At 44.7% G+C, this 72,089-nt stretch overlaps 1 protein-coding gene across 1 annotated transcript in view; it reads right to left on the bottom strand.

Moving 5' to 3' along the window:
- The window catches only part of CD83 (CD83 molecule), a 15,236-nt gene extending 14,304 nt beyond the window's left edge, over positions 1-932 (bottom strand). Inside the window, exons 1-2 of the mRNA XM_058667874.1 lie at positions 782-932; positions 568-683 (exon numbers count right to left, since the gene is read on the bottom strand). Coding sequence (XP_058523857.1) covers positions 568-683; positions 782-818 — 153 coding nt within the window. The 5' untranslated portion in view covers positions 819-932. The remainder of the gene's footprint in view (positions 1-567; positions 684-781) is intronic.
- Between the last annotated feature and the right edge of the window lie 71,157 nt (positions 933-72,089).

Genomic DNA, 72,089 nt, shown 5'->3' on the forward strand with positions numbered 1-72,089 from the left:
GGTCTCCAGCTCATGAACCTTCACCGACGCCCTGGTCACAGGGCCTCTCTCTCAACTGCCACAGGAAGTCGAAGCAGGGACTGGGGAGGCGGGCAGGTCTGGCAGAAGGGGGATGACCACTGATAGCTGCCACCTGCCCAGCAGCCTAAATACCTCTAGCTTTCAATCTTCGATTGCCCAGTTCCCTCCTATGCTTCATGCACATCACTGTCACCCCAAAAGGCTGAGGACATGTTTCCCTGCCAAGGCTCCATCTAATGGGGGCAATGGCTGCTCTTCTTTGTGCTCTCCACAGTTTATCCAGAACATCTTACCAGAATGGAATCATTTACCTAGAGCTACCTCGAGAGGTCTTCCGCTAATGAAATCTGATTTGGCCTCCTACCCCGGTGCCGACAGGTTCAGAACAGCCCTGCGGGGAGGCTCTGGGTACCCGGGGGTTAGCGGCAGAAGACCTCACCACTCCGGCCTCCCAGCCCAAAGGGTCGCGATCCTGAAGGAGCTGATCCCCGCTGGATGCCAAGGAGCCCAACCAGACCCCAGTCGGGGGGACGTAGCTGCGCTTACCTTGGCCCAGGAGGCTGTGTAGGGGACGTGAGCGTCCCATGGGGCGGTGCAGGGCAACTCCACATCCTCCCCGCAAGCTGCTGCCACCTCCCGCGTGGCGAGCGCCAGACTGCAGGCTGCAAGACAGGGAGAGAGAGAAGAGAGAGCGCTCCGTGAGCCCGCGCCAGGAGCAGCCGTGGCAGGCGGGGGGCGACGGGCGTTCGCGGGGCCCTACCGCAGCTCAGGAGCAGGAGCTGGAGGCCGCGCGACATGGCCGGGACGCTGCGCCTCCGCCGCCGGGGCTGCCGGACTGGGGCGCGCCCGCGCAGCCCGCGCTCTTGTACCCGGCGCCACGGGGACTTCCCCGCGCGCAGTCTTGGGGAACCCCCGGCGGGCGGCGGAAGCGGGAGACCGCGGGGCGCCCCGCGCCCGCCCCCAGCGCCGCCCCCGCTCCCCGGCGCGTCCCCGAGACACCCCCTCCTCCCCCGGCGCGCCCCGACTTCGCGTCGCTGCTGCGGCGGGACCGCGGCCGCAGCCAGCCCTGCGGAACGCCCCGCGCTTGGGGCTTTGCAAACCGCGTTCGCACGCGTGACACCGGCCTGGTGACCTTTCGAAGCAACACCGGCCACTAAGCCAGGGAGCTTTTTACGCTCAGAGAAGGTGGGCAGCTGCTGCAAAGAAGCCCAGGCTGAGCGTGGTGATGCCACTGGTGAACCCAAGTCTCCCCTTCCCTGGCCCCCCGGGTTCTGTAGTGATCAGAGACTGTTTTAAAAAGAGACATACTTGAATTCCACAGGATGGGGGTAAGGCTATACAGGACTAGGGTCCCTGCCTTCCGCCAAGGGGCTGTCAGTACTTCCCTGTGTAAATTTTGTCAGCAAAGGAAACCTCCCCTAGTTACAGTAATTATACACCCAGTCACCAAAAATCTTTGACCAAGTTGGAATTCTAAAAGACAGCGGAATGACAACCAGGGTTAACGTCTTGGCATACTTCCATCAGTGCACAGATAGGGATGTTCAACGCTGTACCCTTCACCTGGCATTGTACTGACTTTGATTTAGCTTCATATTTTGCAAGCAGTGGCACAGTATCACCAAGTCTGGACATCATTTCAGGGGCCTTGCAAGTTTCCAGTGTGGTTGCACCGTAAAGCAGAACATGAAGTGTTAGACATGCAAGGTTTTTTTCCCCTCATATTAAGAATATTACCATGTTGTGATTGCTATGATGAGCTCGGGTAGAGATAAGCTTTAGTTCTGATATTGTTTTTTTCTCTTAAAATGAATATTTAGAGGAAACTGGGTTAAGTCAAGGGAGGGGGATTTCCCATGTTGTTAAACATTGCCAGAATGCCCTTCCAGGAGGGCAACACAATAGTCCCGCTGGCAGAGTCGGAGGGCACCTGGCGTGGCCAACACAGACTTCTATCCAGCCAGGAACAGCATTACAGGAGAGACTTAAATTGCCGCTGCCTCAATCAGCTGATGGTCACACCGGTTACACATGAGCGCCTTCTCCCGCAACCCTCATTTAACTAAAAATTTAATTGGGAAATTTTTAGTCAGACAAAAAGAGGTACAGGAAATGATAGAATTGAACACATCGCTATACGGATTTGGTGTAAAGATCAAAGCATTTCTGGGGCTGGCATTGTGAGGCAAAGGATTACGCTGCCAACCCTGATGCCTGCATCCCGTATCAGAGCCCTTGTTTGAGTCCCAGCTGCTCCATTTCTGATACAGCCCCCTACTAACACACCTGGGAAAGCAGCAGAAGACGGCCGAGGGCTCATGCTCCCACCATCCATGTGGAACCAGAATGGAGTACCTAGTTCCCAGCTTTGCCCTGGCCGCGCCCCAACCCCAGCCATGGCGGCCATATCCTTTCCCTCTCTTCCTCTCTATCCGCTCTGGCTTTGCCTTTCTTTTTTTTTTTTTTTTTTTTCTTCAGTTCCCAGTCAAGTTTATTAACAAGCCATAGTTCCCCTTGTGATGAATCATCTATTTCAGTACAAAAGGAAAACAATATAGTTTGGTACGGTGTCTGTGAGCTATTAATGAATCAGTAATAACCATCAACCCCATTGTGCCCAATCTCTATGTGATCTTAAGAGAAAGTTGCTTTCAATCTTAGATCTTAGGTGATTGCTTTTTCTTTTTTTTTTTCTTTTTTAATTATTTATTATTTTTACTTCATTAATTACATTGTATTATGTGACACAGTTACATAGGTACTTGGGTTCTCCTCACCCCTCCCCAAACCCTCCCTCCATGGTGGATTCCTCCACCTTGTTGCATAACCACAGCTCGAGTTCAGTTGAGATTCCCCCATTGCAAGCGTATACCAAACATAGAGTCCAGCATCTTATTGTCCAGTCAAGTTCAACGGCTTCTTAGGTATACCCTCTCTGGTCTGAAGACAGAGCCAGCAGAGTATCATCCCAGTCAATTGAAAGCTCCAACATACCATCAGCAAAAATTTACATCATTATGGAATTAATTGACATAGTAATGAGTAACCAATATGTTAAAAGTAAATGCAAGTTCCCAGCCACCTTCTGTGACCACCTCACCTACACTTCAATTTAGTTTATACACAACATATAACATTCATAACATAACATGTTATACATAACATCATATCATCTTAAATTAAGGCAAACATGTGGTATTTAACCTTTTGTGATTGGCTCATTTCCCTTAGCATTATGGTTTCCAGTTTGGCCCATTTGGCCACAAAGAACTGCATTTTGTTTTTTTTAATAGCTGAGTAGTATTCCATGGAGTAGATGAACCACAGCTTTCTTATCCAATCCTCTGTTGATGGGCATTTTGGTTGCTTCCATGTTTTTGCAATTACTGATTGTGCTGCTATGAGCATAGGAGTGCATGTTGGTTTCTCATAAAACAATTGTTCTGGATATATTCCTAGGAGTGCTATTGCTGGATCAACAAATATAAAAGAAGTTCTTAAAAACGAAAAGAAACGGGCCCGGCGGCGTGGCCTAGCGGCTAAAGTCCTCGCCTTGAAAGCCCCGGGATCCCATATGGGCGGCGGTTCTAATCCCGGCAGCTCCACTTCCCATCCAGCTCCCTGCTTGTGGCCTGGGAAAGCAGTCCAGGACGGCCCAATGCATTGGGACCCTGCACCCACGTGGGAGACCTGGAGGAGGTTCCTGGTTCCTGGCTTCGGATCGGCTCGGATCGGCGCGCATCGGCCCGTTGCGGCTCACTTAGGGAGTAAATCATCGGACAGAAGATCTTCCTCTCTGTCTCTCCTCCTCTCCGTATATCTGGCTGTAATAAAATGAATAAATCTTTTAAAAAAAAAAACGAAAAGAAATAAAGTATAACTGAGATCTATGAGCCCGCCTCTGAGCCTTCTGCTAGATCCCTACCTGGGAATAAATATCTTGAGTATGAACAGGGCATTAAAATCAGGGAAGACAAGGTGCCCAAACTGGGTCAGCAGTCCCTACCTTGTTAGATCTTGCATCTGGCCTGGCCAAGCGCTTACCCCATTGACAGCCCCTTTGGTAGAGCTTAGCACGGTCAGATATTTTGTTTCTTTTCCTGTTTTGCCTGTCTCCTGGTATTTGTTGACCCTCTGTGGTGCTGAGTGCAGATGGTTTTGAGCCCTTCAGGTGCCCTTTATTGAGGTGTGCCCATTCATATCCTTCAGCCATTTCCATTAGCACCGTTTACAAACTGCGCCAGCTCCTTTCTTACTGGGATGCCCGCCAAATACCTCCTCCAAGTTGACGACTTGTGTTCTCCACTTTGCTTATGATTTCTTTAATGTACAAAAGAAGGGATTTTATTTGTTTTTTTAAATGTATTTATTTTCATTGGAAAGGCAGATATAAAGATCTTCCATCTGTTGATTCACTTCCCAAGCAGCAGCAATGGCTAGAGCTGAGCCAATCTGAAACCAGGAGCCAGCAGCCTCTTACAGGTCTCCCACACAGGTGCAGGGTCCAAATGCTTTGGGCCGTCCTCAACTGTTTTCCCAGGCCACAAGCAGGGAGCTGGATGGGAAGCAGGGCGGGGTCAGGGACCTGCAGGACACCCCTGTACCCATTGTTGCTGCACAAACGCCACAGAGCCTGACAGGGCAGCTCAGGTGTGGATGTATAAATTACAATTTTGTTTCAAATTTCCCCCTTGGGTTTTTTCTTTTGGGTTGCTTCTTAGTCACCCCGTACTTTCCAGCCATGGTCTGATTTTGTTCACTTAATGAAACAAATGAATAGAAATCAATCTTAGTTGCTGGACTTTTTCCTGTTTTTCCTTCCCCTTTCTTTAGTCTTGAAACTAGGACTTTAGAGGCACTGCTCACCCCTGAGAAGCAGAGCCACAAGGAGGAAACCACACAGACCCCGGGGCACAAGCCATGGAACCAAACCTAGGGAAATCACTGTCAGGCTCCATGCAGGCACAGGGAGGAAAAGCTTCCCTCTGAGAGATACAACACGGGTCTGTAGGGACCATTCAAAGAGAATCTTCCAGAGCCGGAACTGCAGATTGAGCCCCATGACTCCAGTGTAGGACACAGGCATCTCAGCAGTTTGCCGAATGCCAACCCTAGTGATTGTGGTTTTTGTGTTTTTTTTTTTTTTTTTTTGAGATTTATTTATTTATTTCTTACCAAAAAGACAGAGACAAGAGAGAGAGACTCTTCCATCCACTGGTTTATTCCCCCAAATGTCCACAACAGTCAAAGCCTAGCAGATCTGAAACTGGTAGCCAGGAGACTCTTCTGGTTCTCCCGTGTTGGTGCAGGGCCCCCAGGATCGGGACCATCCTCTGTGCTTTCCCAAGCCATAAGCAGGGAACTAGATTGGAAGGGGAGTAGCTGGGGCTCAGGCCAGTGCCTATATGGAATGTTAGCTCACTACAGCAGCACTCCAACCACCGTGATTACTTTTTAGGCTGCATATCTAACTGTGGGCCCAGTTACCTGATAAAGACATCCTCAAACCCTCAAGGGCTATTTTTGTTCCTCTGTGAGTTTGCTGATCAAATAGGAGCTCTCTTGACTGGCATTACAAAAGGACAGCTTGAAAAAAAATGAACACAAGTTGAAAGAGTTTAGATGGGAGTAGGTGAGGAGGAGCCAAGCTTGTAAAAGCTCCAGGGGAGACTACAAACACAGGTGCTTAGAGGGCCAGGAAGGTGATTTGAGTGAATTAAGAGCCAATTTCCTGACAACACATAGGACCTGTGTGAGAAGGGAGGCAACAGTGAGTAGTGGAGACTGTGGTAAATTGAGCAACAATCACCCATCTCTAAGGAGCTGCCAATTACGTAGCTTCAGCCAATTGCTGCTCATATGACACTACAGACCTTGTGTTGCCAAATCTTTCAGGTTTTCTTGAGCAGAATTGGAAAGATTTCTGTGAAATCTCCAGCGGGCCACAAATGATTGAAAACACTGCGGGACAACTTTAACTGCCGGTGTCCAAATTCTCACTGATGGCATGATGTACAACACCTGGGGACAACAAGCTTCTCTGAGGCTCCCCAAGGTTTTGGTCAGTAGGAGGTGGCTCCTTACTTCCAGTGGAGTGGGGAGATACTTTGACTGAGACAGTGAGAGGAAAAAAATCATGCTGTGGGCCAGTATCATAATGTGGGTTAAGCCAATGTCTGTGACTCCACTTCCGACTTTCCCTACTGGAGCTGCAGGCTCGAGTCCTGCTCTCTCTGCTCCTGATCCAGCTCCCTGCCAACACACTTGAGAAAGCAGCAGATGGCAGCCCAAGTGCCTGAGCCTCTGCCACATGGACATGGCAGGCCTAGATGGAGTTCTAGCTCTTGGATTTGGCCTACCACAGGCTTGGCTGTTATGGTCATTTGTGAGGAGAATGAGTTGATGGAAGATCTCTCTCTCTCTCTCTTTCTCCCTCTACCTCTCAATCACTCTAAAAAAAAAAAACTTTCAAAAGGAGAGAGGAAAGAATAAGAGGATGTTAAAGACGAACGTCTCCATCATCAATTGGTCCATAGTCATTCCCTTAACAGCTTATTAGAGCTTCTTAAGGGTTATAAGATGATTCATTCACAGGTTTATTCTTTGGGGGATTAAAGACAAACATCTCCATCATCATTTGGTCCATAGTCATTCCCTTAACAGCTTACTTAGAGCTTCTTAAGGGTTATAAGATGATTCATTCACAGGTTTATTCGTTGGGGGATTACACCAATAATAATCAGTTAAGGCAAAAAGTGTCTGTCTTACTCATTGACATGCATGACTCACTATAGGAATGCTGGAGAACATTCCAGAAATTCTAGCCGACACCAGCCAGGCAACAGGCATACTCTGCTTGGGGGCTAAGGACAAGAGGGAAGATACCACAAATCCAGGTCCTGCATCAATTTCCCCACCAAGCAGGCCCTGACCCCCATACCAGCTCTGTGTGTTCACAGGATTTTGATCCTCCAAGTGCAGAATACAGAAGTTGACCCTTTGCCTGTGTGCCAAAAGCTGTGGGCATCAGCATCGACTCCCTTTTCCCCAGTGGGCTCCACAGCAGCCATGAGACAGCTGCCAGCGGGGCCCATGCCTGCCTTTCAGGAGTTTCTTCTCTGGTGTGTGAGCTTCTGGAGTTGACACCTTCTGCCCCACCAGTATCCTGGAGCTGAGTTGATTGTGAGAGGATGCTATTCACTCAGTACCAAGTGGCATTTGTGCACCTTCGTTTCTCTGCTGTGGGAAGCCCTGAGATGCTTCATGTGAGAATGTCGCAGAGTGGGCAGGTGAGGCCTCCCTTACCCACACAGACCTGGGAGGGAACACCAGCAGGAGAAACCAAGTGGACAGAGCATTCATCTCTAGTTGCTGCATTGGTGAGGCCTGTCATGCACAAAGGCCCTAAAATTGCCGAAGTGTTTGACCTTCAAGAAAGTGGTTGAATGTCAACAGTGCCATGGGAGGCACGTGTGATGCACAGGGAAAGGAATGTACATTTTCTGCCTGACACCCATCAAACACATCACACCAATTAAATCCATAAAATAACTTCGAGGTGATATTGAAATGTCTCTCTTTTCTTTTAAAATTTACTTATTTGAAAGAGTTATAGAAAGACAGAGACCAAGAGAAAGAAAGAGAAAGCGAGCAATCGACCATCCACTGATTCATTCCCAAATGGTTTGCAACAGCCTGGACTGGGCCAGGCCAAAGCCAGGAGCCCAGAGCTTCTGCTGGGTCTCGCATGTGGGTGCAGAAACCCAAGCACCGAAGCCATCCTCTGCCACTCTCCCAGATGCATTAGCAAGGAGCTGGGTCAGAAGTGAGGCAGCCAGGACTAGAAGCAGCAACCATTTTAGATGCTTGCATTGCAGGCGGTGGCTCAAGTGACTATACATCAACCCTGAAATGTTCTCTTTTACCCATGAGGAAACTGATGCTCAGATATACTGGCCCAATACCACTATTAGATATGATAATTGAGCATTTGAGGTTTCTGGACTGTGACTATTCTACAGCCAGTTTCTTCCCTGGTGGGACTTCTCCTTTCCAATGGCCAGTGAGGAACCTCTGTCCCTAGATGTCTTCATACACTACAGAATTTCTGCAAACTGTTCTGTAAGAAACACCTCCATGTGACATAAATGAACGTCAGGCCAATGAAGACACAGAATCCAACTTTGAAGCCTTTTATGTAGTAGAGAGGCAAATGAAGCTTCCTCGAGCACAGACATGGATGTGTCCAAAGGCTCCTGAAAAATGAAATCAAAAGGGACGTTTACTCTGGTGTAAAAAAATGTTATTGAAATCCATGCATTTGAGGGTATCTTCAAAATGTTCCTGGAAAACATATATTCTGAAGAAACTACCTATAAACTTCCAGAATTTTTTGCAGCAAAATGAATGTATCTGATTCCCTGTCCATGAATTTTTAAGTAAACTCATATCCAGTAACTATGTGACAGTGAAATACTCAGATGTCATTAAGCTGAAAGCTGCCTGCCATTTGGTCTCCTGGTCAGGTGACTGGATCTTTACTGTGGATGGTACAATCAATGGACTGCCTTCCCAAGGGCAGGCATGTGGGAGTCTCAGTCCAGCAAGTAGGTAGGTCTGTATGGGAGCTCAGGCAGCCGGCAGGACCAGGCGAGCTATCTGGGAGCAAATGCCCTGGCTTCTGGGTGTCACCAACTGGTCCCAGCTTGAATGGACAGCTGGTGAGTTTCTGAGGAGGAGCTGAGAAGGCCTAGAAGTTCAGCGTTGGGAGATGTGACTGTTTGTGCCAAAGTCAAACACTAACCCTGAGTCAGCCAGGACCAACACTTCCCTGACAAAGTCAGAGCACCTTTCATGGAGACCCTCGGGCCAGACATGGCCTCTGAGCCAGGTGGACTGATGCTGAAAGCCTCCGCACTGGTCTGCATTTGAAAAAAAAAAAAAAAAAGACCTAGCACCATAGCGTAGTGGCTAAAGTACTCAACATGCACACGCCAGGATCCCATATGGGTGCCAGTTCATATCCCAGTGGCCCCACTTCCCATTCCAGCTCCCTGCCTGTGGCCTGGGAAAGCAGTCAAAGACAACCCAAAGCCTTGTGACGCTGCACCCATGTGGGAGACCTGGAAGAGGCTCCTGGCTCCTGGCTTTAGACTGGCTCAGCTTTAGACATTACTGCAGCTTGGGAATTGAACCAGCAGATGGATTATCTTCCTTTCTGTCTCTCCTCCTCCTCTCTGTGTATCTGACTTTACAATAAAAATAAATACATCTTTTTAAAAAATCGGTTTTTTTGGTTTGTTTGTTTTTAAGATTTATTTTTATTACAGTCAGAATACAGAGAGGAGGAGAGACAGAGAGGAAGATCTTCCGTCCAATGTTTCATTCCCCAAATGAGCCGCAACGGGCCGGTGCTATGCCGATCCGAAGCCAGGAACCAGGAACCTCTTCCGGGTCTCCCTCTTCCGGCGCCCATATGGGATCCCGGGGCGCTCAAGGCGAGGACTTTAGCCACTAGGCCACACCGCCGGGCCGTAAAAAATCTTTAATATTCAGGTTCAAAACATGTTTTCTCTGGGACAAGTTTCCTTTTTCTTTTTGTTGTTTTCTTTTTTTTTTTTTTAAGCAGGGTAAGGGAGAGTTTTTATTTTTTTTTAAAGATTTATTCATTTTTATTACAGCCAGATATACACAGAGGAGGAGAGACAGAGAGGAAGATCTTTCGTCTGATGATTCACTCCCTAGGTGAGCCGCAATGGGCCGATGCGCGCCAATCCGATGCCGGGAACCAGGAACCTCTTCCGGGTCTCCCAGGTGGGTGCAAGGTCCCAATGCATTGGGCCGTCCTCAACTGCTTTCCCAGGCCACAAGCAGGGAGCTGGATAGGAAGTGGAGCTGCCGGGATTAGAACCGGCGCCCATATGGGATCCCGGGGCGTTCAAGGTGAGGACTTAAGCCGCTAGGCCACGCCGCCAGGCCCTAAAAAATCTTTAATATTCAGTTTCAAAACATGCTTTCTCTGGGACAAGTTTCCTTTTTGTCACCTGGGCTCTCAAGTAAGACAATGACCTTGACCTACATGCGCACCCTGCCCATAGTCCATTCATCAGTCCTGTTTGCTGAAAGGTTCATTTCCCTGCCATCTATTGTCTCTCTCTCAGGAAGATCTTAGTCCCTCCAAGCCTTTATCGCAAGGGGAAATCTGTCATGGCTGCCAGAGAAACCCTACTGGAGACACTAGTTCAGAAAGGTTTACCTTACTAAAGGTGGTCCAGGCCTTCCAGTGTCTGTTTAGGAATTCTCAGAAAGTTTGGAGGCAAAAGGATGCTCCAAGTGGGAGACTGGCTTTCAGGGCTGAAGAGCTCATGGGCAGAGATCAAAGGCTCTGACTGTGGGGCCAGGGCAGGTGGCACAATGACCACAATGTCAGCCCATTCTACATCCTTCAGTTTTACACTTCCTTGAGTTATTAGTCTTCTTTTCTGTTTATAAGGCTTATTTATTCATTTAAAGGCAGAGTTGAAGAGACAGATAGAGTTTTTGCATCTGCTGGTTCATGCCCTAACTGGCCACAGTGGCCATGGCTGGGCCAGACCGAATCCAGGAGCCTGGAACCTCACCTGGGTTTGTCACAAGAGTAACAGGGGCCCAAGGATTCAAACCATCTTATGTTGCTTTTCCCAGAAGTATAATCAGGGAGTTGGATAGCAAGTGAGGCACCTGAGACTTGAGCTGGTACCCATACGGGATGATAGGTCAAGCAAGACTGAACCCACCGCACTGATACCACACATCTTTACTTTGCCTCCAAGATCAGAGCCTAGGTCAGCGGGTCTTGCCAACATCAGGGGCAGAGCCTCCCATTGCACAGACTACTTAAGCATCTCTTCATCCATTATTGCTAGCACCGCTTGCACAGCTATCACACCTGGATCCACAGTCCACCATTCTGCTCACTGGCATCCTTGTCCCTTCAGCACACAGCTCCCTCTCTGTCACATTGTTTTAGGTTCTCTCTGAACTCAACTCTGGCTCCAACCTCATCCCAACTCCCCATCCAAGCCATTGTGTGGAGCACTAGAAAACACACAACTCTACAGCCTTGACCTTGTTTACCACCGTAGACCTCAAACAGGCCCCCAGGCAATGCCTGGGTCATTCCCTAGTCAGTTCTCTGTTTTATGCTTACCTCGAAGAGGCCCCGGCAATGCCCGGGTAATTCCCTGGTCAGTTCTCTGTAATCCCCGTTTCTTTTCCTCTCCCACTCTCAAGTGATGACCTTGGTTCTGATTTTACTAGAAAACACACTCAGGGGAGAATTCTCCCCAGCACGTAGACCAACTTCCTGAATCTGTTTTCTCTGGCTCTTTTCTAGAACTTCTTTGTGTGTGGTTGATTATTCAAGGATGCCCCCTCTCTCCTCTACCCCTACCCTCTACTCTCTCGTTCTTATCAGCTTACAAATACTATCCAATAAATCCTAAGTTTTTTTTTTAAAAAAAAACTTGTTAAGAGTGACCCAATAAGATATTAATACAGACTATGAGTTCCTGCTATCAACAATGTGGTACTAAGACAGATAGATCAGTGGAATAAAATAGAAAGTCAAGAAATAAACCCATGTGCTTGCTTCGGCAGCATGTAGCTAATGTTGGAAAGAAATAAACTAAAATGCTAACAGAAATTTAGGACATGTAAAAGTGGGTGCATTCAAACCAAGGAACTAGCCAGTCTTCTTAATACAGGATATTAGAACAACTAGATAGTGCTTTGAAAAAGTAAAATAAAACAATTTATTTATATATTGTAAGTTAGATTATTACATATAGTAGAAATAGATCATAAATTACATCCTATATAATATCTGTTATAAATCATGTCATACGTATTAATTTTATATCATGCATTATAATTGCATTTGTTGCACTATATTCTTCATAGTTGTCAGATAAACAGAACTCTAGAAACCGCACAAGTATCAGAATAAAACACAGGTAAGCTTCTACATACAATGAAGAGCACACACGTTTTTAATATGACTAAACATCCAAATCAAATCTCTCCTTTGTCAAAGGAAAGACTGGAAAGTGTGACAATAAAAAAGTGTGAGGAGGGAACAATACTGTAGCTAAAATGTAAGTGGAAACAGACAGAGACAAGACCACTTTTTTTTTTTGTAACTACAGATTACAAAAGATCAATATTTAACATTAGAAAGTCTAAACGTTTAGACAAATATTGAAAAACACACAGAGAACAGAAGACATGAGCAGATAATTTATTAAAAGAGATACAAAATTGGCCTTTAAACATATGAAAATATGACCAGTCTCACTCCTAATAGAAGACAAATTAAATTCACAATAGACCACATTTTTACTCAATAGACTAACAAAAAGAAAACTTAACAATACACACCATTGGTGAAATTCAAGAAGCAGGCACCCTGATGCATTTCTGGTGAGAATACAACATGGTTCAACTTCTACATACAGGGGAAGTTGGTGACATCTAACAAATCACGCCTACATGTACCCTTCTACCCAGCAAGTCTCCTTCTATGAATATACCCAGAATATGTGCCTTCCACAATAAAATGCAGGTTCCCAAGGTTATGCATTGCAGCATGATCCATTGATCAAGTGGCCAAGCCTGGGGGATTGGTGGATTGCTTGAATAAAACAAGACATGTACACACAGTGACATACCAAAGAGATGTGAAAAGGATGAGGAAGACCTCTGGATTGACACTGATAATATCCATGGAGCCACATCCACTGCATGCCCACACAGAAGGGTTTCCTTCCCTCCCTCCCTCCTGCCTCCCCTCTTTCCTTCCTTCCTTCCTTCCTTCCTTCCTTCCTTCCTTCCTTCCTTCCTTCCTTCTTCTTTTCCTTTTCTCTCTTTTTCTTAAGAAAGAAAATAAGCAAAACTGTAAAAAAAAAAAAAAGACACAGGAAAAACAAATTTAAAAATCACTGTTAGTGAAGAACAATGAATGTCCTTCGGGACCAGGGAGGAGAGCTTTCTCTGGTCTGAGAGCCTGGCTCCACCTCTGGACCCCCGCCCTCCCTCGCAGTGACCATCGGGATCGCTTTGAAAACCCCTCACAGCAAACAAACAATCATACAAACTAAAAAAAAAAAACCTAAAATAAATAGACAAACAACAGAAAGTAGAGCTTGAAATCTGACAGGAAAGAGCTGGCGTGGATTGACTCATGCCTCGCTGGGTGGGACACAAAGATTAGTCACTCCTTACCATGGTGTTGAGGATTTTCCTGCACACCCCGCCTCCCCCCCAAAAAAATTTTCTGCACCTTAAATGTCGACAAATATCTTGTTAGAGTTACAAGCCAGTCTAGATTATCCCAAAATCTGCCAAGATCAACAAAATTATACTTCAACACAACAAATGGCTAAATACTAAAATGAAATAGACACGAGACAGCTGAATGGTACCCTATAGCCTTTTCAAGGTATATAGCAGCCGGTCCAGTCCTGTATATAAACTAAAATTGAGATGTCAATGAGCTAATCATAGGTTGTGGTTAGGACTTGTTTTTTTTGTTTGCTTTTTTTTTTTAACATACTGGTTACTCAAAACCATGTCAATTCCATAATATTGCAAATTGCTGTTGATGTTATATTGGGATTCTTAATTGACTGTGATGATATTATACCAGCTCTGACTTCGGACCAAAAATGGTCTCCCCAAGAAACTGTTCAACCCATCTGGACAATAAGTAGCTGGACTCCATGCTTAGTATATGTTTGCAAGGAAAGAATCTTGATTGAATTTGAACTGTAATACTGCATCAAGGTGGAGGAATCCACCAGGGGGAGGGGAGGGGGAGGGGTGGGGGGATACCCAGAGCCTATGAAACTGTCATATAATGCAAAATATTAATAAAAATATAAAAAAAAATCACTGTTAGTTATCCCTAAGGAATGAGGGCAACTAGAATGAATAAGACATGGGATGCAATGGTAGTTCTCTGAACACACCCTTCTGTAGAGGGATGATTTTCAATAGCACCTAGCAAAAAATATTAATAAAATTAAATCAATAATGAAGTTTAAGGTCCAGCATCCATGTGTTCTCTTTTTGGATAACTACATCTTAATTTCCTCAAGGAGGTACATTTTCCAATACTCCATTCATGTGTGATTCGCGGGCTACCACCATACGCGGGGTAGCTATGTGACAGTCCCAAGGCTGGCACAGCTGAGTCACTGAGATGTCACCACAATTTGGCTGCTGTTGTCCTCAAGTAAGCCTTGTTCCTCTGTATCTTTTGGGTGAGAAGGAGTGAGGCAATAAACCAGAAGTTCCTCTTGGTCTTTTGGTGCAGCCTTGGAATTAAAGGCAAAATAAAAGCGAGAGAGAACAGGTGAGAAGTTAGTAAACGGGTCCCTGAAAATGTTGTTTATAGACCTAAATCATGTCTCTGCTCTTTCTGTTTAAGGACATTAACCAACCATTCCAAGTCCTTCCTTTGTCTGCTTGAGTTTGGTTTTCCATCATGTGCACTCAGAATCTCAAGTGTCACACTCATTTGAACTTCTGATTCTATGGATGTGGAAACAGAGGCTCTGTGGGGTGAAGAGACAGATCTACGAGCATGCTGGAAGACAACCACAGAGGTTTCACTGAGACTCAGACCATCTGGGTCCAAGCTCAGAGGACACAGTCAACATGCAGATTGTCTACACACAGACTCACCTGAGGAAGAGCTCAGGGAATGGGGTTATATCCTGGGTGGAACGGAGAGAGAAAGCAAGCTGTGTGCTGTGGTTTGAGTTACTGTGTCTCCCAAATGCATGCTGAACTTGTCCTCAACAGGGTGGTGCTGGGAGGTATACAGTAACAGGAGGTGTTTGAGTCACAGAGGCTCTACCTCATGAAATGGATTTAGGCTGCCATTTCAAGAATGGATCCCTGATAAAAAGCATGAGTTCCCCCATCCCTTCCCCGTTCACTCTTCTGCTCTCTTGCTCTTTTGTCTTCTACCAGGAGATGATTCAACTGTGAACACTGGTGTCCAGCTCCTGGATGTCTCAGCTGCCGGAACTATGAACCGAATAAATCTCCACTTAGCATAAATCACCCGACTGTAGCAACATAAAATGCACAAGAACAGCATAGCAGGCTTCTGTCCCCCTGTCCTCGTGTGTCCCATACCTTCTTTAAGCAGCGCAGAGCAATCTGCCCCTGACCATTTAGAGGTAGCAGCCTAGGAGATGTTCGAGAGCCATCATGTGTGGCCCCCATGGTGACATGGACTTGACTGGAGAGCTGTATGACCTCTCAGGGTTGAAAGACATTTTCAAGGTTTGTGAAGGTCTAGTGAAGTGCCTGGCATTGTGCAAGTATGGTGGCATATGCCTAGAGAAAACTCAGCAGCCGGGAATCACTCAGGTGCACTCGGGGTTGGAAGATGTGGGTCTGGACCCCCAACCTTCCTCTCACTGGTGGGGATGGGGGCCTTGTTCATGTCGAGGAAGGATAATGGCAATGCTCCCCAGAGCCTAAGAACCAACACTTAAGAGAAGCTTCTGTAAGTGAAAGTCCTGCACCCAGTAATCCACAGGCCTAAAAGTAGGACTACATACTATTTATATTTAAGTTATACCCATTTAGTTGAAAGGCAGAAACATTCCCAAAATGACCACAACAGATAGGGGTTCAGGTCAAAGTCAGGAGCTGGGACTTCCATCCTGGATGGCAGGGATCCAAGTACTTGGCCTGTTTCCACTGCTCTCCTAGGTGCATCAGCAAGAAGCTAGGTCAGAAAAAGAGCCAAGATTCAAATTGGCACTTTGAAAATGGATACAGGCATTCCAAGGAGTGTTTTAATCCACCGTGCCACAACTTCTGCTCTTCCATAGGCTATTTTATTCCCCTACCAGAGGGTTTTTAAAACTAGGCCAGCTAATGTTTCAAAATTGTGATATTTCACATAAAATCCAGAAGGCAGACATCTCTCAAAAGCAAAGAAACTTTGAAGACAATTGGCAGTAACTGTGACAGATGCACCCCTTTGTCCAGGCGTGAGAGGTTTCTTTACCGTCCCTGTACAGATGAAAGGGCCAGCCATGGGTTCTGGTGGACATTGGCGATGTCGTCCCATCACAGGTCTCTTAGTAGGGAACTGTGGCTCTACGCTGGTGTGTCGTCCAAAGCAAGAAGCATGGGACCACTGAAGAAGCCAGAGTTATTCCTGCCCCCACCTTCCTCTCCACTCCCAGCTTCACAGCAGATGGTCCTACACAGGCACAGCTCAAATTTCTACTGCAAGTTCACACAACAAAGGAAAAGTGAGAATGGGGACTCCAGTTCTGCTGGCTGAGATAGAAAACCTAGGATATCTACCCAAAGGAAGCTGATTGGCAGGTAAAGTAACAAGCTTTGGAGATCAAACAGAGAAGGAAAAATTTTCAAGTCGAAAGTTCCAGCCCCTGGACATCTGACAGGGAAATTACTGTCAATGATGATGATGTGAGTCCAGGTCAGGGAGTCGAGGCCAAGGCTGAGCATCTTGATAGAGTGAACAGATGCAGTTGCCCAAGTTGACCACTGAGGGATAGGAAACTACGTAGACTTCTGCAAAGGCTGGAAGACAAGGGCTGGTTTCATGATGTAACGGGTAAAGCTACCAACTACCACACCAGCATTCCATGTTAGTTCCCAGGAATGTTCTTGGGAAGTCTGGATGAAATTCCTGACTCCTGTCTTCAGCCTAGCCCAGACCTGGCTGTTAACAGCCATTTGGAGAGTGAACCAGAAGATGAAAGTCTCTCTCTCTCTCTCTCTCCCTCCCACTCACTTGTTCTCTGTTTCTTCCTATTTCTCACTTTACCTCTCATATATATTATTTTAAAAGTGGGTGACATTCAGCTAGGTTCTCATGTGGAACCCACAAGAGGCCAGGGTTAGTCTTAAAACACTAATGGGGAAGTTCCCCCTGAGTCTACTTTTATGCTATGATAAAGGAAATACGAGTTCTCAGTAAATGTGGTTGAACAGCTATCAGAATTTAGTTAAATTTTAGTCCTATTCCCACCCCCCGCACACATATACACCACTGGACTATCCATTGTTCATTACATAGCTCATAACTCATTCCAAAGTTCTCCATCTCAAACTCAGCTAACATGTACGACTTAGAAAATGGAATTCCTCTTACGCCATAAGGCGTGATAAGATACCATATGCTAATTGTTAGCTCATGTTCTGAAAATCAGTGAAGTGCCTAAGTGGGTGTGGATGGTGGAAGCACACCAAGGATAGGTTAATGTGAGATTTGTTCATTTTTATTTATTCCACAAATGTTTATTTACTGAATATATGGTGATTGCCACCCATTATGCCAGAAGCAGGGAACTGGTCTGCTGCCAAGAGTTATTTGGTTATTTATAACATCATTCAGGGACCACGCAAAATTATCAACTTCAAAATCTGCTGACTATAGATCGAATTCCGAATCTTGCCCGAGTGGCTGTGTCAGGGCCAGATGCGGTGATTTCCCGGGACTTTGTGGCCCCTGAGCTGCCATTTGTCACCCTTGGATTATGCTCAACACTGTAGAGTCCCCAGTGATGGAAAAAAATGTTGCCTTCTCAACCAGGAGCCAGTTTCAGGCCAGATGGGGCCCATGTGGGTCGGGGGCGGGGGGTGGGGTGGGCCGGCAGGTCATGGAGTGGGGGGCAGGGATGAGTTGTCAAATTACCTACATCTACAGAGGTGCCCAAACCAGGTGACGGTGGCTGGTGGCACACGGGGTCTGATGAGGATTTTTTCTGATCAGAACCTCGTTGGTAGGAGCATCTGAGAACTCCTGTTTGTCAGGGCCTTAACCTGGTCTTGTCAGCACAGCCTGAGGCTTCCAAATGATAGGATGCTTATGGCTTCATGTTGAAACATAAAAAAAGCAACTCTTTGTTAAACACACATGTGCTGAGGCGTGTGCCAGTACTTTTCTCATCAAATCCACACAAGAACCTTGCAGGGGGCTGGGGTCATCCCCCTGCCCACCGAAGACCCCAAGGCTTGCTGGGGTTCCACAGTGCTGTAGTTTCCCCCTCAGGTGACTTGGAGAGTCCTATGATCTGTCAGGGTGCTCTGAGAGCGGAAGCTGCCTTCATTTGGGGTCCAGTGCACACAAGTCAGGTGTCTGCGGCTCCTTTCACCCCCAACTCACACGCAATGCAACACTCTCAGGGACACGACCCCAGGAGGGTGGGGAGCAGACAACCAGACTTCCGGAGGACATCTGCGTCTTCAGCAGACACCCAGGGACCAGGAGCCAAGCGCAGACCCCAGCCGTTTTCTCCACCCCCATCCACCCCCGCTAGAGAAACCAAAAGCAGAACTTGCTGAGGCCGTCACGGGTCCTGGCACTTGCGGCACGCTGACGCCAGGCCGCAGCTGGGGCTCTGGTAGGGGGAAGTGACACTGACATCATAGAAACAGAACTGAAAAAGACCTGAAACATTACCTTGTGCAGGCATCAGGAGCAAGACAGCCCTCTCTCACTGCAACTCTCTCTTTCGGAAGACCCAGAATTGGATCCCCCATCTTCTTTGCATTTCATCTCCCAGACAGAGTGAATTTTCTTTTGACTCAAGTCCTCCTTCAATTTCAGTCTATTCCTCGTGTTTTGCACAGGGAGGTCAACTAGCCAGTGTGGATCCACTTACAACTTCCAAATGTCTTCAAGCTGGCGTTAGAAGTGACCTTCAGGCCCACTACACACAATTATTCAGCCCAACATTCATCACTGAGTTCCTGTATTACAAAGGATTTCAGCCCATAGTGTTTGCAATGTTTCCATTATTTTCTCAAGTATGGGGCTGTGGTCTGCTGAACTACTATTTTCCACCGTTCAGTCTCTGTGTGGCACACACAGACACATCCACGACCTTTGTCGGTCACATGGTTGTGCGGTAGCTCTCATTAGAATCAGTGTGTGTTTCTCCTCCCCTGTTGATGTGTGGCTTGGCCATGTGGCTTGCTCTGAGAGACAGATTAGTGAAAGCTGTGAACGCCTCTGTAGGCTTTCAATATGCTTGCACAATTTGCCTCTCGTGTTTATGATCTCACCATGATAAGATCATGTCCTGGGTAGGGCCAGTCCCATGATGAAATTTCTGAAATGGACCCAAAGTAGACTTGCAGCTGAGCCCAGCTCAGCCTACAGCCAGCCTACAGACCTAGGAGTAAGAAAAATTAATGTTTGTGAATCAAGACACTGAGGTGTGAGGGGTGACTTTGTTTGGTGATGTTCCGGCAGTCACAGAAAACTAAGAAAAGCATCAACACAAGGTCTAACTCCGACAACAGCCAGATGAAGGCGGGATCCTTGCATGCATTATCCTCAAAACTACTTCTTCCTTGGAAATTTTCCTGGTTATCCCTGTACTTCTCTAACGTAACCATCTTGTGCCTGTTTTCTGTCCCGTATTTTGGCACTTGATCATATTCAATACAATCATCTCCAAAATAGGTTACTTATTATTTGCATGTTTGGATCCTTATCAACAAGACTGTAACATTATTGAGAAAAGAAATTGTAGGAGTTCAAGATGGGCATTAAAAAGCCTAATTACAAATTCTCTGCTTTTGTTATCTCCCATCTTTGTCAGAATGAGACTCTCAATTTCTTGTTGGAAGCATACTGTCCTTGTGTTCCCAAAGCTAGCATAGATCTATGTACACACTAGACAAAAGGCATTCATATGGAATGTCCATCGGAAAGGCAAATGTCATGGAGAATTTGCCAGTCAATATCATATGCTTTAATTTCTTTTGATAAAGATAATTGCCAATTATCAATTTCATGAGATATTTAGTATACCATGTGTTTTTTTCACCCAGGACACATTAACAGAAGTAACTGCAGGGCTGGCATTGTGGCTTAATGAGTTAAGCCACCCCTTGTGATGCTGGCATCCCATACTGAAGTGCCTGTTGGCATCCTGGCTGCTCTGCTTTTGATCCATCTTCCTGTTGGTGCACCTGGAAAAGCATCAGGTGATGGCTCAAGCAATTGGAGCCCTGCCAGTCATGTGAGAGACCAAGATGGAGTTTCTGGCACCTGGCTTTGGTCTTGCCAGCCTTGGCTGTTGTAGTGATTCGGTGAATGGATTAGTGGATGGAAGATATCTCCCTCATTCTTGCTACCTCTCACTCCTTCACTCTTTCTGTCACTCTGCATTTCAAATAAATAAATCTGTTTTTCAAAAGAGAAATAAGGCTGAGATGAAGAAGTCACCTAATTTAAAGTACCATGAAGTAAAACCTTACGTGAGTGTCCCCACAACCCAGTTTGACAGTTCTATATGTTTCATTTGTATTCATAAAATATACCTTTGCAGGACAGTGACTCTCCTATGATTTTCATATTCTATATTTGAGACCTGAGAAAATTCTTCAGAATCACTTTATTTTTTTCCATGGTTTAGTTTCAAACTCAGTGTAGTTCCTCTTTTTATTTATGTAGGCAAGAAGATTTGTTGTAATATTAAAGCATTCAATGAACTAAGTTTTTTTTTTAAGATACACATTTCCTTTTCATATACGGGAATGTTCCAGGTTACCGGTCACACTAATACACCCACAAGGTACGTCGGCCTGGAGTTTGAAAAAAGAACAAAGTAAGCCAGACTTTCCCCTCATGTGTTGACATATAATCAAAACACCACGCACGCCGTTACGATGTGCCAGGAATTACACATCACAGTGAGCTGTGTTCTTTCACGCCAGTCACTTTGGCCATCTATTCCAAGGAATTACCAAAATTCAGAAATGTGCTGGGAATCCTGCTTGATCCCACCTCCCCCTGATACACATACACATATATAAACCTGTATATAAAGATTTATTTTCTTTTTACTTAAAAGAATTGCAGAGAGAGAAGGAGACACAGAAGAGAGAGAGAGAGAGAGAGAGAGAGAGAGAGAGAGAGAGACCTTCCATCTGCTGCTTCACTCCGCAAACGACCGCAATGAACAAAGCTGAGCTGGTCCAAAGCTGGAAGCCAGGAGCTTTTTCGGGATCTCCCACACGGGTGCAGGGGTTCAAGGCCTTGGGTCATCCTCCGCTCTTCTCCCAGGCACATTAGCAGGGATCTGGATCAGAAGTGGAGGAGCCAGGACTTGAACCAGAGTTCATATGGATTGCTGTCATCCAGACAGGGGATTATGCTAAGCCACTGCGCCAGCCCCCTGCGATACATTATGAAACAAAATTAGTGTAGGCAACAATCTTTGTCCTTAGAGTATGAATGTCATTTTTTGGAACAAAAAAAAAGGAAAACATTTGAAATTTAATAAAAAGGAGGAGCGATCAAGATGGGCAACTACAAAGAAGAAATTAAGTGCCAGGAATTGCCTATAATGTCACAACGCAGAGGCAACCAACAACAACCACCAACTTCTTCTGCCAAGTTTCCTGTATAGGCATTTTATCACAAATGGGATTATGCCACATATGCACTTCTGTATCATCCCTTGTAATCCCAATAAATATCCTCCTTTTTCTTACTGTAAGAATGAAGAGAACAGAAAATATAGCGAAGCTGACAGGCAAACAGTCACACCTCAGGAAATGTCTTCATCTCCAACTTCTCTCAGAAGATGTGGAGGTTGCAAAAAAAAAAATAGAGTTAGTAGTTACACCAGAAGACTTTTGTTTTCTGATTCCTTAATCCAGGTGCTAATACCTTGGCAGGAACACCACATTTGGCCATGCCACCACAATGAGAGAGAAACTGAATGAGAGACAAGATGATGTGGTTCTCAAGACAATAAAGAAGGCTTATCCAGGCTTATCCAAGTCAATCACTTATGTAAACAATCACTGTGTGTGTGTGTGTGTGTGTGTGTGTGTGTGTGTGAGAGAGAGAGAGAGAGAGAGAGAGAGAGAGCTCCCTAACATCTAGCAATAGAGTAAAATCTCTAGACAAGAAAGAAGCATCAGTAAAGGCAAAACCATGGAGAACAGAATGTCCCTGTCCATGTTTTATTAGTCTTTTCCAAAGACCAGAAGGATGACTCTGTGTTTAAGCTTGCTCTCGGCCCACACAGACTACAGGCCATCCCCCAGGATGCAAACTGGAGGCTCCAGGAGCTCAGTGTGGCCCCATTGCTATCTTGGATCATTGGGGATGCAGTGCCTGCGGGAAGGGAGTTGTCTTGGGCTCTCTCCATCTGAACTGTATTCTGCAGACTCAGCAAGAGCTGGAGACGCTCTGTCTCCACTTCACTCCAGCAACACAGGCCTCCTGCATGGCACCTGACAGCAGAGTCTGAGATAGACGCTCTGTTGGATATGGTCCCAGAGCAACTAGTGCAGTCTTTATACTGGAGTAGAGAGGCAGAAGGCCCGATGATGCGCTGACGACAAGTTGAGCATACATTGCTATACCCTAGGAGGTAGGTTTTGGGGGAAGCAAGGTCATACACATGGAATCCCTAAGAGTGGTACTATACCCTTGTGAAAAGGGAGCTCACCAGAGAGCCTTCTTGCTGCTTCCACCATCCAAATGCACAGAAGACAGACTTTCCCCAGCTACTGGATCTGCTGACTCTCAGACCTTAGATTTCCCAGCTTCTGGAACAATAAGTGTTGTTTTAGGAGCCACCCACTCTAGTGAATTTCCACTAGTCCAAACAGACCAAGACAGTCCCCGCTTTGCTTTAACAGCAAGTTATTTTTCTGTGGAACTAGTTGAGTCCAGCAGAGGGACTGTCAGTGTTTAAATGGAACCAATCATTCTTTCCTCACTACTTCCCTAAATATGCTTTCATCTGATTTTATCTGCCTCAAAACGAATATCTCCATCTGTGCAAAGGCGAAGAGTCAGGACATAAAACGATTGCTCTTCACAGTATGTTCAGGGAGATCTCAGGAGGCCAAGCCGCTCCAACTGAGCCTACACAAATTTCCTGAGGCTGAAAGAAAGACTGGTAAACATCAAGAAAGGTAATCATTGAAATGTATTTTCTGAAAAATTGTGGTTCTGCTGTTTTGGTTTTAGGCCAAACCCGGGGAGTGAAGATGACTGATGGAAACCCAAAGACCATGTGTGTTACCATCCAAGTCCCTAGGATCTCAAAGTCCTATGAGCCCAGCATGGCAGGGAGCATCCAAGACAAATGGCTGGGTGGTAGTTCATGTCAGCAGAGTGGTACCAACTCAGCGGGGTATCTCAGAGGCTCCTGCTAAAGGCAAAGGAGTGGGTGAGGGGAGTCAGTCCCAAAGGATCTCATCAGGATGACATGGGGCAGTGAGAGTCACACATTAGTGATCTGAAACAAGGCTACACAAAAGCATGCCAGCATGTGCCAGTTCTAATCCTGGCAGCTCCACTTCCCATCCAGCTCCCTGCTTATGGCCTGGGAAAAGCACTCGAGGACAGCCCAATGCATTGGGACCCTGCACCCGTGTGGGAGACCCGGAAGAGGTTCCTGGTTCCTGGCATCAGATCGGCGTGCGTTGGCCCGTTGCGGCTCACTTGGGCAGTGAATCATCAGACGGAAGATCTTCCTCTCTGTCTCTCCTCCTCTCTCTGAATATCTGACTTTGTAAAATTAAAAATAAATAAATAAATAAATAAAAAGCATGCCAGCATGGATGGTGACAATCCCCACCACCCCCATCCTTGCAGAGGCAAAAATTAGATTTCTGCCAAGCTTTGGAATGGGAGCAAATGCTGAAACAAAGTAAGCACACTAAACACATATTGAAATCGGATTTAATAATCATTTTAAAAGGTACTCTTTTTTGAGTCCTCAGTGTATGTGTGAATGCATAACACGACAACTCCTAATATTCTCATGATGTCTATTGAGTAGTTATATTTCTATCTGTCTTCTTTTTCTGGAGAAGTTGAAGCATTGGCCTTGATAGTCAGGGCAATGCATCTCTAGAACGGCACAAGTTGGAGAACTACTGTTTTAATGAAAACAATGGAGAGATCCCTGTCCAGCACCTCTTCCCATCTACAGTAGATTATATTCCTCTTTTTTTAAAAAAAGCATTCATTTTTATATGAAAGTCAGAGAGACAAAGAAACAGAGGAAGAGCTTCTGTCTGCTAATTCACTCCCCAAGTGGCCGAGACTGCCAGAGCTGAGCCACTCTGAATCCAGGAGCCAGGAGCCAGGAGCCAGGAGCTTCCTCCAGGTTTCCCATGCAGGTGCAGGGTCCCAAGGCTTTGGGCCGTCCTTAACTGCTCCCCAGGTCACAAGCAGGGAGCTGGATGGGAAGCGGGGCTACCAGGACACGAACCAGCACCCACATGGGATTCCAGCACTTTCTAGCAACATTCTTGCTTCTGGTAGACACCCAAAGGTGGAGTAAATGAGGGTACTGTAAAAAGTTCATGAAAAAAAAAATGAGAATTGACTTTTATTCTGGTGTAAAAAACTTTCTTGAGGGAGAATCAAGATGGCGGAATAGGGTAAGGACACGTTTATACAGACGGAAAAACATTTAACCAGGATGAAGCAGAGAGGACATATTTCAGGAAATAGGAAAGGACAGAACAACAGCAGAGGGGTACCTGGAGATTTACAGACACAGGAAAGCAGCAGACACAACGGTGTGGTGTTGCAGAGACTGATATTCCAGCACGGCAATCTGAACACCAGCAGCAGCCAGAACTCCACCAGCAACCAGGTGGGAAGGGACTTTCACTGGGAGCTCGGGTGGTGAACCCAGACAAAGAACTGTCTGTCCTGCTGGTCCATTTGATTTGACCAGGAGCAGAGACAGAGCAGCAGATCTCAGACGGGCAGTGCGAGAACAGAGTGGATTTCAAAGTCCAGTCAGCCCCCTAGAGCTAAATTGGGCGCCATTTTGCGTAAGGAGGAAAGGGCGAGGGAGGAACTGAGCATGCGCTGAGCTGGGAGTGAACGCATTTCTGACTCAGTGAACTGCAACGGCGTGGCATTCTACGGGTTCCACTGAGGGCAGGTCTGGGATAGCCCTCGGATCTGACAGCCAGCAAATCAAGAACCTTAGTAGTTGTATGGCAGGCACAATTTTGGGCAATGCGGCAATAGCTTTAGGACTGCAGGGGACAGCAGTGAACTGCGCATGTGCTGATCTCTGTGCTGAGGTCTGAGATTGCACTGGTCCCACAGGAAAATAATACTGACTGTGTCATCGTACGGGTCAAAATAGGTCCGTGTGGCACCCAGATCTAACCTCCAACAGGTTCTGGCAAGATCAGCGCCACCAACAACCTAATTATATAAGACACCTGGTGTCTCTCTAATCCTGCGACCTGCTCCAACCAGAAGTGGGAGAAAGGTTACAGAGACAACGGTGAAGCCTCAGCATGGTATCACAGGAGATGGTGAGTGGTGAACCAAGAGCTGGGGCTATGGAGACCACAGTGGAAATCTGACATAAGAACCCAGACCTGGAACTTGCTGGAGGTTGTGGCACAAGTGGCTGTAAGAAAAGTTGTGTACCAACCGCAATAAGTAAAATTGCATTGTAGCCCTGTCGGTGACACAGCTTAGAAACCTACCCCAAGGAGAAGACTCTGCTAACCAGAAATACAATGATCAAGAGCAAAAGAAGAGATAAAGGCACAATGAATATTGCCGAAAACTCTCCTGCAAGGGAGCAAAACCCTATGCCAATCTCAGAGTTAACTGAGGAAGACATCGAGAAAATGGGGCACACAGAATCCATAAGACTCACTTTAAAGCTTCTGATTAACAATGAGAAGCTCATGCAAGAGTTCAAAGAATTTAATGAAGCAATAAAGCAAATCAAGGCTGGTATATCAGAAATTAAGAACACAGTAGAGCAAATTAAGAGTACAGCGGAGAGTCTCCAAAATAGAATGAAGCAAGCAGAAGAAAGAATCTCAGAATTGGAAGGTATTTCCTGTCACCAGGGGGAAGCAAACAAAAAGCTGGAAGCAGAGCTGGATCGGGCCAAAAAAAGTATTCAAGAATTGAGAAACACTATTAAGAGGCCAAATCTAAGAGTTATGGGAGTTCCAGAAGGTGCAGAAAGAGAAGCTGAGTTTGCAAATGTATTTAATGAAATAATAAAGGAAAATTTCCCTAATCTAGAGGAAGAATTGGGAAACAAGTTCCAGGAGGGGCACAGAACTCCCGACAGGCTTGACCAAAAGTGATCTTCACCAAGACACATGATCATCAAGCTCTCTTCAATTGAACATAAGGAAAAGATCCTTAGATGTGCATGTGAAAAAGATCAATTGACATATAAAGGAATGCCAATTAAGCTCACAGCAGATCTCTCACAGGAAACTCTACAGGCAAGAAGAGAATGGAGTGACATATTCCAGATTCTAAAAGAAAAAAATTGTCAGCCTAGGATAACATATCCAGCAAAGCTTTCTTTTGTCTTTGAAAATGAAATTAAATTCTTCCACAGTCAAGAAAAGTTAAAAGAATTTGACTCTTCCAAACCTGCCCTACAAATGATACTTCAAGATGTTCTCTTGGCAGAGAAGAGGAATAGCACCTACCAAAACCAAAGGCAAAGGTGAAGAACATCCCAGTAAAATGACAACAGAAGACTAAACCAATGAACAACCCATTGCTAAAATGACAGGACCAACGTAACACCCATGTATATTAAACTCTGAATGTAAATGACTTAAGCTCAATCAAATATCATAGAGTAGTACACTTGATTAAAAAACAAAACCCATCTGCTTATTGTCTGGAGGAGACACACTTCAACAAAGATTAGCGGAAACTATATCAGATGGGTTTTGTCATTCTCTGTTAGTTTCATCTCTTCAAAACACTTCCTTCTGATTAAATCATTCAATGACTCGTATATCATATGGTAGCATCATTTTCTTCAAGAAGGTTCTTGATTTTCATTTCTTCAGCTACACATTAGTCATTTAATAGCATGTTATTTAACTTCTTGGTGTTGTTAATTTCTCTTTTTTTCCTGTTGTTGATTTTGTTTTGTGGCTCTTCATTTAAGGGGATGTATAGTAGCTATGTAATGGAGACTGTCATATCTAGTAACATGTCATTTAACTTCAGGCATTGTAAACTTCTATTTGTTGATTTTGTATCATGACTTTTCATTTAAGGGGATGTATAGTAGCTGTGTAATGGAGACTGTCATATCTAGTAACATGTCATTTAACTTCATGGCATTGTAAATTTCCTCTTTTCTTTCTATTGTTGATTTTGAAACATGATTTTTCATTTAAGCAGATGTACAGTAGCTGTGAAATGGAGACTAACATCTAGATGTGAGGAGGTAGTGCGCTATGCATTTCTGCTTCCAGACAAAGATGGACTTATAATGAAACTGTTTACTATATCTTGACAATAGGATTCTGGACTCTCTGCCACTGTCCAGGCCCACAATGATGGACATATGACTGAGTATGAAGAACTATATGTTAGTAATGATATAGAGGAACTCGGGGGGGAGGGAACTGGGGAAGGGATAAGGGAATATGAAACTGTACTATAAAATAATAAGAATAATAATAAAATGTATAAAAAAAACTTTCTCAAAACACATGATAATCAGTTTTTTTTTTCCCTTAATGCACATTTCCCATGAGTCTCTGGTGTTCCCCATGCCTTAACTTTGTGTGGCTTCCATGGTGGCATGCCAGGACAAGAAGCGATTTGAACCTTTTCACTTTCTGTCTCGCACACCTTCCCTTTCTTCATGAGAAAAGAGTGCCTTAGGCAGCCATTACTCCTCTAGTCTAGGTCTGGGAATGAAGGACAGCAGAATGGACTTGAACCTGACCCAAAATTTGGAACAAAGCCTGGTCAAGTCCGGGGGAGCCAAGCATGTTCAGGCGAGGCACAATCTAGCCATACTTGACCTATAGCCCCATGGCTGAGAAATTGATGTTTACCATGACAAGTCCTTAACATCTGGAGTTGTCTGTTACTGTGGTAAGATGTGCCCATTACACCACCAACTAAAACTGCACTTACCATGTCACATAGAGAAAGAGAATATGTGGAATCAGCATCCGGGCATAGCAAGTTAAGCCACTGTCTATGACAACAGCATCCCACGAGGTGCACTGCTCAGATCCTGGCTGCTCCACTTCCGATCTGCTTCCCTGCTAACAAAGCACAGGTGCATTAGCAGGGAAGACAAGAAGAGATTTAGGTCTTTTCACTTTCTGTCTAGTGTGCCTTCCCCCTCTTGATGAGAAAAAGATGCCCCAGGGAGCTGAAACTCCTCTAACCTAGGTCTGGGAATGAAAGACACAGGGTTGAACTTGAACCTGACCCCAAATTTAGAAGAAAGCTTGGTCAAGTCCAGGTTAGCCCATCAAGAAATAAATGGAAGATGATCCAGGCACAGTGTGGTAGCCTAGTGGCGAAAGTCCTTGCCTTGGATGCAATGGGATCTCATATGAATACAAGTTTGTATCTCAGCTGCTCCATTTCCTATCCAGCTCCCTACCTGTGGTTTGGGAGAGCAGTAGAGGATGGCCCAAAGCCTCAGGACCTGTATCCATGTGGGAGACCTAGGAGAAGCGCCTGGCTTCCTGGCTTAAGATTGGCTCAGCTCTGGTCATTGTAGCCACTTGAGGGGTGAACCAGCAGACAGGAAGATCTTTCTCTATATGTCTCCTTCTCTCTGTATACATGCCTTTCCAATAAAAATACATAAATCTTTGAAAGAAAAAACAAAGAAAAGAAGTGGAAGATGACCCAAGTCATTGGGTCCCTGAATCTATGTGGGAGACCCAGATGAAGCTCCTTGGTCCTGGCCTTAGCTAGTTCAGTGGGAGTGAACCAGCAGATAAGAGATCCATCTCTGCCTCGCACTCTCTCTTTAACTCTGCCTTTCAAATAATTAAATAAATCTTTAAAAGCTTGGGGGATGCATAAATAAAGCAAGGCTGGAAAAAAAAAACAGCAACAACTTGAAGAAAAAGGAGAAAGTGCCTTTTCAGGAACTTTAGTTAGGCTAAAGATAGACTAACTCAGGGGTTGGGAGAGGAATTGCCAATACACAGTTCTAGGATGCTGATGGGCCTTGGGCCCTGAAAAGTTTCCTCACCTCCAGATTCTCTTTGATTTCTTGACAGTATATTACATGCTGTCCACTATAAGACCTATAACTCACTTCTGAGTATTAATCTTGCTAAAAAAAAATGGTTATTATTTGCAACGAAGGCATGGCCATTTGAAATGCAGCAGGATGCCTATTTGATAAAAATTTGTGTTCACAATATGAACTGTTTTCTTGCACATTTACCCAAGAACAGATGTTTTCTCTGTGTATCATCTGAGAGAGCTTAAGCATGCCCAAGAGGAAGTAGTTCATCTAGAAGTCTCTTCCCAAGCAGACAGGTTAGTTACAAATTGCACTGTGGTTTTTCCTGGCCATGTCATGATTGGAGTAAAACATAGAGCTGACCAGTTAGCACCTTTATTTAATTTGATCTTGATTTTCAATTAAACTCTCAAGATTTTATTTAATAGGTTCTGACGCATCAAATTGAAACATGAAGCGTTTGGGAAAGATGAATGGCACAGAATTCCTTTTTCTAATCTCCAGAAGTTTCAAATAAGTTGCTTGGGAATCCTGCACAAAATCCCTCCTAAAGCAGCTGTTAGCATCCGAGTGTTTTATCCTCAAGCGGCCGTTTCTTTCTGAGCTTCAAAGTTGCACAATGGAAGTGTTTTACAAAGTCTAAATAAAAAGATTTCCACCGGACTTTGGGGACTGCATATCCCCTCAGGGAACCTCTCCTTTCACCCTTACTCCAAAAGCAGATCATTTTATCTGCAAGATAAAATTCAAGATGTACGGCTCATATCTGATCCTTCTGGCAACGCTGCGTTGCCAAGGCTGGCATAAATGTGGGAATCCGTGAGCAGCCTCGTTCTTAACCAGGGCAAAAACCTAGCTATGTCCGCATCCAATGGGCTTTCCCTGATCTGAAATTCTTTACAGAAATCACGGAACAGAGAAGTAAACCTGATGTTTTCTTTGTAATCTACCTCCGATTTTCACAAGTTTGTGCAACTTCCTGGGCCTCCCCCCTTGCAGGGCAAATATGAAGGGCATGGCTCAATCCTTAATTTACCTTGATCTAGTTATAGCCTGTAACTGCCCACCCCCGCCCCCCCAAAAAAACAGATCTCAATGCCCAAGGATTCTGAATCTCAAACGTTCTCCGTTCTCAGTAGACTGAGGATGGTGCAGGGAGCAGACTCCCTGCTGGGATTGCGGCTAAGCCTTGTTGGCTGTGCCTGGGCAGGTACAAGGCGTCTTCATCATCTCCCTCTTCCTTTAGTGACTGTGGCTTGAACGTATCTGAGTACAAACAAAATTCTGTCGGACTCCATTTCTAGTTAGATGTGTTTGTTTACAGGTGTTGATTCCTGTAACTCATGTTTGCTCATACGGCAGCTCAGAGCCTGGTGTGCGTTCCCCTAATCCCTGGTGATCTAGCATAAACAGTTTGTATGCTATTGTTTGGTCAACTTGTAATATTCGCCAGCCTGCTTGCTTTGATTTGGTATAAATTGCCCCCAGAAAATTTTAATAAAGTGTGCACTGGTTCATCTCGCCTTTGCATCTCCTGTATCCCAAAGTTCTTCCCGGCACGGACATTACACCTCAAGTTCCAGTCCCCACTAGAGGGACTCAAGCCAAGGGCCCTAAGTGGCAGGGCTTTAGACCACCAGGAGCTGGCTCTAGAAAAGTCGTTCTCATGAGAGACCCTAGTTTAGAAAGAATACAATGTCTATAAACAATAATTGGATGGAAAAAATTACCTTCCACTGATAGAATATATATGTTAACAAGATCATAGGTCACTAAAACTATAGCAGTATAACATTGTTAACCACTGGTCTGACAACAGTACAAAACAAAGTTTTGGGCCCCGCTCGTGGCCTAGTGGCTAAAGTCCTTGCCTTAGAAGTGCTGGGATCCAATATGGGTACCAGTTTTAATTCTAGCTGTCCCACTTTCCATCCTGCTCCCTGCTTGTGGCCTGGGAAAGCAGTCCAGGATGGCCCCATAGACTTAGAACCCTGCACCCATGTGGGAGACCTGGAAGAGGCTCTTGGCTTCTGGCTTTGGATTGGCTCAGCTATGGCCACTGTGGCCACTTAGAGATTGAATCAACAGATGGAAGATCTTCCTCTCTGTCTCTCCTCCTCTCTGTATATCTGACTTTGCAATAAAAAGAAATAAATCTTTAAAAACAGCCACCGCAAAGTTTCATTGGTAGCATGACATTAAGCATTGTTTAAACCCTAGAACTGGCAAATGGTTCCAATCTGAGTTTCCCACGTCCCAATCTTTCCTATTGCCTTGCTACCTTTCTCTTTTGCCCTGAGTCAAGAGTCATTATCAGCTGGCCAGCCTTGTTTCATCTGCACCTACAGTCACTCATGTCTCTTGTCTTTAGGATGTCATCTTGCTGTAAATTTCAAATGTCTTGTCAATTTATCCATATGTATTTCAGCATGAATCTCTTAACGACAAGGACGTTTGAATACATTGTCAGTACACTATTAACCACACCTGAAAAAGAACCATAATTTCTGAAAGCATCACACACATCCTATTTATACAGTTCGTTGGTTTGACTCAGGAGCCAAATAAGGGTTTACACAGCCTTGTCTGTTACTTGTCTCGAGTCATTTTGAGCGGCAGGTTTCTATTTGAGCTTGCTGGTTGCTGGTAGCGAGGGACACACAACAGGTGGCTGCAACAACTCAGAATAATGGCATTGCTGCTGTGGAAGCCGGAAGTCTGCAGAGACGCCTGTTAGGTGAGAACCTTCTTTCGGCTTGTTCCAAAGCCTCTGCTGAGGCCATAATCAGTCCCTATGGGTTTCTTCTTCCTCTTTTTTATTTTGTTATGTGTTTGAAGAATTCCAGTGTCTTCTGCATGTGGTGACATGATAGTGTTTATGATGTGTTCCCTCGTCCCCCAGCTATTGCCAGCTATCCGCAGGTAGATAGACCCATTATCAGATTCAGGCATGGTTATTGTATCAAGGATACATGGGAGGATGAATGTCTCGGCCTCCCTTTTTATGACATTATGAACAATCATCAGCTCAAGGCCTGCCCTGCTCATGCAAAATTTCCCCATCAGCCTGTCACCTCATGGCTTCAAATCACTACTGATTTGGACTGCTTAGATCCACTATTGTTTTAAGAGAGAAAGATTTAGTTTATTTTTATTTGAAAGGAAGAGTTACAAAGAAGAGGAGGGAAGAGAGGGAAAGGGAGCAAGAGACCTTACGTTCACTGGTTCACTCCCCTACTGGCCATCATGGCTGGAGCTGAGCCTATCTGAAGCCAGGAGCCAGGATCCAGAAGCTTCTTTAGGGAGGGTGCAGGGACCCAAGGACTTGAGAGCCATCCTCTGCTGCTTTTCCAGGCCATAAGCAGGGAGCTGGTAGCTCCATTATTTTATGAAGGGTTGAAAAATGTCATTTTTAATTCTCAATAATTCCACATTTATTACCTGAACTCTTTCCGTTAAGAGATTTTGGGATATCAACTACTTGCTTATTCTGGAATACAGTTCATACAGCCCAGACAGCATAAATAAATGTTCCATGTACTCCCTTTATTGACTGGTTTTCTAAAAAAGGAGTTGATTCTTAAGCGTCTTCCAAACGAGGACAATGAGGATCATTTATTTTTACTAGTATAATTAAGATACGAATTTTAATACAGCATATGATTCCTTATAATTATTCTATACATTGTAGTTCTTCTTTTTGATGTTTAACAATTTCCACCTTTGGCCCATTGGAAGCCCCTTCAAGTTGATCCTGGAATTTTCGGACATGATTTCAGAAGGTGGTCTTTTGAATTAACATCTCCCAGATCTATTGTGTGTAATTCTTAGCTCAGACCCAGGTTCAACCATTTGTCCATGGATTCCTTTGGTTGGAAAGTGGTATTTCGGATTAACTAGCTGCATGCTAGACATTCTGACTACTGAATTATTTATAGACTTTTCAGTAGACAGTGGTGGGAAAATACTAGAAAAAGACATCAGAAGTCAGTCCCAATACATTCTCAAAACATTTCAAATCAGAGGATTTTGATGTAAATTGTTTAATGTTTACACTTGCCTCTCCTCTAAACTGAAAGTCTTAGTTGTTAATAACTTAACATAATTCTCTACTTACACATACTCATGTATTCACATATGTTTCAGATGAGCAATACCAATATTATTACCAAACACATGTTTGATGAGCAAGTGTTGTTATTGAAAAGAATTTTAAAATTTCCTGCTGTTGTTTCATCTCCTAAGATATAAAGCATGAAGTCTATATATGTAAACTACAATGTTGAAGAGCACCTGAAATTACATTTTCTATGTGCTTGACCCATGGAACCGACAAGGTTACAAGCATGTCTGTGAGTTCACAGGTTGTTTTGCCTCATTTCGGTTCAGATTTTTAAGAACTGCTTTCTTTATTTTATGCTTATCTAAAACCTTTACAGAAGTCCAAACCCAAAGCAATGAAATGAGGTCAAGTTTGGCTTACATTTCCACCTCTCCAATCTATCCCTCCTTCCCCCAAAACTGGCCCTTTTAACTAGCTTTTGCTTTGTCCTACCGTACAAAAAATTCACCAAAAAAAGCACTGTGTGTGCTTCTCTTATTTCTTATGCACAGGTTAGCATTTTATCATCTCTGACATGTTGCTGCTTTCACTTAATACATCCTAGAGCTCATTCTAGGGAGAGAACTGAAATCTGAAGTCTCACTTTCAATAACAACTTGCATCATCAAACACAAAACCTTTGCACAAAAAGTCAGCACAAGAGCTCCAAGGTCAACAGAAAGATGGAATGTCCCCACTGCTGTTGAAAGTTTTGTCATAAGTGAGAAAGAAACCAGCCACTTCTACTTCCTGGCACAGCTTCTCAAAGTTCCCTGGACTCCCCAAACCATCCTGAAAGAAGCTTCTTCCATGAAGAGAACAGTAATAACAGTATCTGCAGTTTGTCATGTGACATTGTGGTGTGTGAAAGGCACAACAGGACTCCGAGGGAGGACCTTGGGCCGGGACAGAGCTGGACTGTGTTCTAGCAGCACAGCTTTCTAGCAGTGCAGCCTTGAATGAGGAGTGAGTTCACTCCTTCCTCAAAGGCCTTGTGGGAAAATAAAATGAGAAGAGGTCTGTTCGGTGCCAAGAACAGGATCTGGCAGGCGGTGGGTACTTAAAATGTGGTAGTTATAACTGTCATTTTTAATAACTTCATCTACACACATTATCCCATTTTAATTCCCAAAACAACCTCTTGAAGTAAATATCGCTAGTTAGTCCTTGGATGAATTTATGCTACAGTTGGGCTGTACTTGTAAGTGCCACATCTTTATTAAGTAGGAACTCAGGTCCTCTTGTGTAAGCCACATTACAATACATAATTCTGTGCTCTGGATTTTACCTGTTTTCAGTAAGGAGATTTTTAACCATGCAATGCCACTTTTCTGACCAGCTGCAACGCAATTCCTCTCTGATTTGTTTGTGTCACACGTGGTCCTTCTTCAAGGCAACCAGTAGTTCAAGTAGGGTTCCCTACAGAAAACTGTGATCCTGTTGGTTGACACCCCATTAGGCAAGTTAGATTCCAGGAAGGAACAGTGGACAAAAGCGGAGCTGAAACTGAAGATATGACTTAGACCTTGAACAGAATCATTCCCAAGATTCAAAGGACATTATTTTCATCTGAGATAGGTATTCTCTCTGTGACCTCTTCTAATAAGAGATGAAATCATTCTAACGGGAGTTTCGAACAGACACCGAGTTAAGCCAGTTAAGCAAGCACCTCCGATGTCAGCCTCGCATATTGGAGCACTGGTTTGTGTCCTGGCTACTACTCCACTTCCAACCCGAATCTCTACTAATGCACTTGGGAAAGCAGTAGATGATGACACAAGTATTTGAGCCCCTGCCCCCAGATGGGAGACCTGGCTGGAGTTCCTGGCTCCTGACTTTGCCCTTCCAACCCCAGTTGTTGCAGTCACTGGAGGAGTGAAAGTAGCAGAGAGAAAATCTCTTTCCCAGTCTTCCCTCTCTCTTGGTCTCTCTGCCATTCAAATAAATAAAAACAAAGAAAAAAATCTGTCTTTAACTGTTTAGTGTGTTTATATTGCAGAGATCAACAGAGTGATACAAAACCATGAACATCACACCCATGAGCCTTGCAAACCCAGATCCTGAAAACAATGGTTAACCAATCAGGCAAACTCAGACCTTCTGAAGCGTCAAGATTTCAGTTCTTCAAAGAGGAAACTCCAGTAGTCCTGGAAATGTCAAGACAGTCACCCCGGCTAAGTTCTTTCTGGCTCTAAAAGGTATTGAGAGCAGCTCCACCTCAGGAAACCCCCACTTGTGGCTGACAGCAAACCTCTCTGTGACTTTTAGGAAGCACCGGGGCCTGGAACTGAGGTAGCTTCTGGTTCTCACAGAGGTTAACTAAATGCATGGATGGGAGTGAGCAGAGCTGCCTTGGTTGGTTTTATGGTGGGACTGGGTGACTCACTGCTTGCTCTATATGCATCCTTCACAGAGGAGAGCCTGGGGGCTCCTTCCTTTGTCAGGACAGGCCCCAGAGAGATCTCTTTCTAGGGCTTCTCTCACAAAGCTGGGGGTTATTTCTGCAAAATAAGCTTGCACACAAGCCCAGTTCAAGTGTAGCTGCTTGGGATACAACAGGATGGAATACTGGGGTTTGTCTCTAGGGGTGCTGAAATGGCCTGTGAGCAAACCTCCAAGCCAGGGCAAACACATCTCTTTTCCCAAAAGCAGAAAAGATCCAAAAGTCCCAATCCCAATTACCATGCTGTATTTCCAGTTGGTTTGGTGAGGGGCAGGCAATTGGACCCTGTACTAAGTCACCACTAAGGATTCCCCCACCCTCTTGGGAGTGCCTGGTTTGAGTCCCAATGACCCCACTCGCAATCCAGTTTCCTGACAGTGCACACCCTGGGAGGCAACAGGTGATGGCTCAAGTACTTGGATTTCTGTCACCCTTTTGGGAGTCCCAGATTGAGTTTCCTGCTCCTGGCTGGGGCTCTGGCCCAGCTATGGCTGTCACAGGCATTTGGGGATTGTAACCTGAGTCTCCTGTAAGCCTGTTTTCATAAGAAAGTATCTCTGGCAAACCCTGCATCTGTAGGGGAGGCCAGTGGCCCAAGGAATGCTTAGTGCCAGGAGCTAGGTCAGCAGGGACCTATCCTGGAGCACTGTCACAGGGTGGCTGGTGCAGCTGGCCTTGATTCGTTGGGATTATGGGCATAGTGATTCTCAGTTGGTCACAACCTTGAGTGCTTAGGGCTGTAGAGGACATCCTTTGGACCCAATGGTCCCTCCAAGAACTGAGCATGTTACATTGAATAAAGTTTAGCCTAAAGCCAGCTGAAGGTGGATACTAAGTATGGATACTTAGGGAACTGGAACCTAAGTTAACCATGACCAAGCTACAAATTTTAGAATACACTCTGGCAACATGTACCCATGTCTCAACCAATCAAAGCAGCCAAACCTTCATCCAATTATGAACTAGGGACAACAACAACAACAAAATGTGTCCAAGGGAGCCAATGCCAGCTACAGCCAATCCGGCTATTTCTGCATGAAGTTCATTTCTCCTAGCCTGCCCGTGGTGTCAAACTTTTGGTCCTGGATGCTCCTTTTTTTTCTGCCCAAGTACTTTTCTGCTCTGTGAAAGTTAACTTGGCTAAAGATTTTTCTTTCTTGGCTTCTAATCTCCTTTTAGTGTGCAGGGCAGAATTCACAGGGTAGCAATGACGGGAACATCTCCCTGTTTGGTCAGTTAACCCTTGTGCGCCCCTGATACCATGGAAAGTCCAGATGATTCAGGTAAGCCTTTCCTGACATCTGTGAGATGGTGCACCCTGAGTGGATGCGGCCTGGAGTCCTGCTGCCGAGCAGCACGGTGGGACAAGGAAGACATTTTCCCTGGGTGCTTAGAGCAGAGGGCAGAGGCTGAGTCCATCTGTTTTTGCAACTCAACAGATGAATGTCCAAAGACAGCATTTTGTGGCTGAGAGAATGAGAATACTTGCTACGGCTTACACACATTGTCCACCCTGCGTCAGACACTCTCCACAGCACATAAATCCTCTCAGTGACAATGTCATCCATGACGGTCACCCTTGAGGGCTGAAGAAACTGAAGGAGGAGAGAGACTAAGTTGCCTACCTCGGGATGGATCCAGAATTCCACTCCAGGACATGCAAAGAAGGTTAATAGCAGGTGGTGACATCAGGGACCTTTCTCGGCTGTGTGTAAGGGCCTACCAGGAAGCTCAGAGTAAGATCTCAGGCAGGAGTTTTGGGGGGATTTTTGCTTTCATTTGTGTAATCATTTTACGAACTAGACTGTGGCTCCACACTTAATTATTTATATATATCTATATATATTAACTACATGTTTTATTATGTAGATTATTTCTCTAGTCCCGGCGACTCCATCTTAATTACAGACTAAGCAAATTCTGTGGTTACTTAAAACATGTTAAAAGGAAACGCAGCCTCTCTCTTCCCCACCCTTGCGTATAGTACACATACAATAACATTTCCACTTAAAAAATATACAGCCGGGGGTTTTCAGGACATTCAGAGTAATTCATATTCATCATTATCGAATTCCAGGACACACACCTCACCCCAAAAAAGCAACCCCATGCCCAGAGACAATCACTCCTTTTTCCCTTTCTACATATCTGCCAGCACCCACAACCTTCTTACACAAATGGGATCGGATGACACAGCGCCAAAGGCAGCCTCCTGCTCTGTGCTGTCCACGTGCCTCCTGCTTGTACTTCCTCTCAAAAGCAGCCTCCTGCTCTCTTTTTCCACACATATCATGCTTGGACTGCCTTTTCCTTTCCTCTCAGCTGGTTTTGCCGTGATGTAAGCCAACACTGTAACAATTGAACACCTTCAGACTCCTTTTCAACATGCTCAGCCAAGGCCACATTCTCTCACCTCTGTTCCCACCCCACCTGCCAGGATCTACATCCCAGTTCAAGGACACAAGCCTGACGTGGAGCCAAACACTGCAGAGTCAGAATAACAGAGGTGGGATCCTCAGACACTGCGCTCTCTCTCTCTCTCTCTCTCTCTCACACACACCCTCCTCATGCAAGCTGCCAAGAAAACGGGGGCGGGGAGGGGGGTGGAGATGGCTTTCCCCCAACCCCCCAACCCTCAGGCACCCGAGCCCTAGCTGGTAGCTTAAACTTGCTTCTTTTCATATCTTTCACCAGTGCTAATCCTCTATCCCCATCTCAATACTTTTTTTTTCCTAATGCTTGCTTTGAGAACAGTTTCAGATTTTTTCAGAAAAGTTGCAAAAACAAAGGTAGAGAGTTCTAGAACATTCCCTCAGGGATGTTATTCCCATGGTACTTTTCCAGAGCAAAGTAATTAACTTTGGCTCCTTGCTATTAATTCAACTCAGCTGGCTTTCGTCAGTTTCCACAAAGGTCTGCAACCCATAACCGGGTTCAAACTCCAGTCCAGGGCACCACGTGGGCTTTCACGCCTCCCTTAGCCTTTCCAGTCTAGAGCAGCATCCCAGCCTCCTTTGTCTTATTTTCCCAAGCCCTCGCTGATGTCTTGAGATCGGTCAGGCGTTTTGCGCAATGTCCCTCAGTTTGGGTTTGCCCAATAGTCTTAGGGTTAGACTGGGGCCACCTCAGTAGATCTTGACTCAAAACATCTGGGATGTCCAGGAATCTAGATTTCTAACACAGGCCACAAGCGGTTAAAATGCAAATCATCTCTTATCTCACTTTGAGCCAGACAGTATTGCTAGACCAACTATATGTGGCTTAGAAGTTTGGCTAAATGTAAAGTGTTTGAAAAATCAGAAACAAGAATACAACATTAAATACATCTATGGAGAATACTTTCCTTGAAAAAAAAATATTTATTTATTTATTTATTTGAAAGAATTACGCAGAGAGATCTTCTGTCCAATGGTACACTCTCCAAATGGTTGCAACTGCCAGAGCTACACCAAGCCAAAGCCAGGAGCCAGGAGCTTTTTCCCATACAGATGACAGGAGCCCAAATACTGGAACCACCTGCCATTACTCTTCCTAGGCCTTTAGGGAGCTGGATCAGAAATGGAACAGCTGGTGCCTATTTGGGATGCCAGCATTCCAGGCGGCAACTTAGCCCACAATGTTGCGACACCAGTCCTGAGAATGATATTTTTCTTAGGTTGAAACATTTGGAACAATCATAAATTAATATAATTGATACATTTAACCTTACAGAATATATTTCTTTATGATAACAATAATGTACCTCAGATATGAATAGCAAAGGGTTAATATCTATAAAGAAAGTATTTCCATAAGACAGCCTGACAAAGACATAGACAGACAATCCCTCCAAAGGGAGCAGTAAAAGCCCAGGACAGACATGCTGGGAAGTGGGTGAGCTCATCAGCTAGCAGCAGGCAGATGCAAATTCGCAGAGCAACAGTTTGTGCGGTGCCTCTTACTCACACCTACGATCCAGCTCTCTGCTAAAGAGCACCCTTGGGCACAGTAGATGCTGCCCCACGTTTCTGGACTATGCTACCCACACAGAGTGAAATTCCTGGCTTCTCACTTCCTTCAGACCTTGTTGTGTTGTGGCTGTCGCTAGGTTTGCGTAGTGAACCAGCAGATGGAAAATTCTCTCCCTTCCTGTCATTCTTTCAAATAAGTAAATAAATAGTTTTTTTAAAGAAACTATTTTAAAACCTCTGAATTAATTAGGAGGCTTTCTTTCTTCCTACCTTATTTTCTTTCTTTCAAGAAAGAGGCTTGTGGACCTGATGTGATGGCTCAGCTGGCTAATCCTCATCCTGCAAGTGCCAAGATCCCATATGGGTACTGGTTCTATCGCAACTGCTCCACTTCCTGTACTGCTCCCTGCTTGTGGCCTGGGAAAACAGTAGAGGATGACCCAAAGCACCCGGTCCTTATGCCCATGTGGGAGACCTGGAAGAAGCTTCTGGCTCCTAGTTTCGGGTCAGCTCAGCTACGGTCATTGCGACCATTTGGACTGAACCAGCAGATGGAAGATCTTTCTCTCTGCTTCTCCTTCTTTCAGTAGGTCTGTCTTTGCAATAAAAAAAAAGAAATAAGTCTGGTTAAAAAAAAATAAGAGAAGATTGCACTAGTGAACTGATAAAATGGTAACATCGTCCACTCCCGGTGGCTTTGCTGGTTTGTAATGACACAGCGAGCTTGTAAAGCAGGTTAATAATCTACGTCCATTTAAAATGTTCCTATTCCAGGCTCCAGTTGTGTGGTGATTCAGAAACTCAGCATAAAAATGTGTCCTTAATTCAACGAAGAAAAGTGTTCCACAAAAGAAGTATTTCAAAATAGACAAGCTCCACATGCAGCAATGACGATGGGTTGCCTGTGACACATCCTCCCCAGGGGCATAGACACCTGATAATCACAGACGTCAGGTCTTCATGAGAAAATACATACATCACACTGACATGATGTAAACTATATTAAAATTTGGCTGTGTTCTATCTGCATTAAAATGTTCATGTTCGGGGCCAGTGTGGTGGTGCATCAGATGAAGCTACAGCTGATGACACAACTATCCTATACCGGGGTCCAGTCAGAATCCTAGAGCTGCTCTGCTTCCCATTCAGCCCCTTGCTGACGTACCTGTGAAGGCAGAAGAAGATGGTCCAAGGGCTTGGGGCCCTGCTACCAGCATGAACGATCCCGGTGCAGTGCCAGGTTCCTGACTTCAGTTTGGCCCATCCCTTTCTGGGTTGGCATTTGGGGAGTGAACCAGTGCATGAAAGAACATCTCTTCTCTCTCTCCTTTTCCCTCTTCCTGTCATGTCATCTTGAAATAAATAAATCTTTGAATGTTTAGGTACAGATAAAAGCTGAGAGAGTTCATCAACATGAAATGTTTAAGTTACGAAGGACTGGATAGCCTCTAAAATTCATCTTCAGTTACTCAAATGATTTTAGGGTCCAGCATCTCACAGCATCTCAAAGGATAAAGACCCTTTACACGCAAGCTCCTCTTCCATCAGTACCTACTCTCATTTCCTCTGAGCTGTGGGCTTGTGTATTGGCAAAATTCAAACGCTAGGAAAAAGCTTATTTCCATATCCACAGAATTCACTAGATATAGACCATGTACTTTAAGAAAAAAAAAAAGTCTTCCTGGTTTTTCTTGCGAACAGGGTTGAGATTAGAGGAATGAGTGGGTAGATCTACATCACACTGATAATTTCCCTTTTTAGGAAGAATCATCAGAATAAAAATTCCAAGGGAATTCCCTAAGCAGCCCCTTCCCCCTTTTCTCACCCGTGGTCCATTTGTCCTCACTCTCCTCCTGTCTTCCCCTCATTGCTTGTAGGCCCAGTCTGGAGAGTTGACCAAGGGCAGGGCTTCCTGTGTTGGTCTGCAACCAGGAGGCCACTTCTTCTCTTTGACAGCACAGGGTAGACATCTTGTCCCAGAGCACCCTGAGCCCATGTAGACCTGAGGTCTCCCATGAGCCTGAACCCTTCTACACTGACCAAGGGCCAATCCATGATGACCACAGACACAGCAGAACCATTCAGGGGTAGAGGAACCTTGTGTCTGACAAGGCTATTTAGGAATTTGTAACACCACTCACGGGCCATACAGAACAGTTGACTTAAAACTAGCTTTCTGGGGTCAGTGCAATGGTTCAATTGGCTATTCCTCCTCCTAAAAGCACTGGGATCCCATATGGGTGTCTTCCTGTCCTGGCTGCTCTACTTCTGATCCAGCTCCCTGCTTGTGGCCTGGGAAAGCAGTAGAGGAAGACCCCAAGCACCCATCTGAGAGACCAGGAAGAGACTCCTGGCTCCCGGCTTTGGATCAGCTCAGTTCCAGCCATAGTGGCCACTTGAGAAGTGAACCAGCAAATGGGAGATTTTTCTCTCTGCTTCTCCTTATCTCTGTAAATCTGCTTTCCCAATAAAAATAAATAAACCTTAAAAGAAAAAAATACCAGCTTACTATAGACTCATTGAATTTTAAGTCCTGCCTGCAATAGCGTTGGCAGGACTAAAGCAAATAAGTTCACAGGTCTTCTAAGTTCCTGCAGACTGGATATTCTCCACCCCTGAAACAAAGCAAAATGGGGCAATTGACTCTGACTAAAACGTGTAGCTGAATCACTTCTGTGGCTGCTGTAAATACAAGATAGAAACGCCTTCCAAATAGCCCCTCTAGATTCAGCCAGTGGCTTTCCTAACAAGGTGAGGGAATGTTGGACCCCACTCTCCTGAGTGCAGGCACTGAAAATGCTCAAGAGAGTTTCCTTCTAGTTTAACTTTCTATCAAAAGCTTCCAGACATTTTCACCTCTCTTCCCATTTAAACATCAATGTTTACTCATATTACAAAGGGCTCCTTTGGCCTTGAGCAAATGAATTTAACTAAACCAAAGATATTAACTCTTTCCCCCAAAGGAACACATATTTGCAGATTTCCTAATATATCCAGGAAGCAAATTAAAATAGAGCAGGGCTCCCTTTGGGGGCACTGGCTTCTGGCCGGAAGCTGAGTGACCTGCTCGTATTTCCTTGCACTGCTTTCCCCAAGGCTGGCCGGTGAGGCAAGGACGCTGAGATCAGCACAGACCTTACAACTGACCCACGCCCTGGGGCCTGCACAGCATCACCCGTCTCCCTGGACACCCAAAAGGGGCTGTTAGTTACAGGGTGCTCTGCTGACAGTCACCAAGTGAAGGCCCCAGGCAGAACACTGGAAAGTGGGCTTCTGCATGAGAAGAACGAGATCTTTGTTGGCTGGCTTCTGATTGAAACTGAGCATTTCCCTGTTGTGAAGATACACAGGAAACTCAAACAGCATCAGAAGTTTCCAGAACTTTGTCACTAGTCATGGAATTAAACCCTCCCTTATCTGCAGTTTCACTTCCCCTAGTTTCACTTGCCTTTAATCAAGCACAGTTGAAAAATATAAAATGAAAAGTTCTACAAATGAAACAATGAGTGAGGTTTTTAAGAAAGAGATTTATTTTGGGGGCCAGCATGAAGGCCTGGCCTGCAATGCTGCTATCTCATATGATCCAAGACGCAACTACTCTACTTCCAATCCAGCTCCCTGCTAATGTGGCTGGGAAGGCACATAGGATGACTCAAGTTCTTGGGCCACTGTCATCCAGGAAACCAGGCTGGAATGCCTGGATCTTTGTTTAAGCCTGGCCCAGTTCTGGCTGCCATGGCCATCTGGGAAGTGAACTAGTGGATGGAAGATATTTCTCCCCTACTCTCCTCTAATTCACTCAGACAGGGCTGGGCCAGACTGAGGCCAAGAGCCTGGAACTACATCAGAGAACCGGATTGGAAGAGAGAGCTGGGACTTTAACTGGATGCTGATGTCACAGATGGCATCTTAACCCACTGTGCCACCAAGCAGCCCTCAATTCATGTCTTCAGTAATTTGCATTACAATATATTCTGCAGTTATTTTGTTCTTTGAAATGCTGTTGTTAATCTCTTGCTTTGCCTAATTTATTAACTAAACTTTATTATATATGTGTGTGTGTGTATGTATGGGAAAAATTAATACAGGTCAGGCATCTCTAATTTGAAAATATAAACCCTGAAATGCTCCAAAATTTTGACGATTTTGAGTACCAGCAAGTGGAAAATATGCTTGACCCTCATGGGGTGCAGTCAAAATACAGTTGCACTAAGAATATTACAGAACATAACTTTCGATCCGTGTGTGTGTCAGGTGAATACACAGCACAAATGAGTTGCGTTTTTAGACAAGTTCCAGTCCCTAAGACCTTGTTACAGATATGCAAATACCCAAAAAGCCAAAATCTGAGACCCTTCCAGACAGAAGCATTTCCGCCACAGGGCGGTCATTCCGTTGCCAGCCACAGCGGGCGACTTCCACGATGCTTCCTCCTGCCCCCCCAGGATGCCAGGCTGAGGATATGATGATTAATAAGGTCTTTAAGGTGATGGTGGTCAAGTGGAATAGAGCAATCTCTTCCTTGGTGGATCAATGCCTGCTCTCACTTCTATCACAGCCCCTATCACTGATGTCGGCCACCAGCTGATTAGCAGGTAGTGTCTCCGGGGGAGAGGATTACTCAGGGCAATGCACAGTGTCGCTCCCAGGGAGGTAACCCCCGATCCACCGGGTTTCATCCACAGTGACCTCAATGCAGAACCACACATGAGCATGCCATTCCCAGAACTGGGGCAGAACTGCAGGCCACTGTCAATGCAACTTTTGAGTCCGTTTTGGAAGACCCCATAGGCACTGTGTTCCCATTTTGCCAACATCACTTACTGGGAATTTGCACTTGAGAAATCTATTATCAGACAGAATGTTCCTAACTATCAGGTACAACTGTAAAGATATATTTTTCAAGACATTTTCCACCCCTCCCCCAGCACCTCTCAAATTTCTTCTTCCTTATTTTGTGAGCTGCTCAGCTTGAGCTTTTTAATTCTAATAATATTATTGGATGGTAACATATTCTCAAATGGAAAGTTGGACAGCTGATTGAAATTAGGAATTTTAAAGCCCATTATAACACTGATCTTAAAAAAAAAAAAAAAGGAAATCATTTGAGAGAGCAGACACCCAGTAAGAAGGACAGAGAGGGTGCTTCCAGCTGCTGGTTCACTCTCTGAATATCCACAACAGTTCAGAATTAGGACTAAAACCAGGACTCAAAGCTGGGAACTCATCTGAGGTCTCCAACGTGGGTGGTAGCCGTCACCTCTTCCTCCCCAGGATCTGCTGCCTTGGCAGGAAGCCGAAGTCAGGGACTGGAGCCAAGAATGAATGCAGATACTCCAATATGGGATGCACACATCTTAACCACTAGGCTCAATGCCCACCTAGTTGCCTGCCCCTGACCTTGGATTACTCAGACTAGAATAGCTTGCTTTAGCATATGGTCAGACATTCCTGTTCAGCTTTGTTCTCTATCCTGCGCTTGACCTAGGATCTGTGCTTCAATGCATCAGCTCTAGGTGGCAGTATGGGACCATGGAGATCAGGAGTTAATTCACTCAGTGGTTGCAAAGTTCCAAGTCCCCAGGGAAATTCGTGGGTGCTTCCTGAGTGCTAAGGCTACCCCGTGCTCTGTGAGTGACCACTGGACTGTACTGACAGAAGGAAAGAAAGTCACAGATTCATGATACACCCTATAAAAGATGCAATGAATGACATGAGCGATGTTACAGGATTTTGCCCAAATCTGTGTTTTTCACGTACTCTCTTTAGAAACTCTTTCTACACAAACACACACACACACACACACAACGTGCATTTCCTGCAGCATGCAAGCTTGAAAGGAAGGTCCATTTGAGGGTCATTTACAGAAACATGTTGCATAAAAATGGAATACAGTCTGAGAAGCACATGGTCAGACAATGTCATTGTTATGTAAACATGGACACACATATCACACACATACAACAAAGACACCATGATCACAAGAAACAATTTACTGTCATCAAACCACTGTCATATATGAGATGTCATTGACCCAAACATCATGATGTGGAGTATACATGCATTCCATTGCTCCGGATTTATTTCCGGGTGTCCCTGGGAGAGTTTCCTCATGGGTAGGTAGAGGCAAAGTAGTTCCACCTCCACAGGGCAGTGATAAAGATTAGCTTGATGGGGGGCTTGGCAGTGTGGCCTAGTGGCTAAGGTCCTCGCCTTGATCCCACATGGCCGCTGGTTCTAATCCCGGCAGCTCCACTTCCTCTCTTATCTCTCCTCCTCTCAGTATATCTGACTTTGTAATAAAAATAAAAATAAATCTTTAAAAAAAAAAGATTAGCTTGATGAATATGTAAAATCACAAGGTGCCCGGCACAATGCGAGCCCCAGATGAAAGCTGTAAGCTTTACTCAGAGTCCTGACCCCAGACCTGGAGAAGTAGAAAGGCGTACTGGACAAGCCCACTTAGGAAAGAAATGAGCAGAAATGTGGAAAAAAAGCTTACACACAGATGAGACAGCAGCAAGAGCACACACACAGCCTCTAGGAATCAAGGAACATGTATAACCGGGTGAATAAGCATGTCCAGGGTCTTTTACACCAGCAAATAAGAACCTAAAGGAGACGGGAGGCAAAGTCTGCCTGCCGGAGTCCCAGCCACTCCATGCTTCCTGTTCAGCTTGCTGCTAACTCACCTGGGGAACAGCAGATGATGGCACAAGTACCCGGGTTTTTGCCCTCTCCTGGCAGATTTAGATGGAGTTTCTGGCTCCTGCATCCAGCCTGTTGGAGGCATTTGCAGAATGAACCATCAGATGAAAGATCTCTGTCTATGTATCTACCTCTTTCACTCTGCCTTTCAAATAAATGAATAGACAAACTATTTTTTAAGATTCACTTTCTTGTTTTTATTGTGAAGTCAGATATACAGAGAGGAGGACAGAGAGGAAGATCTTCTGTCTACTGATTCTCTCCCCAAGTGACCGCGATAGCTGGGCTGAGCCAATCCGAAGCCAAGAACTTGGAGTGTCTCCAGGTCTCCCACACAGGTGCAGGATCCCAAAACTTTGGGCTGCCCTCTACTGCCTTCCAAGGCCACAAGCAGGGAGATGGATGGGAAGTGGGGCAGCCAGGATATAAACTGGTACCCATATGGGATCCCAACGCATTCAATGTGAGAACTTTAGCCAATACGCTTCACTGCTGGGCCTGACAAAATCTTTTTTAAAATCTAAAAGTGGGGCCCGGCGGCATGGCCTAGCGGCTAAAGTCCTCGCCTTGAACGCCCCGGGATCCCATATGGGCGCCGGTTCTAATCCCGGCAGCTCCACTTCCCATCCAGCTCCCTGCCTGTGGCCTGGGAAAGCAGTCGAGGACGGCTCAAAGCCTTTGGGACCCTGCACCCACGTGGGAGACCTGGAGGAGGTTCCAGGTTCCCGGCTTCGGATCGGCGCGCATCGGCCCGTTGTGGCTCATTTGGGGAGTGAAACATCGGATGGAAGATCTTCCTCTCTGTCTCTCCTCCTCTGTATATCTGACTTTGTGATAAAATAAATAAATCTTAAAAAAAAATAAAAAAAATCTGAAAGTGGTACAGTAAAGCCTTAGCTAATCTACCCTAAAGATGTGTAAAGAGTAATCTTCTTTTAGGGTAAAAAAAAAAAAAAAAAGAAAAGAAAGAAGAGAAAGACCATGAGCTGACTGTCTGGAGAAACTTTGCTTTCAGTATCTGGGCCCCCCAGGATGTGTGCACAGTATCCTGTCACAGCACAGCTAAGCTCATCTGAAGTGGCCTTTCTGGGTACAACTTGCCATGCACCACTGTCCCATGCCATGGTTGTGTGATGAATTGGGGATGAGTGTGTAGAAGAACTTTAATCTTTAACAGAGCCTTGTTTGGTGCTCACATGTTGTTTATTTTTATTTATAGATTTGAAATGGAGAGAAAACATGAGAGAGGATGTGCTCCCAACTGCTGGTTTAGACCCCAAATGTACAAAACAGCCAGAGGTGGGTCTGGCTGAAGACAGGAAATTGGAGCTCAACCTAGGCTTCCCTTGTGTAGCCAAATGCTTGAGCCTTCATCAACGCCTCCCAGAACCCAGAGGAAAAAATACTCAAATATAGACACGCTGACACAAAATGTAAGCACAACGTCCTCACTGTTGAGCCAGACACATAACATTCACATCATGTTGTTTGTCTCCATCTGAAGAATATGCAAAGAAATCCAAACAAAAATCAAAAATGAGTGGGAGATGCTCCAGTTAACAATAATCCACACACGTCAAACTAAATCACCCATAGGTTCCCATATCATCCTCATGCCTCGCTTTAGAGATGTGTTCAAAGCCATCCTCTCTACAGATCACTTATTTTTTTTTTCATTTTTTATTACTAATATATTATGATACAGTTCCATATGATTTGGGATTTCCTTTACCTCCTTCTCAAATCCCCCTAACTGAGTTCCCTTATATTATTACTATAGTGTAGTTCTTCACAAACAGTCATAACTCCATCATTGCGGACATGGACAATGGCAGAAAGTCCAGCATCCTATTGTCAAGATACAGTTAAAAGTTTTCTTGGGAGTCCATCTTTGCCTGGAAGTAGGGATGCATATTGCATTGTATCCTCATATCTGGATACGATAGTCTCCATTACTCAGTTACTATACATCCCCTTAAATGAAAAGCCACAAAATAAAATCAACAACACAAAGAAAAATAGAAATTTACAATGCTACGAAATTAACGAACATGCTACCGAATGACTAATGTGTTGCTGAAGAAATGAAAATCAAGAGCTTTCTTCAAGAAAATGATGCTACAATATGACCTATGAGTCAGTAAAGAATTTGAGAAAAAAATGCTTTGAAGAAATGAAACTAAACATCAAAATCCATGAGATATAGTTTCTGTTGATCTTTTTTGGTGAGATGTGTCTCCCATTGGCAACACATACATGGGTTTTTTTTAAAATTCAGTCTACTAATCTATGATGTTTAATTAATGGGTTTAAGCCTTTTACATTCAAGGTTAATATGAACAGGTGGTAACTTGGTCCTGTCATTTTAGCAACGGGTGTTCATTGTTTGATTTAGTCTTCTGTTGTTATTTTACTGGGATGTTCTTCCCACTTGCCTTTGGTTTTGGTGGGTGCTATTCCTTTTCTCTGTCAAGAGAACATCTTTTTTACAGGTTAGGTTTGGAGGAAATGTACTCTTTGAGCTTTTCTTTGTTGTGGAAGAATTTTATTTCATTTTCAAAGACAAAGGAAAGCTTTGCTGGGTATGTTATTCTGGGACAATTGTTTGCTTTTAGAATCTGGAATATGTCACTCCATTCTCCTCTGACCTGTAGAGTTTCCTGTGAAAGGTCGGCTGTGAATCTGATTGCCAATCCTCAATAGGTCAATTATTTTTTTTTCCACAAACACATTTAAAGATCTTTTCCTCATGTTCAGTTGAAGAGAGCTTGATATTCTTGTGTCATGGGGAAGATAGCTTTTGGTCAACCCTGTTGGGAGTTCTCTGCCCCTCATGTATTGTTTCTCAATTCTTTTTCTAAATGATGGAAGTCTTCCTCTATCATTTCATTGAATACATGTTTAAACCCAGTTTCTCTTTCTGTACTGTCTGGAACTCACATAACTGTTACATTTGGCCTTTTAATAGTGTCTCTTAACTCCTGAATTCCTTCTTTTTTTTTTTTTTTTACCTTGACCCTGCTCTGCTTCCTGCTTTTTGATTATTTGATTATTTCACCATTGTGACAAGAAGTATCCCCCAATTCTGAGATTCCTTCTTCTGCCTTCCATTCTATTATTGAGACTTTCCACTGAACTTTTAACTTGTTCATTGTGCCCTTTATTTCCAATAATTTGGCTTTATTTTGTTTCAGTGTTGTTATTTCCTGTAGACATATTCCTTAAATTTTTGAACTCCTGTATATGTCTTTCACTGTTGATGAGAAGCTTTATAATGAGTTTTCTGAATTCTGTAGCCCCCATTTCCTTGATGTATTCCTTAGTTACTGTGAAATTGGCAAGCTTTTGCTGCTTTGCAGGGGAGTCTTCTGTAATATTCATTGTGCCTCTGTCTCTTCTTTTGCTCTTGGTCATTATACTTCTGGTTAGCAGATTCTTCTCCTCACGACAGCTTCTAAGCTGTGTCATCCACAGGCCTACAGTTCAATTTTGCTTACTGTGGTTGGCACATGACTGTGGAATGGCCCGTGCCATTCCCTCCATTGAACTTCAGGTCTGGGCTCTTATATTAGACTTCCACCACGGTCTCTGTAGCGACAGCTCCTGTCTCACCACTCCCAACCCCCTGTGATTCTGTGCTGTGGCTGCACCATTGTCTGTACAATCTTTCTCCCACTTGTGGGTTGAGCAATTCCCAGAATTAGCGAGACACCAGGTGTCCTAAATAACTAGGTTGTTGGTGGTGGTACTGATCTTGCTGAACCTGCTGGCTGTTAGGTCTGAGGACCATCCAGACCCATTTTGACCCCTAGTGTGCTGAAGTTGGCATTATTTTTCATGAGGGACCAGTGTAATGCACTGAACTGGAAGTGAGTTTGCTCCCAGTTCAGTGCGTGTGCAGCTGACTGTTGTCCCTCCAATCTCAGCCTTTGCCACACCATACAAAATGGAACCTGATGTGTCACTCATGGAGTTCTGTTGGCCATTAGGTCTGGAGGCTACCGGCACCTATTTTGGGTGGAACCTGTAGGAAGCCACGTCAGAAATGAGTTTGCTCCCAGTTCAGTGCATGAACAGTTTCATCTCAAAGCCTTTACCTCCCTACACAAAATGGTGTCTGATGCAGCTCTGGTTGGGGTTCTGGGCTGTGAAATCTACCCTGTTCCAGCCTGTTTCAGATCTGTTGCTCTGTCTACTCCTGGTCGGGTCAAAGCAATCTGCATGAAAGGCAGTTTACTGCCTGACTTCACCTGCTAAGTTCCAAGTAAACTCTTCTTCCCACCTGGTTGCTGGTGGAGCTCAGGCTGCTGGTGGAATTAAGATCACCACTCACTGACTGTCACTGGAGTATCTGATCACTGCAACACCACACCGTTGTCCTCACTGCTTTTCCGTGACCATGAGTTTCCAGGTGCCCCTCTGCTGTCAGCTTGTCCTCCCTTTTTCCTAGAATGTGACCTCTATGCTTTACTCTGGATAATGACTCTCTGTTTAAACGTGTCCCTACCCTATTCCGCCATCTTGATTCATGCAGATCACTTCTTTCAAGTAGATTTGTTAGAAAGTGAGGCTTACATAAAGCGTGGCTCTCCATGCAGATGGGCAGGTTGCTGTAATTCATGCAACTGTGTCTTGTAAGCAAATGCCTACTCTGCTGGGGAATCACTGGCAGCATCAGACAAGTTCCAGGGTACCCTTCAGTTTGCCCTTCACCCTTCTCCTTCAGGTGTTGATTGTGAATAATGTCACGCAAAAGGTTTTTATCCCTGTGTCTGGGGGAAGGCAGAATTTTTAACTGTATTTCAGCAGATGTGGCTTTGCTACCAAAGCAATTGTGAGGTCGAGTGAGAAGCTGAAAGATGAAGCTGTCTGCTCACAGGGAACTCCTCGCTGGGCTTCCTGGAGTCATACTCATGGTAGGAGTTGCAGTGCAAGATCCCAGACTGTGCTGCATAATGGCCAAAACAAGATAAGAGTTCCTCCTCTTGCTCTATGTAAATCTGCCTTTCCAATAAAAATAAATTTGAAAAACTATTGCTGCTTTACGCTATCTAGGATCATTATAAATGAAATCAATCATCTGTATCACAAACCCAGATGCTCCTGGACTTAATGATGGGGTTATTTTTGGATAAATCCACCTTCAGAGGAAAATACCGTAAGTGGGAAATGCACTGAATGCACCTGTCGCCCTGCACATCCCAGGTAGCATCATGATACACTGCAGAGTGTGAGTGTGACTGCAGGGCTGATCTAGGAGCTGTGCTGGCAGCCCCTGAACAACACCCGGGGAGAGGATCCAAGCTCAACTTTCCCAGTGGAGTTTCCACTGAATGTAGATCACTGTCACACCATCGTGAAGTCAAAAATCAGAAAACAAATCATTGGAAGTCGGAAAGGTCTGTGTTTTGCACCATGAAAGCTGCAGATGATAATGTCAGCCTGTGTTCTGAGCATCATCTCTAAGCCAATCTTAGGCACTGCAAACAGGAAAGATGTGTCTATGCCAAACTAACAAGAAAGAATGCAAACTATGAAGATACCAAATCTAATTTGCATTTATCATTTTCCCAAAAGATGTTATGGAGATCACCAACCTGCCTTTTGAGGTTAACTGACTAATTCATGTGGAATCTGTTATCCTAAGACTACTACATGATTTCTTAGCTGAGACAAATGTTTACATTTTGCTTTCTACAGATTGGGGCGGGGGGAATGTGCCTTCTGTTTATTATGTATTCCTTTGTCATTCTAACCACACACCAGCCAGAGCATGTAATTAAATGCTATTATAATTTGATTTGCTGAAAGTCTAGAAGTCTTTGCCATGAGACAATGCTACACTGGAAAGACCAGAAAGAGTACTAGACAGCCACGTGACTTTAAAGAGCTGAGTTTCACTCAAATCATGCAATAACGCTCTAAACCTAAAAACAATTCAAATTAAAAATAATAATAATAATAATGTTGTCAATTCCCTGCATTCTGACCTAATGAGGAAGGCGCAAGAATATCTCAGTCAGGGCTAGCATTGTGGCACAGTGAGATAAGATTCTGTCTGCAATGTCAGCACCCCATTATGGAGCACTAATTCAAACAATATTCATTTTCGTTCTCTTTCTCTATCTCTCTTTCTCCCTCCCATCCCTTCCTCCATCCTGTTCTCTAAAACAAGTTTAGCTGTAGGCACTGACTTTCTAAAAAACACACCAAAAGCAATAGCAATTAAGACCAAAATAAACAAATGGGACTACATCAAACTAAAAAGCTTCTGTGCAGCAAAAGAAACAATCAACAAAGTAGAAAAGCAACCCACAGAATGGGAGAAGATCTTTGCACACTACATAGGGGATAGGGAGCTATTCTCCAGAATATACAAAGATCTCCAGAACCATCAAAACACCAAAACAAACGAACCACTCAAGAAATGAGCAGACGCTTCACAAAAGAACAAACCCAAATGGCAAACAAACATATGAAAAAATGCTCAAGCTCACTGGCAATGAGGGAAATCCAAATTAAGACATCAATGAGGTACCACCTAATGCCAGTAAGAATGGCTCACATACAAAAGCCACCAACAACACTTGCTGGTAAGGATGCAGGGAACGGGGAACCCTATTCCACTGTTGATGGGGCTGCAGGTTGGTACAGCCTCTATGGGGATCAGTATGGAAAACACTCAAACAACTGAAAATCTGCATACCATATGATCCAGCAATAACTCTTCTAGGAATATATCCAAAACACCTGTTACACGAGAAACCAACATGTACCTTTATGTTCATAGCAGCATAATCAGTAATTGCAAAATCTTGGAAGCAACTGAAATGTCCATCAACAGAAGACTGGATAAGAAAGCTAAGGTTCATCTACTCCATGGAATACTACTTAGCTATTAAAAAAAAAAAAACAAAAAAATGAATTGCAGGTCTTTGTGGCCAAATGGGACCAATTGGAAACCATTATGCTAAGGGAAATGAGCCAATCCCAAAAGGTTAGATACCACATGTTTGCCTTAGTTTAAGATGAAATAATGTTGGGCCCGGCAGCATGGCCTAGCAGCTAAAGTCCTTGCCTTGAACGCCCCGGGATCCCATATGGGCGCCAGTTCTAATCCTGGCAGCTCCACTTCCCATCCACCTCCCTGCTTGTAGCCTGGGAAAGCAGTCAAGGACGGCCCAATGCTTTGGGACCCTGCACCCATGTGGGAGACCAGGAGAATGTTCCAGGTTCCTGGCTTCAGATTGGCGCAGCACCGGCCGTTGCACTCACTTGGGGAGTGAATCATTGGATGGAAGATCTTCCTCTCTGTCTCTCCTCTGTATATCTGACTTTGTAATAAAAAATAAATAAATCTTTAAAACAAAGATTAAATAATGTCAATCCAAAAAATAGTAGCTGTAGATTGTATTATTTCAACCTCAAACAACATGTACCACAAGCAGTAAGATATTGTGATGTAACCAATGAACCAACAATCAATGTGAGTCAGACTGCTTATGGTCTACACCAAAGAACTATAAAATCTAATATGCTTTTAATACCCTATGTTACTCCGTAATGGGTCGGGAGAGCAGAGAAATCCTCCACCTTCTTAGAATGTGTGAGGAAGATGTTAAGTATAACTTATCAAGAATATAACAGGCAACTTATAGATAGCAGACTCGAATCTGCATTAGACATTAGCAAAACTATAAAGACATACAGTGTGAACCAAGAGCAATCCTGACAGCCTCTTAAAAGGAGGTCATATACACAGAGCATGGGGGGAACCCAGAGTGGAGCAGGAGGACTGGAGGAGGCTTGTATTCCAACTCTGGAGACTACTAGATTCTCACCAAGGACTATCCCAACTACCAAGGAGACCATCGGGAAATTGGACTGCCCTTGTAGGCCAAGAACTCTGAGGTCAACCATTTCCTATTGGATCTCCCACATTGGCTGGAAGAAGCCCAGATCCTTCCTCACAGAATCTAATGTCATTGGAATAACAGCCGGGAATCCTGAACAGTCCTCTGAAACAGAAGAACAATAAACTTCCTTCAGGTCCCAGGAGGGGAGCTTTCTCTGGTACTTGCTTTGTTCCAACCTTGGAACCCAACCCTCTCTAGCAATGACCATCAGGGTCCCTCTGGAGGTACCCCCCCCCCAGAAAAACTTAGATTATAGACAGAAACCAATAAGGAAAGCTTAGAACAGACAAGAAATGGTCAGCTTGGACTCACACATGTCTTACTAGGTAGGACACAAAGTTACTCCTCACTAAGGTATTGAGGATTTCTCTACATACCCCTCCTAAAACTGTTCTGTGCCTCAATTGTTAACATATGCCCTGTTGAGTAATAAGCCTGTCTAGACTATTCTAAAATTTGCCAAGTTCAGTTAAATCAAGCTTCAATATTATAACCTGCTAAATATAAAAATGAAAATAGACATGAGACAGCTGAATAGTACCCTATAACCATTTTAAAGTGTATAGCAGCCAGGTGTGTATAAACTAAAATTGAAATGTCAGTGAAGTAGTCACAGGATGTGGTTAAGAACTTGCATTTTCTAACATATTGGTCACTCAATACCATGTCAATTAACTCCATAATGATGCAAATTGTTATTGAGGTTATGTTGTGGCTTTTCATTGGAGGGGATGATATTCTGCCAGCTCTACTTTCAAACCAGGGATGGTCTCCCAAGGAAGCTGCTGAAATTACCTGGACAATAAGAGACTGAACCCTATGCATGGTTCATGCTCACAATGAAGAAATCATTACTGGATATGAACTGTACCACTGCAACAATGTAGAGGAATCCAACATGGGGGAAGGCCATGGGGAAGGGTTGGAGGAATCCCAGAGCCTATGAAACCGTGTCATAAATCGAAATTAAAAAAAAAAAGATTTGAAGTCAATAATAACATTGCTGCATCTTATCTTCACAGAAGAGTTTATAATTTACAAAGTCCTTACAGTACACCCAACCTATCACATGTGTTCTTTCTAGTTGCTCTGTAAGGTAATAGGCAGTGTATTCAGGTATTGCAACAGGAATAGCTGAAAATTTTGCAAAACTTCCAGTTTAGGTTACTTTTTGTGTAATAATCCCTCCTTCAACTTAGCTCTGTGCTCTCATATTTTGCTGTAAGCGGTAAGAGGTTCCGGGCTACCTCACCAAAACTTTACTTAGAAATCTCCTCAACTGGACCTAGCTCCATGGTAGCCTAGTGGCCAATGTCCTCACCTTGCATGCGTCTGGGATCCCATATGGATGCCGGGTCTGGTCCCGACGGTCCAACTTCCCATCCAGCTCCCTGCTTGTGGCCAGAGAAAGCAGTTGAGTACGGCCCAAGGCCTGGGGACCCTGCACCTGCATTTGGAGACCCGGGGGGAGGCTCCAGGCTCCTGGCTTCTGATTGGTTCATCTCGGCTTTGCAGCTGCTTGGGGAGTGGATCTTCGGATGGAAGATCTTCCTCTCTGTCTCTCCTGCTCTTCGTATATCTAACTTTCCATTTAGGAAAGGAAAGAAAAGGAAAGGAAAGGAAAGGAAAGGAAAGGAAAGGAAAGGAAAGGAAAGGAAAGGAAAGGAAAGGAAAGGAAAGGAAAGGAAAGGAAAGGAAAGGAAAGGAAAGGAAAGGAAAGGGAAGGAAAGGAAAGGAAAGGAAAGGAAAGGAAAGAAAGAAAGAAGGAAGAAAGAAAGAAAGAAAGAAAGAAAGAAAGAAAGAGAGAAAGAAAAAGAATCTCCTCAACTAAATACCTAAGTTCAGTACTTGCAGGCTTTCTCTTCTACATCACACTTGAACTGGAGGTCTCTTGTCTAGGTCCCAAGTTGACAAGACTGATTTGGTTGCAAGGTTTTTCACCTGGCATGCCATTAGGTCTCTCCTGGTATCTTCATAGCGTTTGTTCTCCACGCATGTGCATGTCTGTCTCCAACCTTCCTCTTCATCTAAGGACATGAAGTCATATTGGATTGGGGCTCTCAAAAAGATCTCATTTTAACTTAATTACCCTTTAAACACCTTATCCCCAGATAGCGTTACATTTGAGGGACCTAGATTTAGGATGTCAACATATAGGTTTGATTAGTGACTCAGTTACTCTTGCTAATACATGAACTCATAGATGAGAATTAAACCCACTGATGAGAATATGAACACACATATGAAGTTGAGTCATAAGGTTAATATACTCAAGACCCAGATAATCAGAGGTACTTTGGGTTGCTGTTGTCATTGTTTGGTCTCTTAGAGTGACAACAATGTATTGGAAGTGTGTAGCATATCTGTGAATGACTTCAGGAAACAACAAGAAAAGCTGTGGCTAGAGGAAATGTCCACACTTTTGACAGAGCAACAACAAATCTGACAGGTTCAAACACCATGGCCTAGCCATCTCAACCTGCCTGTGCTGCTGCAACAAAGTCCCCGGGACTGAGGACTTGGTCAGAGCAGAGATGTTGCCCACAGTGGCGGCTGGGAGAGCCAGGCATGAGGGACCTCCATCCGGTCAGGGTGTGCATGCTGCATCACCCCAAAGCAGAAAGGAGAGAAGGGTGGGCAAGCAAAGCCTAGCCGTTTCCTCCAGGCCTCCTAGTGGGTCAGTGATGTCACAGGTGGGAGTAGAGCCCCTATGGCCCGATCACTTCCCAAAGCCCCTTCTCTTCCTCCCCTACACTGAATACCACCACATTGCAAAGTCGGTTTCAACATATGACTTGGAGCAGACACATTTAGAAAATGTGAGCAAGTTAGAGGGAAAAGACATTCAGAGCCTCAGCCACTTCATAATCAGCATCAATCCAGCCATAGGGGTGGAGCCCTTCTGGCCTAAACACCTACCCATGGACCCTGAATTCTCACACCATTGTAACCTTTTGTAACTATTCACACCTTTTGTAAACTACTTGAAAACTATAATTCATGATAGGGCTACCATCTGAAAGTTTACATCTTTTCTAGGGGTGCTTTTAGAATCAAATCGTGGTTCATCTTCCCCAGCATGGCAATCCTCCAAGTTAAGGAAGGAGATCATATTTTCATCACTGCTCTTTGAACAATATGATTTTCTGCTAACAAAACTTGGAACAAAACTCCTCCACACTCAGTAATGGCAGAAGAGGCCCCATGGGTTGAATTAAAAATGAGTCCAGTCATGATCAGGCCAGCAAAACAAGTGAAAAGATTACTGGTCGGCTTTTCCCGTGCGCTGATCTGGAAATTACTCAACTCAGCTAGCTGTTTCATTGTCAAGGTCACAAGCTTTGTCTGTGACCTAAAGCAAATCATCCTCTCATGTGCTCAGTCTTTGCTTTGTAAACTGGAGATGAACTATCCCAGAGGCTGAAGATCACAGTTAAAATGCACTTTACAACAGATATGCATTTACTAAATGTAGGAAGAGGCTTTTTCTGAACTTGTTCATCAAGTGCGAGTCTGATTTTAGACTATTTATTTCAAGTGTGGATTTTGTGCACAATATTGTAAGTATATATTTTTGAAAAGAACCATAGAACACATTAAAACATCACTGTTGTCCAAACACAGAAGAGACTTGAAATTGTCTTTTAGGTCTGACCATAAGATCACTGAGTGTTCCAAGAAGAAAGGACCAGATGAGACAATGAGCATAAGACCCAAGAAGCTACGACCAGATCTTCTGGTCTTTGGAATTTTTTATGATTGTCAAAGATAAGCTTGTAGCAAAACAAATTATGTTTAGCATCAAAGTGTGACTCATTTCATGAGACCAGGAAAAGAGGGACTGGACCTCACCAAGATCCCTTTGGTCAGTGCCCAAGGTGGTGTTACAGTTTGAATGTACCCCCCACAAACATGGAACCTTAATGTCTCATGCAATGGTGTGAGAATTCAGGGTCCATGGGTAGGTGTTTAGGCCAGGAGGGCTCCACCCCTATGGCTGGATTAATGCCGATTATGAAGTGGTTGAGGCTCTGAATGTCTTTTCCCTCTAACTTGCTCATATATTCTCTTGTCCATCTGTCTCCACCACGGGATAATGCAGCAAGAAGCCCTCAACAGATGAGAGCTCTTGGACTTTGGATTCTCCAATCTCCAGAACAAAGAAATAGAAAAAGGTATTTTCTTTGTAAGTTGCCCAGTCTATGGTTTTCTGTTTTTCAATAATACAAAATGGATCAAGCCAGGTGGCACCAGTTCCATGCACAGGTCCTGAGGCTGCCAGCTCTACACAAGACAAGGGTGCTTGCAGTGGTCAGGTGGACCCAGGAATGAGATGGTAACAGTTTCTCCCTGAGCTTATTTTTGCTTCTCTGATACTGAATTTAAAAAATACATGTTAGCACTTGTGCCAAATAATTGAAAACTCAGATTAAAAATGCAACCAGCTGGCTTTTCAACCTTCCTGGAAAATCATGATCGGAAGTTCCCTTTAGCAGCAGCTTCTGTGCCAGGCACCCCTTGGCAGGTCTCCAAGGCAGGACAGCCGTGATACATGGGGCAGTCAGATGGCCTTACCGCTGCTGGGGCAGACCAGCCAAAGCTTTGTACTGAAGACTGGTCGGCAGCTCCTCCCTGCCTGCCTAGAGGCTTCTGACCATCCAGCAGGAAGTGAATTGTCCCACAGTCGTCTGGCTTTTACTCTTACCTCCCCGAGGTTAGTTCTCCATGTGACAGCCAGAGCAATTGCAAGTCAGGACATTCCTCCAGCATACCTCCAGTGTCTCTCAGTACAAATTACAAAATCTAAAATTCTTACAGGAGCATTGATTTGGTGCCCCTTAATCCCTTATCCATCTCTGTAGAAGGACATTATGACCCTGGAAGGTCAGCGAGCCCTGGATTACAATTGATTGGATAATATTTGTATGATAACAACTGAATGGATACCTTTTGTGTAACTGATTGGATATCATCTGTATGAGAACAGTTGCGTGCACAGCATGTGAATGAGAACACTTGGTAGAATATACAAAACAAAAGGAGTTCCGAACAAAGTATAGAAACAGTGGATGGGTTTTGTTGATAAGCTCAATACTTCCTCCCTTATCCCATATGACCCTCAGTGTACAAAGTCTGATGCCACTAATAAACTTCGGCTTTGACCATCAGTCAGAGTCCACGCGTGTTAATATCGGCTCCGTGCACCAAGTCCATCGCTGCGGGACAGTCACACATCTCCTATAACGTTCCCAATCCCTCACTCTGCATCAAACTTACTGGCCTTCTGGACATTTCTTCTTCTTAAAAAAAATTATTTTTATTGGAAATGTGGACTTACAGAGAGAATGGTCTCCCGTCTGTTGGTTCAATCCCCCACATGGCTGCAACAGCTGGAGATGATCCGATCTGAAGCCAGGTGCCTCCTCCAGGTCTTCCACATTGAGTTCAGGGTCCTAAGGCTTTGGACCATCCTCTACTGCTTTCCCAGGTCACAAGCAGGGAGCTAGAAGAAAAGTGGAGCAGCTAGAACATGAATCAGCAGCCATATGGGATCCTGCAAGGCAAGGATTTAGCAACCGAGCCACGACATTGGGCCCCTTCTAGCGATTTCTGACTTCTGAAGACCACACGCAACTGATTTTATAGAATCCTCAGCTATTGCTTTGGCTTTGTCATTTGTTTCACTGTGATGAGATGCAGATTATTCATCTCAACACTAGAATATCACAGAACTGAAGCTGTCTTCGGGACCCAAGCTATATTACAGGTAGGCTCTGGGCAAAATGCAAAACTCCCTGCTTAAAAAAAAAAAAAAACTATTACTAAAATTTTCTGGAGATAAGAGCAGATAATTAAGCCAAGCATGGGCTTCTATTCTGGAGGCCCTGTAGGAATTCAGTTGTACACTCAGGAAGACAGCTAGACTGAACTTCATGTTGCTTCTATGAGACGCCAAGTGATTCCACTCAGTACATTGCTGATGATGTCAACCTCAGGTACATCTAACTGACTTCCCCACTAACAAGTCCATCTTTCTCTCCTTGTAGTTAGTGTTCGGGAAAAGATTTTGTATTTAACTATTTAGATCAATATGAACTCATGGATTGGTAACGCTTACTCTCTCTGCTTTCCTAAGATGTTTCAGTATATACATGGCTTGCTTTACTTCCTTTGGTGTATAGTTTTCACAGGTGGCCGAACCATACCATCACCACCTTCACAATGAGGATAGAGTGCCTGAGACACGCCCACATTCCCACCTGTCACCCCTTTGTAATCGAATCCCTCCCCAGCACATGCCAATTACTGACCTCTGTTCCTATAGTTTTACCCTTTCCAGAGCATCACATAGCTGGAGCAGCCTGAGTCCTTCTGAGACTTGAGTATTTCCCTCCATGTGATACTTTTGTGATTCATTCATGTTGTTTCCCGAAGACCCCCATGTGTATGAAGGCATACAATTAAATCTACCCATGCACTTATTCTTCATAGTAAATGCTTCTTATTCCAATAAACAAGGTTTTCCGTTTTCAGACCATGCCATCCTGATGGAAAAGAAGCGACATGTGATCCTGCAGTTCCACTGGGCTCAGAGGATGCCGAAGTCACCTATTCAGGGACCACACTTAGAGTGAGTAGTAAGGCTGTGGATCCATCACTGACACCAGGGAACCAGAGGCAGTGCAGGTGGGACAGTTGCATCCTAAGGGCAGAACCGAGCCAGTAGCCACAGGCAGACAGAGGCAACACTTTGGACACCAAGCAAAGAACATGGTTCCCAATGACATGAGGCAGGGTAGTAGTGAGAGTATGCAGGGAAAGAACTTCCTATTAGCCATTCAGTGGGGGGGTGAGGGGGGATGGGGGATCCCAGGTACAAACAAGTTAACCAGGAGTATCTGGAGTTCAGAGGAGAGAGGCCTTGCATCAAGAGTGGCATGATCCGTGGTCAACCCTAGAAGGAAAGTGGGATGGAAAAACAGAAATGTAGGTGGAACGGGGGTGGGGTCTTCCTTGTGCTGACCCCACCCTCTGCTCTCCTCAGGAGCGCATCACCACCTGTACCCTCTTCAGGCTGCCTGCCTTCCCATATCACAGTGTTTCCGAGCAGGTGATCTCAAATTTAGCATCTCTGGACCCGGCTGGGAGACAAAAGGAGGACACTATCACCACAAGTATCCAATATTGCAGCACATAGTGGTTTGAGGAGAAGAACCTGAGCTTGGCTTGCCTCTGTTATTGGCTGGATCCCAGGAGCTGCTTTCCAGATCCTGCAGAGATAATGAAGACAATGAGCTCTTTTGTTTTGTTCTTCTTTGCACAGGTAACACAAATACTTCTTTTCAAACAAAGTTAAAAACGTGTTGTAAAGTTGGGTTGGCAATGTGGCATGGCAGGTGAAGCTGGGATGCTGCAGTGTTCCAAGATGGATGCCATTTCATGTCCTGTCTATTCCAGTTTCAGTCCAGCTCATTGCTAATGCACCTGAGAAAGCAGCAGAAGATGCTCAAGTACTTTGAAACCCAGAACCCAAGTAGGAGACTGTGGTTCCTGGCTTCGGTCAGCTCAGCTCCTACCATTGCAGCCACTTGGGGAACGAACCAGTGGATCCAAGAGAGTGCTCTCTCTCTCTCTCTCTTTCTCTCGCGTGTGTGTGTTTCCTATAACTCCTATAACTTTCCTATGACTCTATCTTTCAAATAAAATCAATTTTAAAAAAATTATTTGAGAGGCAGAAAGTGGCAGCGGTCAGGGAGAAGTATGCAAGAGGTATGCACTCCTATCCTCTGGCTCAGTTTCCAAATGCCTGCAATGAACAATACATGGAACAAAATCCAGGAGCCAGGAACTCAGTCCATATCTGCCACATGGCTGGAACCATCACTGAGCCATCACTGAGTAAGCTAAAAGAAATAATTACAGAAGTAATTCATTACTTCTATTGCTACTGATTTTTTTACTTACATTTTCACTACTAAAGTTAAAAAATGATAATCTAAATGACACAGCAGAAATACAGTGACAAGATCCCTACGTCCCCTGCATGTGGACTAGATCAGGGCCGCAGCATCAGCTGGCAGAAAGAAGCTGGCACTGGGGACTAATTCTGTCTAGTCAAATCACAGGACCACCTAAAGAGTGCATAAACCGGGACAGAGAGACCTGGGAGGGAAAAGTGGGTTCCCCTTTCTTGGGTCACTATTCCCGTGGGAGGGCATGAAAACTAGGATGGGGGCTGGGATGGCTAGATAGAGAGGCACTCAACAACATCTGTGAGGGCTGGATGGTTGAGTTGGTTAGATAGAACTAAGCTTTAATACCCATTGACAAGTACCAGAGCCAAATGGGATGGGGGACAGACTGGTCTTCTGCTACACATACTGGCAAACCAGGGTAGGGGGCGGGCTTGGTGGGGGTTATTGTGGGTCGCCCCGACTAGGCTGCAGCTCCCACTGGTTGATGTAAGGGCCAAACCAGACTGGACTGCAACACCCATTGGTTCCAGAGCAACTCGGGACTGAAAACAGAACCAACACAGCAATTGAAACCACCAGCTGATCGGGGTGATGGACTGTGCCGGGCCCTGTGCTTGCTAGAGCATACAAGAAACTAATCTGGGAATACCTCAAAGTATCTTTGGAGATCTCCCCAATCGAACTGCTGGACTCAGAACTCTAACCAAGAAAAGACAGAAGACAGAACAGGACAATCATTCATCTCAGCTATATGTTGGCAGCAAATTATGGGGCAAACAAAGACTTTACGATGGACCATATCAATCAGTGGACGACCTCATCGAGCGAAACTGGCAGCAATTCATAACTGGAGAACTATTAACACCACTTGAGCAAATATCTCAGAGCATGCCCCACATCCGGGACTTGGGGTAGGCGGGAAACCGGGTGGGGCTTCTCCCTCAATATCCCCCTTTACCTCAGATACATGATGGAAACGATATGGACATAATAGCATTACCCACTTTCCTATCCCCCTGAACCTTTTTTTTCTTTTTTTTTTTTCTTCTTTTTCCTTTAACTGTAATTAACTATGTAAAGATTGTCAACAACAATACAATAAAAAGAAAAGAAAAAGAAAATAAATCCGGACTGCAGAGTGTAAACATCAGAAGAACTCTCCAAAAAGTTTATAAAATAAACCAAGTGGATATTCACACAGGGGAAAAAAGAAAAAAAAAGACCCCAACGTCTTAGACTGCCTAATCGCAGGGTCAGTATTTTGCACACAGTAGAGTGTATGCCAACCTTGTGGCTCCTTCTGACCTGGAAGTGCACTCCCATGGAGGAGCCAGGGATACAAAATGTTTTCTGTTCAAGTCAATGACTCTAAAAGAACATGTTGTCAAAGCCTCATCAAAAGCAAATCTCCTTCATTAGACAATCTTCTTAAATCTATTTATTCTAAAGGCAGAGTCTCAGACAGAGAGGGAAATGAAGAAAGAGAGAGAGAGAGAGAATCTTCCATCTGCTGGTTCACTCCTTGAATGGCTGCAACAACTGGACTGAGCCTTGGACTCCATCTAGGTCTCCCACAAGGTGCAGGAGTCTATGTACTTGGGCCATCTTCTGCTGCTTCTCCAGGCACATCAGCAGGGAGCTGACTCAGGAGTAATACAGCTGGAACTTGAACTCATATAGATGTCTGTGTCACAGCAGTGTGAATATTATCTGCTTTGTATTATTTGTTAGCTGTGTGCTACACATTTCTTTGCACCAGTAAGATTTACAATAACTTAGAAACATTTCCATATGCATACATTTCTTCCTGCAGGAGAAACCATAAACATTTCATTAAAATATATTTATTTATTTTCTTGGAAAGGCAGAATTGCAGAGAGAAGAATATGGAGAGAAGAATATGGAGAGAGAGAGATCTCCCATCTGCTGGTTCACTCCCCAATTGGCCACAATGGCCAGAGCTGAGCCAATCCGAATCCAGGAGCCAGGAGCTTCTTCCAGATCTCCCACATGAGTTCAAAGCCCTCCCAAGGCTATGGGCCATCCTCAACTGCTTTCCCAGGCACCAAGCAAGGATCTGGATGGGAAGTGGAGCAGCGGAGACACGACCTGACATCCATTTGGAATCTCAAAATGTGTAAGGTGAGTATTTAGCCACTGAACCATAGCTTTGGGCCCAACCATGAACACTTATCAGGACTCCTCTTTGTGTGGGTCCCAGTAGAAAAAAAGTAAACTGACCATCTCAACCTCAGCTATGTATCAAGCACCAGAACAGAAATGACTTAGTATGTCCTGAAAATGTCTACAATTGTTTTTTGAAAAACACTACTAGACAATAGTCACAGAGCGAACAACTGTCATAAAACACATGGTAGGATGGACTGGATTGGTCATGGTCAAGCCTTTTTTACGATTTAAACATGGGAGAAATATTCCCCTTTCTCTCTGATGACTTATTCTCCCACTCTGCCCTCAAACATATTTTTCATGCATAAAAATGACTGCTTTGGACTCTAAACTGTTTCCTAGCTTAAGCACTGCTGAAATGTCACTTTACTACATAGCTAGTGACAGCACCTGTTTTTCAGTGTTAATGTTGCAAATAGAACAAGCTGAGTTATTTGGGGAATGCTTGGGAAAGTGTCAGGAAAAGTGTGTTCTCAGTGTGGAGGTGGAGTTACAGGGGAGAAGAATGAATTGCACCAAAGAGAGGATGCTAGCTGTTGCGTCACTAACTGGTCATATGATCATGGATAAGCCCCACCAAGGGAGGGCTGTCTGGCCTCCCACTAGAGCATGGGGAACACATGGGCAAGGGAGGGCTTTGTTTGCTGCTTTCCCCGGGAGATAACCAAGAAGCTTGCATCAAAGTGAATAACATGCATCCATTCTCCTATTCATAGCTGGTGTGAGGATCAGCTCCTTCTGAAAGCATGTAATATGTTTCTCAAGTCCAGTTTATTGCATTAGTTATGTCCTCCCCTCCCACCCCACCATCTGCCCAAGGCCTCTGTGTGGGTACCATCACCTCCCTCTCTGCTTTGGTTTCTTCTTTCTAACCAGGAACATCTCTGCAGACCTGACACGTTCTGTGCTCCCTTCGAAGCAGCTGGAACACACCTTGCGCACTGAAGTCTCACACGGCACTGGAATCACTGATTTACTTGCCATGCCTTTTTCACTCTGTTGTGGTCTCCTCTAAAGCAAAAGCCTAGTTTATTCGCCTCAGTACATCATCTAGCAGGTGTGTCAGATCAGTGGGAAGAGGCGATCTGTGTCACCCTCCCAGGGCTCCCAAGAAGACAAAAAATGTGTTCCCAACAGACCAATAAACCCAGAGCTCTGCAGGCTAAACAGGTCTCATGCATGGGCTAGCCTAGGAACTTAACGACCAATGTTAATAAGAATTTTTTTCAGACATGTAAAAAATAATCCATGTGAATCTCATTGTCTGTTCTGCTAAGAAGCAAAAAAAAAAATGGGACCAGTGTTGTGGTATAATGGGTTCTGAATCACTACCTGCAATACCCATAACCCATATGAACACCGATTCAAGTCCTGGCTGCTCTACTTCCCATCTAGCTCTTCCTGTTAATGCATATGAAAAAGAAGATGGCCCAAATGTTTGGTCTGTTGCTAAGTATTTGCCTCTCCCATATGGAAGACCCTGATTGAATTCCAGGCTTCTGGCTTCAGCCTAGCCTAGTCCTGGCTGCTTGGGTCTTTTGTGGAGTAATCCAGGGTTTGTAAGATACTCTCTCTCTCTCTCTCTCTCTCTGTCTCTCTCTCTCTCTCTGTCTCTCTCTCTCTCTATCTCTATCACCTCTCTTCTCTTCTCTTCTCTCACTTCTCTCCTCTCTCCTCTCCTTCTTCCTCTCTGTTACACTGGCTTTCAAGTAAATAAAACCTAAGAACAAAAAAATAGAAGCAGATTCAAATATGTCATGATGGATATTGATTGACTTCGAGCGATTCAAATCCTGCCATCTCAAAAGTGTACGTTTTTACTTCCTGAAATGGAAAGGCCATGCTTAGTTAGTACTGGCACAACAGAAAAAAATGAATTTGAATTCAATGCAATAGGGTTTTGTAGTACTCATTTCTCCCAGGTTGAAATCACCATGCCAGTTAATAAACAGTATTATTGGCTCCACTGAAGTTTTCGGGCAAGAGCCCGGATGGAAGAGTTGGAAATATCCCACTGTACAACACCACCTTTCCCCAGTCAGAATCCCAGGCCAGGCCCCACCCTTGGATTCTCCCACACTCCTTTGCTGGGACCCTCCTTGCATATCCTCAGCGTTTTAAACAGCCAGATAGTACCCTGCTGACCTCCAAATACAGGAAGGGTTGGATTTAATTAAGCATTTGTATTAACTTCTCAGAATAAAAGGGATGTCTGCTTGACGACACAGCCCATAAGGCGCAGCACCAATAATTAATCTTCACTGAGAGTCTCGTTCTTGGCGAGCTGCAGGAGCTCATGTTCGCCCTCCCACCTACATGGCACTCTCTAATTCCTCCACACATCAGACAAAAGGTCCAGGAACCCAAGATGAGGGGAAAGGCATCAGCCTTATCTCTGATCTGCAGAATCACAAACATAAGAATGGCAAACCCCGGCATCCCCTGAGCAGGTGCAGCAGCAGCGGGAAGAATGTGAACTGTGCATCAGACGCTGATGGCTTTGTAATTGCACAGCCACTCACAGCCTGACCAGCAAAACAAGCGCTCACTGAAGAATGGTCTTGTGTTAGCAAGAGGGAGTCCCTTCCCTTCTGCCATTTGCTCATTTCTGTGTGGTGCGGTGTGAGAGCTCACCCGGCACACCATGATTAACATACACATTTGTAACTTCATTTCCCCTCATGACCTCAGGAGGAAAAAGGACATATCAGCTGGATGCTGGCCAACCCTTTGGTATACAGGTAAAGAGGGCTGTGTTTTGTGGCAGAAAATCAAGGCTGTGGTTACCTCTCCCCCCAGCCACCGCAAGAGTGTGGGGAGTGCCCAAGGTCCTGTTAAGAAACTGATCAGATGCCACCTACATAAGCAATGGCAAATCACAGGTGGGGTTTACCTTCCCAACTGCACAGCCTAATAGGCTCATGTGCTTCTAGGCACCTGCTATGGTTTGAAGGGATCCCACAGGTGTGTATATGTTAGAAACTTAATCTCCAAACACATAAGTTAACAGCACTTGGAGGTAGGAACTTTGATAGGTAACTAAGGTCAGGCAAGGACAGTAAGTTGGGGTCCCACGACAGCACCAATGGCCTCACAAGAAGAGGAGAGACCCAAACAGGCACACACGCACATTCTGCCTAGCCAGAAGGCCCTCACCAGAGGCTGGCACCTTGACATTGAACTTCTCAGCCTGCAGTAGCATTAGCTGAATAAGGCTTGAGTCTTTAGAAACCAGCCAGTGGCTATCTTGTTATACACACAGGGGTCCAGAAAAATGTCTGCTTCCTGAGAGTTGCAGATAGGTGTTGCAGTGTGCTGCCACCACACCTGTGCACCCTTTGCTGTTTGGCAATCCAGCATTCCATGCCATCCATTCTCTATGCCAACCAACTCAGCGATGACTTGTGGGTGGCAGGCAGAAAGAGGGAGAGTGGAGCACCTTCAGGCGAAACTTGTGTTTCCATTAAGAAGACCTTCCCTCATTTACACTTGCAGTTGTAAATATGGAAAATGAACTCAGCCCCAGTCAGAGACATCCACCCTTCTTCCTGCTCTACAAGTGGAGGCCAACCCCTGCTCAACCTAGAGTTCAGTGGAGAACCAGAGGCAGGTGCCAGCTCTACAGTAGATTCCTTGGGCATGTCTGGGAGACCCTACACTGCAGAGAAATCCCAAAGGCCATGTTCTCTCCAGAAGGCTTAGGGGAGCATCGAGTTCACATTGGATGCTGGGGGAGAAGTGGATGAGGAGGAAGACACAAGACAAGATAGATTCTGCCCCAAATGCTCACAAAACTAGTACCCACCCACCAAGCTGGATTTACAACATCCTTTTGCACAAATCCTGCCCCCATCCATCCCAGACTCTCTCCCAGAGTCTGATGTGCAGGAAATGGGATAGATTCAAAATGCAGTTGCCTGTTTCAACCCTATGAAAGACAAGGAGGGAGATTAGGAAGGTCAACAGGACTCCCAGGCTCATGCAGACATTTAACCAGCACAGTCTTACACTTACAGTTAAGGGATTAGAGCTAATGGTTAATGGATTAGGCTGGAAATTTGATGCGATTACCCTAGCTAGGAGGTCGGATCAGTGGGAGGTCTTTGGTGTACACACACACACACGCACACACATACACACACGCCTCTGGTACTTGACCTTGGAGAGTGAATCTCCCGGAGTGCTGCTTTCTTAAACTGAACTTGGCCCAGCTGCCCTCTGCTTCCTGACCCTGGGACAGAGCTCTGCTTCAGTTCTATCATTGCTGGACCCCACCAGGCTAATGGGGACCACCGTGAACTTCTTAAATGGAAGACAAAGTGAGCCCTTTCCCAAGAAGTTCCTGTCAAGTACTTTCATTCAAGTAATAAAAAGCTTGCAAGTTCTTATACATTAATGTGTGTTGTGCACTCTGGGAGTCAGAAGGGGATGTTGGTTCCAGTACTTGAGTCTCTGATCATCATGTGAAACAGGTTGAATTTTAGGTTCAGCCTAGCTCATCCCTGGCTGGCTATAGGGGGTATTTGGGGAGTAAACCAGCAGAGGATAGATTTCTCTCTTTCTCTTTCTCTTTCTCTCTCTCTCTCTCTCTCTCTCTCTCTCTCTCTCTCCCTATCTCTCTGCATTTCAAATAGATACAAATACAATTTAAAGGTGAATATATAGGGCCCAGCATGGTAGCCTAGCGGCTAAAGTCCTTGCCTTGAACGCACCAGGATCCCATATGGGTGCTAGTTCTAATCCCGGTCACCCTGCTTCCCATACAGCTCCCTACTTGTGACCTGGGAAGGCAGTTAAGGACGGCCCAAAGACTTGAGACCCTGCACCCACGTCAGAGACCTAGAAGAGGCTCCAGGCTCCTGGCTTCGGATCAGTGCAGTTCCAGCCATTGTGGCCGCTTGGGGAGTGAATCATCAGACAGTAGATCTTCCTCTCTGTATATCTGCCTTTTCAATAAAAATAAATATTTTTTTAAAAAAATAGGTGGTATAGGAATGAAGAAAAGAAAATAGGTAAGAGGAAGGGAAGAGATGAAGGATAATGAGATCAAAATTTGGTCGCCCAGTTTCGATGCCACTTGAGCATCTCATGTCAGAGTGCTTGAGTTCAAGTCCCAGCTGTGCTTCCAGCCCCAGTACTGCTAATACGCACCCTGAAAGTGACAGTCCAGGTGTTTGGGTCCTTGCCGCCCCCATGGGAAACCAAGATGGAGTTGCTGGGCCTCCTGGTTTCAGCCTTGCCCATCCTTGGTTACTGTGGGCATTTGGGAAGCAAGCCAACAGAATATCTCTGTCTCTTCCTTTGAAATATTCTTTAAATGAGTGAAAATTGTGCCTTCAATAGTAATTTGTCAATCTGAAGTCCATGTAAGCCTCTATTTGAGACCAGATGGGTAAAACGTGCCAGTTGAATGTTGGTAAATGTGGGTGGTTATTCTGCAGCAACCAGAGAAGCTGTGGTTGGAGGGTGTATTCACATTGCAGTCAACAGAGGGCAGCCAAGAGCAAGACATGTCTGTAAAGCAACTACAATGGCAACAGCCTCAGTGATTATTGAGTTAATAAACCAACCAGCAAACACTTCTTTATAACTTTTTACCATTAAATTGTCACCCGGCCGAGTTACTGTGTTTCCTTACTTGTGCGGATCGAAGAGTAGTCCAGCATAACAGGAAGACAGAATGCAGATTTGATTATAAAAATTACTGTTTTCCAGAACTTACCTGTAAACCTGAATGAGGTAACCATACAGCCTAGTCCCAAATAATGCTAACCTGTCATTTTGACTTATCATAATTTTTCTTTGTTATATTTTCATACCTTGTACAAGGGCACATCAATTCATGGAAAATAAAACTTGAAAATAATACCATTTTGGGGCCCGGCGGCGTGGCCTAGCGGCTAAAGTCCTCGCCTTGGACGCCCCGGGATCCCATATGGGCGCCGGTTCTAATCCCGGCAGCTCCACTTCCCATCCAGCTCCCTGCTTGTGACCTGGGAAAGCAGTCGAGGACGGCCCAAAGCTTTGGGACCCTGCACCCGCGTGGGACACCCGGAAGAGGTTCCAGGTTCCCGGCATCGGATTGGTGCGTACCGGCCCATTGAGGCTCACTTGGGGAGTGAGACATCGGATGGAAGATCTTCCTCTCTGTCTCTCCTCCTCTCTGTATATCCGGCTTTCCAATAATAATAATAAAATCTTTAAAAAAAAAAATACCATTTTGGTGCAAAAATTTTGAAATCAATGACTAGTTTTTCACCATAAGCGTTTCATGAAATGTTTAAAAACTCACAATAGATGAATTTCAATTTTTTTGCATCAAAATAAACACTTTTTTTGTTGTTTTCCATGAACCTTTTGAAGCACCTTCATACTTTAGCTGCTCCCGCCCCCATTTAAATAAAAAAAAAGACTTATTTATTTATCTACTTCAAAGGAAGAATTATAAAGAGAGCCCCAAATGACCAGAATGGCTAGGACTGGGTCAGGGCAAAGCCAGAAGTCTGGAACTCTATTTGGGTCTCTCACGTGGGTGGTAGGAGCCCAAGTACTTGAGCCATCCTATTGTGCTCTTCCAGGCACATTAGTAGCAAGCCAGATCTGCAGTGGAGCAGCCAGGACTTGAACCTGGCTCATATGAGATGCTGGTGTTGCAAGCGACTGCTTCATCTTCTGTGCAACAATGCCAGCTCCTCTCTTTCCCCTTTTAAGCAATATTGTATCTAATTTGTGTAATGAGATCCAGACTTGAAAAATTAGAAGTGGCTAGGGAAGGCAGCAGAACTGAGATTTCAGGCCATGCCTACAAAACTGTAAAATCGAGATTGTAGTTCTTTCCTAAACCTTACTTGATAACATTTTCCCAGGGAGACGTTTTTGAGATACACTGCTCCTGTGGAAAATGAAGAGGGCCTGCCTTTGCCTTATCTTTGCTTGGTGTTTGTATTTCTCTAAACAGGGTCTCCAGTCCCCGAAACCATACTTCACAACAGAAAGTAGTAGTTCCTATAATGGCAGGACATTCTGCATTATACTTTCTCTCTCTCTTTCACCCCTTTTTACAATTTATACTTGTTCACAGCACCACAATTCTGAGACTGGGCAGGAAAAATAGCACCCAAAGCCACTAAAAAAAAAAAAAATATATATATATATATATATATATATATATATATGCATTTTTGAGTCAAAAGATCAATATTCCTACAGGAGGCAGCACACTGAAGCCACTTCAAATTACCTCAATTTATCTGTTGAGTACCCTTTCTCTGTCTTCTGCTGCCTACGCATGCTCAAGAGGACTATTTTGGGCAGTTGTGGTGGTCACAAACTCCTTTGGCTCCCACGGAGTTAATTCAGCAGATGACACAAGGAATGTCTCTGTTTGCAACTCACTGGCTCCCCATCTGGACATTAGGAGAAGTGCTTCCCAACTGCCCTAGCTTCTCTCCAGGCAAGAATTAATTAGCAACATGGGCAGCACCTATTCCCAGCGCACACACAGCCCTTGGCACTTACCAGGTCAGCACACACAGAGCTGATCCTAGCCCAGACCTTGCTCATATGCCAGCTGCCACCCATCCTGCCACCTCGCGTTGGAAAGATGCACCTTCCCAGGCACCCTCACTCCTGTAAGCATGTCATTTAGTGTAAATGAATGAACCTGTGGGGCAAAAGCAAACTCTTGGCTCAGGAATGACCACCCAGCCCCTCAGCCAGTCTC

The sequence above is a fragment of the Ochotona princeps genome, chromosome 1 (genome assembly GCF_030435755.1).
Source record: "Ochotona princeps isolate mOchPri1 chromosome 1, mOchPri1.hap1, whole genome shotgun sequence".
In the NCBI taxonomy this organism is placed as follows: Eukaryota; Metazoa; Chordata; class Mammalia; order Lagomorpha; family Ochotonidae; genus Ochotona; species Ochotona princeps.